The sequence below is a fragment of the Suncus etruscus genome, chromosome 10 (genome assembly GCF_024139225.1).
Source record: "Suncus etruscus isolate mSunEtr1 chromosome 10, mSunEtr1.pri.cur, whole genome shotgun sequence".
NCBI classification, from domain to species: Eukaryota; Metazoa; Chordata; class Mammalia; order Eulipotyphla; family Soricidae; genus Suncus; species Suncus etruscus.
Window position 1 is genome coordinate 16853361 of NC_064857.1, and position 72089 is coordinate 16925449.

General features: G+C 40.3%; 2 non-coding genes across 2 annotated transcripts; both read left to right on the forward strand.

Annotated features, from left to right (window-relative positions):
- The first annotated feature begins 9207 nt into the window (after positions 1–9207).
- LOC126021332 (U2 spliceosomal RNA) lies at positions 9208–9398 on the forward strand. Its single transcript, XR_007499878.1, has one exon. It is a non-coding gene; the product is annotated as a U2 spliceosomal RNA (small nuclear RNA).
- Positions 9399–25369: 15971 nt separating this feature from the next.
- On the forward strand, positions 25370–25499 carry LOC126021064 (small nucleolar RNA SNORA22). Its single transcript, XR_007499678.1, has one exon. It is a non-coding gene; the product is annotated as a small nucleolar RNA SNORA22 (small nucleolar RNA).
- The last annotated feature ends 46590 nt before the right edge of the window (positions 25500–72089 follow it).

Sequence of the window (72089 nt, forward strand, 5' to 3'; positions counted from 1 at the left end):
TTACTCCTGACTATGCGCTCAGAAATCGCTCCTGGCTTAGGGGACCATTGGGATGCCAAGGGATCAAACTGTGGTTCGTCCTAGGCTAGCGAGGGCAAAGCAGATGCCTTACCCCTTGTACCATTGCACTGGCCCTGAAATACATTATTTTAAAAGTTTTTTCCAGGGCCGGGGAAATAGTATGGAGGTAAGTCGTTTGCATTTGATGCAGAACGTTGGTGGTTTGAATCCTGGAATCCCCTATGGTCCCCTGAGCCTGCCAGGAGCGATTTCTGAGCATAGAGCCAGCAATAACCCCTGAGCGCTGCTGGGTATGACCCAAAAACTAAAAAAAGAAAAGAAAAAAAGGTTTTTTTCCAGGGCCAAGTGAAGCATTTTATTTTTTAATATAAAGTAGAAAATAAAACATTGTCATTATCAAGTATATTACTATTACAGATGATAGATTTAGTATTATTTATTCCATGCCATTGTGGGAAGACGTATAAAATGTATAGCATTTTAGGATATCTTTGTATAAACCATGCTCTCTGAACTACTATGTAGTTTTAGACAGCTCTGATAAGATGTACAATAATACAATACTTCGTTTATTTAGTTATACAAGTTTTTACATATGTGTGAAAACATCTAACTTTGAAAATTATGATATATATGAAAGCATTATCTGAATCTGAAAATAACGACCACACTCATTACTGCTGAAAATGTCACCCTTTCCCCCCCATTTTTTCCTAATTACAAAATTTACTACTTTGTAATCTAATATTCACATTTTAAAAGTTTTTGCTCTACAGTTTCTGTTAGAAAGTATTCAGCAGGATAAAATTGATTTTTGTTTTATTTTGTTTAGTTTTGTTGGCTACACCCGGTGATGCTCAGGGGTTAGTTACTACTGGCTATGCACTCAGAAATTGCTCCTGGCTCGGGGGGCCATTTGGGATGCTGGGGAATCAAACCCTGTCTGTCCTGAATCAGCCACGTGCAAGGCAAACGCCCTACTGCTGTCCTATCGCTCTGCCCCCAGGATAAAATTCTTTTTTTTTTTTTTTTTTTGGTTTTTGGGTCACACCCGGCAATGCTCAGGTGTTATTTCTGGCTCTACACTCAGAAATCACCCCCGGCAGGCTCGGGGGACAATATAGGATGCCGGGATTTGAACCAGCAACCTTCCGCATGTAAGGCAAACGCCTTACCGCTGTGCTATCTCTCCGGCCCCAGGATAAAATTCTTAACATTTTTAAATGCATACAAAGGCACTAAGTTGATTTAATGCTATGTAGGAATATAAATTGCTGCATGTTTACTCACTGTTTGTGTATATTGTCAATGTATGTTAATACATCTTTTTTTTTTAGCTATTTGAAATACAACTCCATTCTGTTTTGAAATGAAAAGGAGTAGAAATGATAGTAACAATAACTCTTGCCACAGAGTATTATGTGACACGAGTGGCAGCAGTCTTATATTTGAAACTCATAAGGAAACTTCTAGGCTTTCACATAGTTCTCTGGCTGATTCTGGAATGCATCAAAGCCAATGATCCTATATATTTACTCTTATCTCCTCTTATCTATTGCCTCACCTTACCCTAGAAAGTCTCAAAAACCTCTAATTGCCACCTCTAAGATGTCTTTATTTTCCTTTCTGAAGATTCGCTGCAGCATTTGGGCATCCCCGTTTCTTTCAAATGAGTTGGCCAATTCATTTCCGCACATGTCCTTCTTTTGTCCAGAGCTGAATTGGGAATCCTAAACTTGAATGTGTTTGAAAAGCACCTTCATGATTAAGACATGGCTAAGTTACTTGGTCTCTGTAAACTTTAACTCTCTGTGAGACAGGTAACATCACAGCTCTTAAATAACACTATGATGAAGAACATCTACTAGAATGCCCATGCCTGTGTGTGGTGAATAAATGGCAATGACAAGGACATGGTAGACCAGAAACTGTGTCACTATCTTCTGTCCCATGGTCTACAGAGGAAGGAGGTAAGCGCAGTTGGACCTAACAGGTGGCAAGAGTGGGAAGAAAGCAGGCTGGTCAATTCCTAGGGCTCAGAGAAGAAAGGAAAAAGAGCTTTGGGGAGCTGGCTGAAGACCCGGAATGTCCTTAGGGTTTTTTTTTTGTTGTTGTTGTTGGCAAGAGGCTGGTCTCACAGCTGCTCACCTACCAACGCTGGAATTTTAGATTTTTAGACACTCAATGATTTATGTGGTTGCTTTAGACAGGGAATAATGAAGGAAAAAAAGATAAAAACGTGGCCAGCCATAGAACAATTTAAATCAAACTTCTGATGCTTTCTTTGTTAGCTGTGCCTTACCAAGACCTCCATCCATATTTGGGTCTGCGTTGCTTTGCTCTGTGACTCAGAGCTAGCTCCCTGGTGAGGCCACCAGAAGGTTCTTATTCCCAAGCCACCCACTTCTCAGGCTCTTTTCTTGTCTTCTTCAGTATAAATGCTGGGGACTCTTCGTTACACAATGAAAATAAACAGCGATGCAAATGGTCTCCTGGTTACTTGAGCCAAACCAATAGGGAAAACCTGCTTTACAAGCTCTCACTGAAACTTCTAGTAGAATAAGCAACTGATAACTCTACACCAAATGTCTGGCTGGTAGCCAGGACTAACAACTGTTCCTTTTTGCAAGCCACATTCTGGTGACCATGGAGAGTCAAAATAGACATTTTGATGCTAGAGTCTTTCTTTTTTCTTTTTTTCTTATTTAAAGGAAGGTGAAATAGCAGTGCCATTATGCAAACAAACCATTGGTTTAAGATGAGAAATCTTGAAAAACTTGAAAAAAAAAAATAAAACCAAACCTGGTAAAGTGCCAATAAACCGTTCTTTCAGATAAAGAATGATTTTTCTTGCACAAATATGTTCTAAATGTTATAAAAATGTACTTGTGCTAAAAATTACTTATTGTTTATCTGAAATTGAAATTTAGATCTATACTATATATTTCATCTGATGAGATAGTTAAACTAGGTTAAAAGACAATTTTCTTTTCACCATTTGTCCTCTCCTAAAGTAAATTTTATATTGTTCATCAAGCTCTCAAATTAATATTTTCATTATTCTTTTACCGTAAAATATGTGAGAAAAAAGATTATTACATACATCAGGACTAGTGGTAGAGTTTATACTTTGCAGGTACAAGGCTCTAGGGTCAATCTCTACCATTTAAATCCCTACCATTTAAAAAACTAAAAAGAAAAAAAGAAAAATGGAAAGAGAAAAAAAGAATTACTACACATCGAGTATTTATTAGATCTCTAATTTGGGGGGTTTGGGTCACACCCAGTGGTGCTCAGGGGTTACTCCTGGCTCTGTGCTCAGAAATTACCGCTGGTAGGCTGGGATGACCATATAGGATGCCGGGAATCGAACCCAGGTTTGTCCTGGGTTGGCAGCGTGCAAGGCAAACACCCTACCTCTATACTATTGCTCTGGTCCCTAGATGCTTATTTGTATATGCCCACTAAATGTGTGTGTGTTTGTGTGTGTTGCTGGACATTGAACCCAGAACCTCACACATATAAGACAAGTACTTTATTGTAGAGGCACAACTCCAGTCTTTGTAGGTACTTTAAATATTATAGTCTGTTAACAGTTTCTACCTAAGTTCAGTTTGAAAACACTCAACAAGATAAAATTTATTGTCTTCTGTGTGGATTTCTGTGATAATAGAGTGGCTATGTCCATTTAGGTGAATAAAAACTGTACTGCACCCAAGATGAATCAGGTACTGTGTTAAATGACAATCCTGAAGGTTATTTGTTTGTTTGTTTGTTTGTTTGATTCTCTTTGGGAGGAGTCAGCTTAGCTTAAGAAGTGGGACTTAAAAGTTTAGAATTTAAAATTAAATTAAAAATTTACCCCACTCCCAGGCCGGGTCTGGGGACCGGCCTGGGTTGGGCTTAAATCCCTGTCCTTCAGGCTTGGGAGGGTCTCTCTCTCCCTTCCTGGAGCAGGATTTTTAGCAGCACGGGCGGGCAGCTGGCAGACCTCCGCATGTGCCAGCGGCCTTTTGGCCTGGCCTAGGGTAGGGGGGGCCCGGACCTGGGTCACCCGGCCCCCCTCTCCCCCTTTCCTCCGGATCTCCAGGTGGGTTTCTGGGAGGAGCTGATGGGGCACCCTGGGTTTTTCCCCACTCCCAGGCCGGGTCTGGGGACTGGCCTGGGTTGGGCTTAAATCCCTGTCCTTCAGGCTTGGGAGGGTCTCTCTCTCCCTTCCTGGAGCAGGATTTTTAGCAGCACGGGCGGGCAGCTGGCAGACCTCCGCATGTGCCAGCGGCCTTTTGGCCTGGCCTAGGGTAGGGGGGGCCCGGACCTGGGTCACCCGGCCCCCCTCTCCCCCTTTCCTCCGGATCTCCAGGTGGGTTTCTGGGAGGAGCTGATGGGGCACCCTGGGTTTTTCCCCACTCCCAGGCCGGGTCTGGGGACCGGCCTGGGTTGGGCTTAAATCCCTGTCCTTCAGGCTTGGGAGGGTCTCTCTCTCCCTTCCTGGAGCAGGATTTTTAGCAGCACGGGCGGGCAGCTGGCAGACCTCCGCATGTGCCAGCGGCCTTTTGGCCTGGCCTAGGGTAGGGGGGGCCCGGACCTGGGTCACCCGGCCCCCCTCTCCCCCTTTCCTCCGGATCTCCAGGTGGGTTTCTGGGAGGAGCTGATGGGACACCCTGGGTTTTTCCCCACTCCCAGGCCGGGTCTGGGGACCGGCCTGGGTTGGGCTTAAATCCCTGTCCTTCAGGCTTGGGAGGGTCTCTCTCTCCCTTCCTGGAGCAGGATTTTTAGCAGCACGGGCGGGCAGCTGGCAGACCTCCGCATGTGCCAGCGGCCTTTTGGCCTGGCCTAGGGTAGGGGGGGCCCGGACCTGGGTCACCCGGCCCCCCTCTCCCCCTTTCCTCCGGATCTCCAGGTGGGTTTCTGGGAGGAGCTGATGGGGCACCCTGGGTTTTTCCCCACTCCCAGGCCGGGTCTGGGGACCGGCCTGGGTTGGGCTTAAATCCCTGTCCTTCAGGCTTGGGAGGGTCTCTCTCTCCCTTCCTGGAGCAGGATTTTTAGCAGCACGGGCGGGCAGCTGGCAGACCTCCGCATGTGCCAGCGGCCTTTTGGCCTGGCCTAGGGTAGGGGGGGCCCGGACCTGGGTCACCCGGCCCCCCTCTCCCCCTTTCCTCCGGATCTCCAGGTGGGTTTCTGGGAGGAGCTGATGGGGCACCCTGGGTTTTTCCCCACTCCCAGACCTGCTCCAGGTTTGGCTTAGGGGGTGGCGTTTGATCTGGGGGGTGGCAGATAACTGCTCAGCTATACTCAGGCTGTCACTGGCAATTTCATACCAGTCTACATTTTGAAACCGCGCGGGGGCTAGCGCCCCCGCGCGAACTTATGCTCCTACCAACCACCAGTACCCCTGATTTACCCTTCTTACCTTCAGTAACAAACAGTTTTAATCTCTGTCCAAAGACATACAGTAGATCTTACAAATCTCAGAACTATTTAGAAGGACATAAATCGAACACATATATATTTTGAATATTTTATGATTATTTTCTTTAACTACTGTAACTATATATTCTTCTACCATCATTTTTCTATCCACTTTTCATCTTGTCTTTTCTTTGTAAGCTGTATTGTAAGGATTGTTGGTGGAACTGTCCCTCAGTTTGATGCCTATGATTGAACTATGTCATGGAAATTGCTGGTCTTGTTCCTATTGCCTCCAAATGCACCAATAACGCTTCATGGCATTGATCCTTGTTTGCATAGACACATTAAAATGGGAAAACACTATACATACAGATTAGTTATTATCTAATAAATCTCATTACAATGTACCTTACACCCTGAACATTGATATAATGACCTGGCACAGGCCTCAGATGAATGGGCATTCTCCATTCACACTGGAACCAGGCACGCTATCTACGAAACATCCAAGGTCTTTTATAACAACAGTTGGAAGCAGTCCTCTACCAGGAAAGACACTACCAAGGATCTGACATCGACCTCCTAAAAAGACACCTCCGTTTACACTGAGAAGACGTGACAACAACAATGACCTGCGATAAGACGTGACAACAACAATGACCCGCTCTACAGGACATGGTTCTCTCTATTGCCCCTTAAGTGTGAGATGAAACGAGAGAATGCTCTGCACCATCCTGACTGCTATATGAGACATGTAGACTCCAGGATCTTTAATACAGAAGCATGATACCAACAACAGAGACTATGTGAGGAATGGAGGTGTATTGCCACTACAGACGATGACTTGAATTGGACAAACTAGTTTGCCTGGAGCCTAGAGTCAGTCCTGTTCCAGGAAACTTCAGGGGTAGGGTCTCCATCTATTTAGACCATAATTTGTCTTTCCATGTCCCTTATGTTTTGGTGGGCCTATGCAAACAAATGCCACTTTAATATCGTTTTTTACTATGGTCCCTTGACTCCAATCCTTAAGAAAAACAACCCACTAAAACTTTTGAGGTTAATTTAAACTAGTAAGCATGTGCATGGATCTAGATAAATGTACTTTGCCCTCAATGTTTAAAGAGTTACATAAGTCTAATATCTTTAGATTATATGGTGTGCTGCTAAGAAATAATATGTACTACAACGGGGGATTTGAGGGACAAAGTAATTGTATGGTACATGGGTTCAGTTTTGTTTTTCTTAATGTTCTTTGGCTGAAAGTATAAGGCTGGGATATCATCGATGGGACTACTGAGAATCCTGTTTATGGGTGATTGGGCTTCCACTGTAACTTTACCCTGTCCTCTTTCTTTGCATCTTTGTTGTCATAATTAAAATAAAATAAATAAATAAATAAAAAAAAAATTAAAAATTTAAATTAAATTAAAAAATTTTAGAGCATAACAATTTAATTTTGAGAACTACATAAAGGAAAATAATTTTTTTTATAAAAGACCTTTAGGAGCCAGAGAGATAACACAGTGGTAGGGCATTTGTCTTGCATGTGGCCAACCTGAGATGGACTTAGTAGGATTTCTGGCATCCCATATGGTCCCTCAGGCTTGTCAGGAGCAATTTCTGAGTGCAGAGCCAGGAGTAACCCCTGAGCATCGATGGGTGTGACTCAAAAGCCAATCAATTAATAAATAAACTGCTAAAAAATAAAGGTTAAAAAACTAAAAAGGTCTTTAGCCAATCTTTATTTGTGGATATTTTTTTGTAGGGGCAACTCTAGAAGTGTTCTGGGGTCCTAGGTCCACCACCTAGTGCTCAGGATGACTACATGATGCTGGAAATAGAACTCAGGGCCTCAAACATGCTTAGGCTTGTTGCTCTGCCACTTGAATTGTCTCCTCAACTCCTTTTCTCTTGTTGCCTCATCAATAGTTATTGAGTCCATGAAAATGCTAGGCAAACAAGCCGAGCTAATTGTCCCTGGATTCAGGTTATTATAATCTTGGGTAGCTGAGGTAGGGTGGTGAAAGGGAGATGTAGATACAGACCAGTCTGATCTTGGATGCCAAAAGACCTTCCTCTAGGCTGTGTGTCCTGAAAAGATTCCCCCAAAAGGCAATCAAGACTATGAGGTAACCTCAAAGGGCTTGTATGTTCTGCATAAAGATTCAAATTACCCACATAGCACTACCTATAAATCCTAATGAATTACAATGAGAAAAACAAAACGAGTTCTTTATTATCAAGTCAGCACTCTTTTGTTTGTTTGTTTTTTGGGGGGAGAGGCACACTTGGCTGCACTCAGGTTTACTCCTGGCTCTGTGCTCAGAAATTGATTACTCCTGGCAGACTTGGGAAACCATGTGGGATGCCAGGAATTGAACCATAGTCCATCCATGGTTGGCTGAGTGCAAGGCAAACGCCCTACCACTATGCTATTGCTCCAGCCCTAAATTAGCATATTTTAATAAAATTGTTTTAGTAATCCATGGCGGACTACATTGCAGGTACACATTATCCCAACTGAACTGTCATATCCCAATGGCACAATGGTAGAAAAGGTTTACTTAAATATCATTTCCCCTATGTGTTTTAAATAGTTTAATAGAGTCAGGGAAACTACTCTAAAGTTAGAGTTGTAATGTCAGTGTAGTTGTTTTTCCAGATCAGAATTTCTTGGATGTTCTTGTTTCTGTTTCTTTGCAAAATCAAAAACAACATTGCAAAATCCTATCACAGAGCAATCGTTTGCTATGCATGCTTGGCAACGAAGACAAGCAATCTGCATTGTCTACAGATACAAATCTCATGTACATAGTTGTGATAAAACAAACACAAATATATATATATACCACCTGAAGACAATTCTTTTCAAAGATTAAAGATGCCGGAAGCTATTTTACACCAATCATCGCTTGGCAAAATGTTGTTGGTCATAAATAAATCTTTGACATTATAGCAGTGGTTGACATTCCTGTTTGTTTAATTTTGGGGTTGCAGTTGGGGGGGGGGACTCAGCTTAGAGCTCAGGAGCCATAGGTAGGGCTATGTATCAATCCTAGGTCTCCTACATACAAGGAATGTGTTCTGGACCTTTGAGTTCTCTGGCCCTGACATTTACAGTCACCATGAAATTACAAAGTTATTTATGATTGGGCTTCAGGCATACAATGTTTCAACACCAGTCTCTTCACCACTTTCCTTTACCAATGCTCTCCCACACCCATTTGCCTCCCACCAACCAGTCTTCTACTACAGGCAATTTTTTGTTAAGTTTTTGTACTGTGATTTACAGTATTGTTACTGATAGGGTTTAATACATAACATTTGACCACCTTTCAGCACTACCTCCTCTTGGTTGAATGCTTCCTTCCACCAGAGATGTTACTTCCCTCTGCTGTCCCCCAACCCCCTTAGGTGGCATGTTTCTTACTGATTACTAGTTCTCATGTTTCCATTGTCTTTGGATATTCCTTATTCCATCATGACATTATAACCTGCATATGAGAGAGGTCATTCTATGCCATTCTCTATCCCTCCAACTTAACTTAGCATGATACTCTCCAAGTGTTGCCATGTCATAGCAAATTGCATAACTTTATCTTTTCTTATGGCCAAGTAATATCCCATTGTGTATGTGCACAACTATCTTTATCCACTCATCTATTCTTTATTTTTATATTGGTTTTTACTTATTTTTAATAAAATTTTTATGTAAGCATCATGATTACAAGCATGATTGTAGTTGGTTTAAGTCATAAAAAGAACACCTCCCTTATCACTTCTTGGCCTTTTGGCTAAGATCAAGTGTAGTATCTATTCTTATCAGTTTAATATCTGATACGTCCTCTATCCGAGGATAATATGTTAAAGGGATTTTTGGTGCTGGGAGTTGGAAGAGGAGCTTGCTCCGTCCACTCTGCGCATCGATCTGGTATTGCAGTACCTCCAGGAACGGTGCACCAAAAAACAAAAACAAACAAAAAAACCCACCTCCCCTCACCAGTGCAAATTCCCACCACCAATGCTACTGCTTCCTCCTCCCCCACATCTACCTGTATTCAAGACAGTCATTCTGCTTCTCTCACTCATCTAGATTGTCATGATAGTTATTAGTGTAGTTATTTCCCTAACTGCACTCACTACTCTTTGTGGTGAGCTTCATATTGTGAGCCAGTCCTTCTGTCTCTCATCTCTACGGTCTCTGGGCATTATTACAATAATGTCTTTAATTTTTCTGAAATTAATAGATGCCAGGGGCTGGAGAGATAGCACAATGGTAGGGCGTTTGCCTTGCAAGCAGCCGACCCAGGACTAACATTGGTTCAAATCCCGGCCACCCATGTGGTCCCCCCCCACCCCCATGCCTGCCAGGAGTGATTTCTGAGCACAGATCCAGGAGTAAGCCCTGAGTGTTGCCGAATGTGCCCCCCCCAAAAAAAATTAATAGATGCCACTCATCTAATCTTGAAACTTAAGTTGTTTCCAGATTTTGGCTATTTTAATAGTGTTGGAAGGAATATTAGGGTTCAAATGTCTTTTTTCTGCTTTATTTTTGGGACCTTGGAGTTTATTCCAACAAGTGGAGTTACTGGATCCAATGAAAGCTGAATTCCAGCTTTTTTAAGGAATGCCTATATTGTTTTCCAGAATTGTACCAGTCAATGTTCCCATCAGATATGAATGAGAGTCTCTTTTTCCCAGTATCCACTCCAAAACTGGTTGTTACTGATTTTTTTGATGTGTGTCAATATTGTGATGTGTCTGTAATGTGAGATATCCTATTGTTGTTTAGATTTTCATCTCCCTGTTGATAATAGTGATGCAGAATAGTTTTTTATGAGACTTTTGATAATTTGTATTTCTTTCTTTTTGTGGAGCTGGGGTCACACTCATCAGTGCTCAGGGGTTGCTTCTTGTTCTACATTCATGAATTATTCCTGGAAGTGTTTGGGGGACCATTTGAGATGTTGAGAATCAAACTGAGATTGACTGTATGCAAGGCAAGTGCTCTAACCACTGTACTATCACACCAATCCCTCTTTTTAATTCTTCTTTGAGGAAGTTTCAGCTCACCTCTTTTCCCCATTAGACAATTTTGTCTTCTAAAACTCTATAAGTGCCTTATATATCTTTGATATTAACATCTGATCAGATGAGGGTTGGGTAAATAATTGCACCCATTTCATCTTTATATCCTCATCATAGTTTCTTTTGGGGTGCAGAAACTTCTTAATTTACTGTAGTCCTTTTAGTTTATCTTTGCTTCCACTTGCTCAATCAGTGGTGTTTCATCATAGAAGATATCATTAGCTTCAATGTCATAGAGAGTTCTTTCTACATTTTCCTTTATGTACTTTAAGGATTCAAGTCTGATATCAAGATCTTTAATGAATTTTGATTTGACTTTTGTGCATATCATTAGAAAGAAGTTTGAGTTCATTTTTAATTTTTTTTATTTTTGATAATATCTTTAAGCATTATTATTAAAAACATGTTTGTAGTTGGGTTTCAGTCATAAAAAGGAACATCCCCCCTCACCAGGGCAACATTTCCATCACCAATGCCCCCATCACCTTCCTCCCACCCCTGCCTGCATTTGAGACAGGCTTTCTATTTCCCTCTCTCACTACCATTGCCATCATAGTTGTTAGTGTAGTTATTTCTCTAACTGCACTCTTACTTACTCTGTGGTAAGCTTCATCATGGGCCAGTCCTTCTAGCCCTCATCTCTATTGTTTCTGGGAATTATCACAATAATGTTTTATATTTTTCTTAAATTCCACAGATGAATGAGACTATTCTGTGTCTATCTCTCTCCCTCTGATTTATTCCATTCAACATAATAATTTCCATGTCCATCCATGTATAGGAAAATTTCATGACTTCATTTTTCCTGTGGCTATATAGGATTCCATTGTGTATATGTACCACAGTTTCTTTAGCCACTCATCTGTTGTCAGGCATCTGGTTGTTTCCAGATTCTGGCTATTGTAAATAAAACTGCAATGAATATAGATAGGTATGCAAAGGGCATTTTTATATTGTGTTTTTATGTTCCTAGGGCATATCCCTAAAAGTGATATAGCTGGATCATTTGAGAGCTCAATTTCCAGGTTTTTGAGGAATCTCCATATTGTATTCTAGTCATAATACGAGACTAGATGGAATTCCCACCAGCCGTGAATGAGAGTTCCTTTCTCCCTACATCACCACCAACACTGATTGTTCTTGTTTTGTGTGTGTGTGTGTGTGTGTGTGTGATTGTTCCAGTCTCTGTGGAGTGAGATGGCACCTCATTGTTGTTTTGATTTGCATCTCCCTAATAATTAGTGATGTGGAGCATTTAGCCCATTAACATTAGAGAATTCATTATCATGGAGTTTTGTTACATCTTTCTATAGGAGCTTGATGCATGTGTGTGTGTGATTGAATTTGACTTAAAATATTCCCTTTAGTTCTTTTAAAGATAGTTTTGAGTCTATGAAGTTCCTGGGGTGTTTATCTGTGAAATTGTATATCATTCCTTCAAATCTGAATGTGAATCCATATGGGTGGCATACTCTTGATGGAGTGTTCATTTCATTGCGTTTTTTTGTTTGTTTGTATGTGTTTTGTTTTCATTATATTCCACTATTGTCTTGAAGTCAAGAGGGTTTTGTTTGATAAGTCTGCTGTAAATGTCAAGGGCACTCTTTTTTATATAAGTGTCGTCTTTAATCTCGCTGCTTTCACAATTTTATCTCTATGGTTTTCATCATTCTGATTAGGATGTATCTTGTAGTATTTTCATTTGGACATCATTAAGTTGGTACCCTGAGAGCTTTAGAATGTGAGTGTATGCACTCTCCAGCTCTGAGAAATTTTCATCAATGATTTCTTTTTGTTTGTTTGTTTGTTTGTTTGTTTTGGTTTTGGGGTCACACCCGGCAGCACTCAGGGGTTCGTCCTGGCTCTACACTCAGAAATCACTCCTGGCAAGCACGGGGGACCATATGGGATGCCAGGATTCGAACCACTGTCCTTCTGTACACAAGGCAAATGCCCTACCTCCATGCTATCTCTCCGGCCCCATCAATGATTTAAATTTTGTTTTTTTCATCAGGTGAAGAATCATTTCTGATCCTCTGTACCCTGGTGTTGTTCCTTTTGAAAGCATTCCAGTGTTCTCTTGTCTGCTGTATGCCCCCCCCGCCCACCACTATATTCACTCCACCTCATTTTCTCTTGTGTCTGGAGGCATTCTGTACTATATCTCGTAGCTCACTGATTCTGTCTTCTGCAGCTGGTATTTTTGTTGATGAGGTCTTTCAGTGAGTGTTTTATCTTGCTTACCAGCCTTTTCGTTCTGTCATTTCTGTTTGTAGTATTCTCATTTTTGGTTTCATATTCTCCTGTATTCCATTGTTTCTTTGAGCTCATTAAAATTTGTAAGCATTTCTACTCAAGTATTTTTCAAAGAGATAATATATATGGCTTTTACTGAGTCTTCAAGATCACAATCTTTGCCCACTGCCTGTGGTAAGGTTCTGTGCTGCTTTACTATGGTTCATTTTGTTGCCTGAGAGTGGGTCTTTTCCAGTTCACCGTCAACATCCTTTGTCCCCATGAGGATGATCTGGGAGAGCCCTACTAAAGAACAAAGATTATGGTGGCTACTGCTTTGTGGAAAAGTAACTGACACCCAACCTTTGGGTGGAGTCCATTTTTGTGGTGGGACTGCTGTATGTATGGCAGGTTCTGAAGCCCTCTCCCAGTCAGGTGGGAGATAGTGCAGCTTCAGGGTGTGCTTGGGGACCAGCTTCGGGTAAAGACACTGAGTCTTGTCCTAACATTTTTAATTATTTTAATTTTTATTTTGTTTTGAGGCAATGCCTGGTAGTGTTCAGGAATTACTCCTGGCAGGCTTAGGGAACCTTATGGGCTGCCAGGGACTGAACCCAGGCCAACCCTACCTTCTATGCTAATCAGGAATGCAAGGATGGTTTAACATCCATAAATCTATCAACATAATACACAACATAACAAGAAAATAAAAATCACATGGTCATATCAATAGATGCAGAAAAAGCATTTGATAAGGTTCAACACCCATTCTTGATGAAAACTCTCAGCAAGATAGGAATAAAAGGAACCTTTCTCAATATAGTTAAGGCCATCTACCACAAGCCAGTGGCAAATATTATCCTCAATGGAGAAAAACTAAAAGCCTTACCTCTAAATTCTGGTACCTTCTATGCTATTGCTCTGATCCTGAGCCCTGACATTTTTTAAAGGGAATTTCCTATCATGTTTGTAACATTGAGTTATGCAGACTAAAACTGTGAAAAGTTAAATAGTTAGACAATGCTATAATTTTATTTACTAAAAAATTTAATCTCAGAATACCGAATTAAAGCATTTGAATAGACCTATTTTTCAGCTTCCCTAATTACATTATCTTTTCTATTGACTCACTTTCATTTTTGAAGCAGAAAATCTATGACTTGGACCACCTGGGTTTGTGGCAAAGTGCCTGTCTTGTAAACATGAGGTCATAAGTTCTGATACCTGATTGTATCCTACACCACCAACAGCAATTTCTGGCACTCCCTGGTGCCACTTCTAGCACCTCATGTGTGACCACTGACCACTGAAACCAAGACTCTGAGTTAGATGGTCAAGTGTGCACTTCCACCTCAGCACCTTACAAATCAAAAGTACAATCTAGGGGCTGGGGTTGCAGCTCAGTGGTAGAATGCTTGCCTTGGACTTGTGAATCCCTGAGTTTGATGCCAGGTACAATAGCAACAATAACAATCTAGGAGTATAATAATATCATTAAAGGCATTTAACTTTTATCTGATCAGGAAAGACTATTTCTCTGACCCAAGATATTCAATTTGGTGAGGATGGGGGATACATGTCTGGAAATGCTCAGGGCTCTGTGGTACTCAGTTAAACCATATGCAGTGCAGGGTCAAACCAGGGTTCATAGACAAACCATATGGATGGAAAATGCTTTAATTAATTCCTATGCTCTCTCTCTCTGGCCTAAGAATATTGAAACTTTAGTGTTCCACTGTACCCATGTGTCTGAGCACCAGGGAACTTTTCTTTACAATTTCAGTTGAGGTAAGGAATACCTGAGACAAATTCTCTGATATGTCTGCATTACCTGAGGTCCACCTCCAATATACTTAGGAAGGAGAAGTCAAGGTAAATGAGCAATGTTGAGAACAAGAATTCATCATAGGGCAGCAGGCAGAACAAGGTTGTTCTGTGGCAGAGAGAATTCTTACTCATTCACCAAAGACGAGAATGGAGGGTGAGACGAATTAGAAGGACAGGAATGATTTCTTTTGATCTGCTAGTTATCTTCCTCCTTTCTGAAATCACCTGGATAGACTCTACCCTTACTTGCCCTTCTTGTTGTAGTACCGCTGGTCGCCTCTCTGAAACGCCCCTCCAGTGTCACTGGGGGTGAAGTCCCGAATCATTATCCAGTTCATCAGCTCCCCAAGTTTGACATCCAGGAGTCTCTTGTCCTTCAAATGCATGACCGACACCATCTTGGAGTCCTCCTTACTTGCCCTTTTTTTAGTTCAGTGTGTCTAGTTTAGAATAAACTCAAACATCAGTGTTGATTTCCTCCATCTGTTAGATTATATTTGAGGCTCTATTATCCATCAATATCTTGGCAATTGACTTTTGACTAATTAAGAATAAAATAATTACCAGGCATTCTGCCACAGTGAAATTTTTTCTCAATTCTACGTTGTCTCAATTTAATTTTTCACAAAGTAATTAATCTCATTAACTACAATCTTCTCTGTCTCACTCATCTTGTTTAATGTAACTTGACAAACTCAATAGCTTGATTTGTTCTGGGCATTTTGTAGCTGTGTTGTTCAAACATGTGAAGATAAGATTTGTGTTACAGAATTTGGAAGAACCATATAAATCATCTGGTAAGGAAGATATTTCACATACCAGAAATAAGTTGAGATCAGGCTCCAACTCCAAATGACTCAATTCTCTTTCAGAATTCTTTGAGAACTTTTTTTTTGCTTACTTACTTTGCTCTTAAGGTCATTTTATTTATTTTGAGTTTGATGCTATTTTTATTTTTGCTTGTTTATGTGTTTGTAATTTTTTCTGCCATTTTTTCTGACAAGTTTTCTAAGAGTAATTTTTATTAATTTCCACTGAAAGACTATATCACCTTTAACCAAAGGTGGTTTCTTATTTTACAAATATTAGCATTTTTTAAATCTCCATTTAAAATTTTGTATTCTTTTTTTTTTTTTTTTTGGTTTTTGAGCCACACCCGGTAATGCTCAGGGGTTACTCCTGGCTATGCGCTCAGAAGTTGCTCCTGGCTTGGGGGACCATATGGGACGCCGGGGGATCGAACTGTGGTCCGTCCAAGGCTAGCGCAGGCAAGGCAGGCACCTTACCTCTTGCGCCACCGCCCGGCCCCTAAAATTTTGTATTCTTATTGGTAAATCTCTTCAACTTCAGATACACTCTAGAACTGTACTCAAAGGTCATTCCCAGTAGAGATTGGGGTACCATATGGTGGTATTGAAGTAGGGCTCTATGCATGCTCTCAAGGCACCAGCCCTTTGAGTCATTTCTGTAGGCCCTTATCTTTTTTATAAGTACCAAGGCTAGAACTTAGAACCTCAGAAATGCAAGGCAAGTATTCTCTTTTTGGTTTTAATTTTAGGTCATCCCAGTTATGCTAAAGGATCACTCCTGAGCTCACAGAAAGATTTGGGGGATGATATTTGTATTGCTTAGGGTTGAACACAAGTTCACTATATTCAAGGCAAATGTTATCTTTCTGTATTCTCTCATCAAAAGCAGGTACTCATCACTAAGCTCTATTCTATGAGTACTGGGACTTTTGTTTGTTTGTTGTTTGGTTGTGGGGCCATACCCGATGATGCTCAGGGGTTACCCCGGGCTATGCACTCAGAAATCACTCCTGGCTTGGGGGACCATATAGGATGTCGGGGGATCATGAACCACGGTCTGTCCTAGGTTAGCACGTGCAAGGCAAATGCCCTCCCGCTTGTGCCACTGCTCCAGCCCCCTCTTTTGAGTACTTTAATACAAGCTTTAATTAGGGGCAATAGCAATAGTGCAGCAGTAGGGCATTTGCCGTGCATGCAGTTGACCCAGGATGGGCCTGGGTTCGATCCCCAGTGTCCCATATGGTCCCCTAAGCCAGGAACAATTTCTGAGTGCATAGCCAGGAGTAATTCCTAGATGTCACCAGGTGTGGCCCCAAAACAAAACAATAGCAAAACAAAAACAAAACAAAACAAGACAAAAAAAATAGAGCTTTAATTCATTTCAAATCTGATTCTAAGGGAATAATACAGGTGGACTTTTTGGTTAGAAATTATATTTACCTCCTCCATCCTCCCTAAGACAAAAAAGCACAGCTTCTTCTATTCCAGATGAAGATAGAAAGACAATAAGTGAACTTCTTGCCAAAGACTTAAACCACATCTTGTGTGGCTCCACTTCCAGAATTGAAGGTTACTGAAAATTAGTTGAACATCAAGGGTTTGAAAAGAATAGATGAAGCAACATTCACAATTTCATGTACATTTGCTAAGATTTATAGTCCCTGATATATCTGGTATGCACTAAATAATGATCTTTTTTGCTAAGAGTTCACTGCCTCTATGGTGGTCCCCAAATTCATACTATCCCTATAATAATTGTTATGCCATGGTGGCGTTATACACTGGTAACAGACTCATGCATGTCATATTTTCAAGGTTTCTTGATAGCATCATTGTACTTGATCTCATCTTATATTATTATGTTCAACATAGCTTTTAAATGCGCATTAAATCCATGGCTGATGTTTCCAGTAAGATTGACTTAGAAATGAAGTTTAAAATTGATTAAGGATGATGAAAGTGGAAAATTAGTGATGGTTATTGCTTTCCAGTTAAGCATGCCTCTCTGCACAGCTCTGCTCTTGAAGAACAGAAACAAGGGCCTGAAAATTGTTCAAGGGTCTGCTTCACTAAAAGCAAAAGGACTGACAAAAATTGTAGGTGGGCCTCCATTAGGAAGGAGAATTCATTATGCCCCATATTGAAGACCCCACCTACATACCTACACCAAGGCATTTTCCTCAGCACCTGATAATCACGTCAAAACTCTGGTTTCAATGTTCAAATGAAGTCCTGGATGTAACAACTTTGACTGTTTTGCTAAATTTAAGCTATTAAGAATCACTAGTCATGGGGCCAAAAAGAAAACAAAACAAAACAAAACAAAAACAAACAAACAAACAAAAAAAACCACCCAAAAAAAGAATCACTATTTATTACATGGATAGGAAGGTTTTGGGTGAGACAGTGATGTAAAAGAAGCTGATCATTTTCTGGTAACTTTTAATAAACTATTTAAAAAATCTAGTTGCCAGAGTAAAGAAATATTCAATATGGATGAAATTTGCCTGTTAGGGGATGGACATTTGAGGTTTTCTATAAGGAGATCAGACCAATACTAGATTCCAGGGCTTTTAAGAATTACAGAATAGTCTTTCTTGAGGGAAATTCTGCAGGTTACAAATTAATGTGATCTGTCACAGTGAGAATCCACAGGCTATCTAGCATGTCAATAGCATGTAGTGTCTGTATATTTCGAGCAATAAGAAATCATGGACTGCCCAGCTCCTCTTCCTAAATTTATATGCCACTGAGTAGGACAAACACAATTTGAACAGTAACACACTCTCTGTGACATTCATTTGCACAATAAAAAAGTTGCCTAACCATGAGTTTCTCAGAGTGTTTTCCTATCATTAAGTGATACATGACATTACCCCAATATAACTTTACCTCTTTTCTAGTGGAAGTTCATAGTCACAACACTGATTGCTGTGGGAAGAAATTTCTGATCTCTTGATCCTACTGAGCAACACATACACTGGAAGTTATTCTTTTACTGAATTTAATTTGTGTGTGTGTGGGAGGGGTGGGAGGCCACACTTAGTTATGCTTATTCTTTGCTCTGTACTCCTGGAGGGTTCCAGGAACTATATGGAGTGACAGGAATAGATCCCAGATTGGCCACATGTAAGACAAGTTTCCCGGGGCTGGAGAGATAGCATCGAGGTAAGGAGTTTGCCTTGCATGCAGAAGCTGGATGGTTCGAATCCTGGCATCCCATATGGTCCCTCGAGCCTGCCAGGAGCAACCCCTGAGCGCTGCCGGGTGTGACCCAAATCCCCCCCCCCCAAAAAGAAGAAAAGTTCCCTACCCACTGTACTATTGCCTTGGCCCTTGTAGTTATCCTTTTTTAATCATGTAGATAGGGCCAGAGAGATAGTAAAGGCTATAAGGAACTTGCCTTGCAGGGCAGTAATTGTCAGCACTATCTATGGTCCCTCAAGTACAACTAGTAGGGACCCCCAAACAAAGAGCCAATTAATTTAACAGATTAACAAAGCCAGGTGTTTCCTAAAAAATAAAACTCCAAATAACTAACTAATTTACTAAATAATATAGTGAAACAGATTTTGGAAGTATAAAGACCCTAATTTTATGGTTACCTCTGAGTGTTGGGCTTATAAGTGGTTTTTCTTTAAGATTCTGCTTTATTCTGTGACTATTTTCAATGAATATATAAACAGAAGGAAAACTCATAAATCATGTTTCTTAATATGTCAGGATCTCGTAGTTACAAAAATAATTTCTCTGTGCACAGGTACTAAAACAAATTAAACAAATGCCATAATGACAACCCAATGTTAAAGACAATGGAATACTGAATATTAAATAATGGTTTTAGAAGTATTTGATAAGCTCTCAGAGAAGGCTAGGAATCTGGAAAAAAAGAATGCTGTCCAGCCATGTATTTTATGGGAAAATGTTCATGCTATCTACAGAACTTGATGTATGTGAAACACCCATTGATAAAAGAATCACAAAAGGATAGACTAAACTCTCAAAGTATTGTTTCATTCTCAGGGTCGAGAAAATATAATTTTTTTGCTTAAGGCCCTCATAATACCACAGCTGGGGTGACTTAAACAATAGAAATTGGTTCCAATTCTAGAGACTAGAGATGAAGACATTAGAAAATCTCTCTCCTAGCCTTGCAAATGGTTCCCTTCACTAGACCTCATCTGGAAGTTTTCTTTGTTCTAATCTCTTCTCTAAGGACACCAGTCAAATTGGATTAGGGTTCATTCTAAGAGCCCCGTTTTTAACTTAATTATCTCTTTAAAGACCTTATCTCTAAATACAGATCCATCCTGTGGTATTGGAGTAAGAACTTCAATATATAAAACAAAGGCTGAGGTGGGAGCACATAGGCAAATTAGCCTTTAATATATTCTGTCATTTTGTTTTCTTAATTTTAGGGAAGGAACATCTATTAATTTTATAGGCAGCAAACTATAAGTATTTGACTTAAAAAAACACAACTCGGGGCCGGGTAGGTGGCGCTGGAGGTAAGGTGTCTGCCTTGCAAGCGCTAGCCAAGGAAGGACCGCGGTTCGATCCCCCGGCGTCCCATATGGTCCCCCCAAGCCAGGGGCGATTTCTGAGCACATAGCCAGGAGTAACCCCTGAGCATCAAACGGGTGTGGCCCAAAAACCAAAAAAAAAAAAAAAAAAAAAACACAACTCAAATATATAAATATTGTATTTTTGTCTTCAAAGAGGATAGAAAATGGCACTTGGGTTAATGGTTCATATCTACACCAGTATTTCCTATTGGCTATGCACATAGTATTCATTATTTACTTCTATTCATTATTGTTACTATTTTACATGTTCTTTTTTTCCTTTTAAGTAAAACAGGATTTATTTAGAAGTTCTGAGGAAGGGGAGGAGGGAGGATAAAAAAGAAAAAATAGGGATAAAGCGGTGGTGCAAATGGTAGGGTACTTGCCTTGCATGCAACCAACCTAGGACGAAGCATGGTTTAATACCCCAGCGTCCCATATGGTCCCCCAAGCCTGGAGCAATTTCTGAGCACATAGCTAGGAGTAATCCCTGAGTGTCATTGGGTGTGGTCCAAAAAGCAAAACAAAAAGAAAGAAGGAAGGAAGGAAGGAAGGAAGGAAGGAAGGAAGGAAGGAAGGAAGGAAGGAAGGAAGGAAGGAAGGAAGGAGGAAGGAAGAAGAAGAGAAAGAAGAAAGAAAGAAGGAAAGAAAGAAAAGAAAGAAAGAAAGAAAGAAGAAAGAAGAAAAAGAAAGAAAAAAGAAAGAAAGAAGAAAGAAGAAAAAAGAAAGAAAGAAAAAGAAAGAAAGAAAGAAAGAAAAAGAAAGAAAGAAAAAGAAAGAAAGAAAGAAAGAAAAAGAAAGAAAGAGAAAGAAAGAAAGAAGAAAGAAGAAAAAAGAAAGAAAGAAAAAGAAAGAAAGAAAGAAAGAAAGAAAGAAGAAGTAATTCATTTGAGAGAACATGGGCTTCTGCAAAGATGGAGAGAGAAGCCTAAAATACAACCCAGAATGAAAGCATGAAAATACACATTTCAAAAAGGAAGGAGCAAGTGACATGTGTTCAGGAACTATGTGCATAAACTGGCAACACACATGTGCAGCACTAACACATGGCCCAGGAATCACATGTGCTTACAGGTTCTTTTAATATTGGTCCTCCAAGATTAATATTTCCCTTACAGATAAAACTTCAGTATAACTGGGGACAGAAAGATAGGTCAAAGAACTGAACGTATATTTTGCATTTGGGAGGCCTAGGTGCAAACATCACTAGAAGTAACCGTCTAGCCTCTAGCTAGGAATAGACCCTAACCACCCAAGAAACAAACACAATTATTTTTCAGTGCAATTGTTGAAAGTGACTGTAGAAGAAACGGTATCACTTAAATGACTTTTAATTTTCAAAATATGACTAATCATTCTTCAGTTCAAAAGTCATCAGGAAAATGATAAACATCTACATTGAATTAATCCACTTTTATTCCATTAACGAAGATGAAAAAGAATACAAATAAAATATTTGAGATTAGTGAACTAGTCAATTAATTTTTTCTAGGTTTTATTACTGATATAGTATGTTGTATAATTTTTCGTATTATTCTGCATAGTCCTATTTTAAAATAATCTTATTTTATTAATTTATTTAGCTTGGTTTGGACACCCTACCTGATGGTACACAGGGCTTACTCCTGGCTCTGCTCAAGGATCACTCCTAGCAAGATTTAAAGGACCATATGTGTTGCTGGAGATTTAGCCCAGATCTGCCACATAGAAGGCAAGCAGCTTTTACTCTGTACTACCACTTTGGCCTCTGCATATTCTTTTATTTTACATAAACCAAAAAGCTATTTAAGTTGCTGGAGAAAAAAGGCCATCACTTCTTTTTTTAATTCTAGAAAAATTATTAATAAGTAATTAAAAGGTTTTTTTAATGTAGGCACTATAACTTACAACACTATTAATATAGGATTTCATACATAGTGCTCTATTGTTCCAACACCACACCCTATACCAAAAATGACCCCCACCTTTAATAATATAAATCTTTCTAGATATATTTTCAATATTCTAATAGGCTGAGTTCTTTTTCTCTTTGTTTGATGTGCTTTGGGGCCACACCTGGCTTTGCACAGGGCTTACTCCTAGCTCTGCCCTTGTTGGGGACTGACTTGTTTGAGGCCATATTGCTGTTCTTTCTGCCATAGCCCAGCTTTTCACCTAAAAGCCATTTTGCAGTCTTGCTGTGAATTTTTTTGAGCTAAAGAGAAAGGCATGCAGCTGCAAGATATAATTAGCTCTAGCCCGGAGGAGAGCAAAAGCTGCCTGGTACCGTTATCAGAAACTAGGCCTCACTCCTTAAGACCACATTCCGGAGTGAACTAGGCTATTATCAATAAGTGTATGCTACATTGTCTGTTCAAGATCACTGAGGCAGGCACATCTCGCACCACCTCCTGATAGTTAAGCAATTAGGAATGCAGCTGGAAGGTCACTAGAAATTTCCATGGAAACAGCACGTTCATCATAACTTGAAGGTCATCCAGCCCCCCTAGACCCACTGCCCACTTCCTTATTTAGAGAATGCCTAAATTTCTTTGTTCCTTGAAACCTGAAATATATCCTTGCCTTGTATGGGCCTTCGCGCCAAAAGTATGACTGACATCACCTTTGTACTGCCCCCTTCTCCTTCACTATATAAGAAGGAACTGTAGCCAATAAAGGTACCCTTGAACAGTGAGACGCTGCCTTGGGTCTTTATTATTAACCTCTCTCAGATTTCTTACAGGTGTGGTTGTGCCTTCACTCAGCAAAATAGGAGTGCAGTCGTCTGAGAAGCTTCCCCAGCTAATTCCTGCTGGCCGGGCCCCCCTGGGGGGCTTCTGGACCCTGCATTTTGGCGCCCAACGCTGGGCTCGAAGACCACCGCCACACTCCGAACGACTACGGGTCGGCGAGTCCGGAGCTGTTTCGTAAATCGCAGGATATACCCCATCCGGGTAGGCGTTGAAACGAGTTAGCCTTAATCAAATATTTAAACTGCAGTTTTTTCAGTCGTTCTGATCACCGCCCCTGATTGGCTCTTGGGGCTTCGCCCGTTGGCTTCACTTCCATGGGTGTTTTCATTGAGTACTGAACTTAAATTCATTATTGATATTCAGTCTGAGTTGAAAGCCAGACATGTAGAGGTTACCAAAAAAGAATATTTGTAATTTTCTTATGTTTATTCATAATGTATGTCATTGGTTTATTATTACCTGTCCAGAAATTGTTGCGTCCACTTGGGACAAAGTAGGACATGAAATGAGTGATTATTTTGTAAATAATGATGATTCACAGAAGGAAAAAATTATGTTCCAATATTGGAGCCTGTTAAGAGATATCATTGTAACTAAAAATGCCGGAACCGCCAAAGACATCATCCATGCCGTTGAATCTCATGTACAACAAGTCTCCCGTGAGTGTTCCAGGACTCCCTCTCGTTCTAATTCTGTCTCTCATCTCCCTTCTCCCTCTGAGAATACTTCCCCTTGTCCTCCCTCCACCACTGACCTTTGTCTCCAAAGTAACTAATGCTCTTAAAGATCTCTCTAATGCTTCTCATTTATATCCCTCCCTTACTTCTGTCCATGCTTCTGCTCTATGCACCCAGACCCCTACAGAAGAGGCCGCTGCACCCTCTGTGCAAAATCCTAAACAGCCCTTCACTTCCCTAGCTTCAGCTCCGTCCCTGTTTCACCACCCTCCCCTCCTTAGCCAGCAATTGCAACAATACAAAGCCTTTAATTGGAAAAGCCTCAAAGAGCCATTTCAAGCCGTAACCTCCTATGGCCCCCAAGCCCCTTACACGCTCTCCTGCTTAGAATCTAAAAGCTGAACTCTTTGTCTCTTGGGAAGTTAACTTTTTTTTCCGCTGCAAAGCCCTTGCAGACAGGCAGGAATTCTGATCTCTAAGCTCGTATAGCTGGCCTCGCCTCTTTTCATACCTTAAAGGTACAGCACACACTTTCCAGGTCCCAGCTTGCCAACATGGCTCTTGCTGCCCTCTATGCCTGGAAGTCGCTCCCTAGAACCAGCATTCCAGCAGCTCCCCCACACGCGGCAACAAACTGTTGCTGCTTTCTCCCCCCCCCCCTTTTTCTGACTTGAGTTCCCAACTCACCACAATTACATCCATGGTCTCTCACCTCTCTAACAAACTTGATAATGCTCTTAGCTCAAAAGCCAGTGCTACTACCTTTCCTGTCTTTCTCCCTAATGGAGAAAGTCTTCCCCCGCCTGCTCAGCAGCCTCCACCGCGGAGAACGCTCAGTCCCTAACCATGGCAGATTCCCTCCTCTCACCGCTCCCCCTCTTAAAGCTATAGAAATGAAACTACTTGGCCAAATTAAAAATCTTAAACAAATCTTAAGCCTTCAAAAACAGGCTGCTTCTCTTAATTCACAGGTTTCTGCCCTTCAGGCGTTTCCCCCCCCCTCCTAAATCTATAGTTGTCTGTCCTCTGCCCACTGAATTCCACGGCCAGGCCCCCCCTCTTGAGAACTCAAAGAGACAAACTAATGAAAGTGAGGCTAAGTGCCATAAAACAGAAACTGCTGCAGTGCCTACAAAAAATTCTAAGGGCACAGTAAGCAGGATAATTACAAAGTATCATCTGCTAAGCCATAAAACCTTGCGATATCTACACTTTGCTGTTAAAACTTCTGAGCCTAATGTACCCTTTACTTTGCTCAAACCAATCCTCAGCCTCCTTCAGCCTCTTTCCTGCCAGCCTTGGAGAACAGCCAGCTCAAGCCCTGACACTCCCACTTTAAGCCTTCCAATTCACCTTGAAATACCCAATCTTTGTTATTCAAAAAAAAAAAAATCTGAAAAGTAGCATCTCTTGCATATTCTCAAATCAATTAATAAAACCATGATTCTCATGGTGCTTTTGCAACCCAGACTCCCCTCTTCGGTTGCCATTCCCTCTAATTCCAATAAATTAGTAATTAATCTTAAAAGATTGCTTTTTTTTTTTTTCTTCTCTATATCATTACACCCTGCTAACTGTAAATAATTTGCCTCTAGCCTTCCTGCTGTTAACTGTGCTAGCCCCTCCCCGAGCTATCAGTGAAAGACTCTGCTTCACCTTGTCAGCCCTACACTTCGTCAAATATGTGTTATTAGGTTTAGTGCATTAAGTGGTGTAAAGTAATTATTAAAACATTAAAAAGCAACAGAAAGATAAGAGCAATAAACTTTTTTTTTTCATGCCTCTCAGAAAATTTTAAAGCAAGGTCATAATTCTGTCACTTTACAGATAACAAAATATTGGTAAAAGAAAAACTTCTTTGTGTTTTAAAATCCAAACGAACACAAAAGTGTTAAATTTAAATCTTATATTTCTATTAAAAGTTTTATTTTAATTTTTAAAGTATTTACAAAATTATGTGAAAAATAATGTGGTTAGCCTTTTTAAACAATATAGTTAATTTAATGCACAGTGAACACCTAGGTGTGCTTTATAGTACCCTTAGTTTTAACTTTGTGCTACAGCAATGGTTGTTCTTTATTTCTGCATTGAAAGAACTATTATTTTAAGTGCATTCAAAATATCAGCACATTATACAAATCTGTATATTTGTGTCGCAGTAAAAAAAATAATATAAATGAAAAATATATTATATATAATTTTATAAGTAATATATAAAAGTAACTAAACTTTATAAGCAAATTAACTAGTATTAAATATAATTTTAGTCTTAAGTTCTAAGTGTGTAAATGTATCAGATGTCTTTAACTATATTTTATAATAATCTAAGCATTTAGTTAATTTAGTATATAATATTTTTTACAAATTATTCACTTAAAGTCTTCATAGTAAAAACAGTTGTTTGTTTTTTAAAAAATCAGTTTTTATACCTTTAATAATCATAGTTCATGCTATTGTGTTTAATCATAAAAATTTTAACACTTTATTGCAGCTGTCTTACTGTTCTACTGCAAAACCAATTTAAAGAAAACCTATTCATTTACAGCAAATCATTTCATACTTCCAAGTAGAGACTCCTTCTACAGTGCTCATTAACCATTTTACTTAATGTTTTAAACTTCAAATTAAAATTGTTTTAAAAATGTTTTGTGTTAAATCTAAACCTTAAAATTTATTTTCAGCAAAGTTCCACTCCATCTACATTAAGTACTTCTCAAAACTAAAAAAGTTTTTCTACAAAATTTTTTTTTCTCTTCTTCTCACAAACATGTTAGCTAAATATTTAAAAGCGCTTGTCAATTTTTTATAAATAAGTCTTAAATCAATCCTTTTGTCTGTTTATGTGTCTGTTGTGATGAATGAAAGTGGCCACAAGTGTAAAATGTTGTGTTTAGTGTTGTTTTGTTTTGTCTGTTTATTTGTTATCTCTACATTTTATAATAATACAATTTTTAAAGCCTTATCCATTTTTTAAATTTCAATTAATTTTTTCAACCTGGTTCAGTCTGGTCAGTTCACAAACTGGCATCTTACAATTAAAAATCATGTGTTAAAAATTATGTATTAAGCTAGCTTTGTCCTTCTAAGAACATGGCGGAAAGTGTGAGGGATGGCAAACCCCAGATTTCTCAATGGCCATCGGGGATAACTTTTCCCTGGAGAATTTCTGGACTTTGCAGTCACCTGGCTTTCCTGCTATGTGTAAGTTCAAGCATATAGAATATGTATTTATGGCTAAAAAATAGCATCCAGCTTTAACATAATAACTAGATGTTTAAGAAAAATCCTTTATATTCAGTTTAAAAAATTTTTTTTAATTAGCAATTGTTAATTATAAATTTTCTTTTATGCCAAAGTCTAACAGAGGTCAAATAGCATTCCCGTGGTATTCAAAAATAACTAGTGTAATGTAAATTGCTAATGTTTTCTGCAAATTCTTAATTTTTATATGAAGTAACCATTTTGCCTCCTGCCAAGCTGTTTTCTTATAAACCTCCTGCTAGACGCCATTCCTGCAAACCTGTTTCTAACTGACTCCACCTTTGACAATGCTGAATTAGACACTCTGCCTAGCTGCCTTCGATGCCCACCGATGCCACCAACAACCTCCATCCTCTCTACCTCCATCCCTTGGCCGGTCTTGCAAGTCGACCTTTGTGCCCTAACCATGGGTGCAAGCCTATACTGGGGCACCTCCAATTTCCGCCTGCCTCAACCTCGTGCTGTTGACCCCGATGACTATTACTCCCCTGCTAGCGGTGGCTGCAACTCTGTTATTCGCCGTGATGTACTACGCCACCCCTTCACCACCTTCTACGTCTGCCCTGGTCACCACCGGCCCCGTTCCAGCGACTATAAGTGTGGCGCTCATAACCAACACTTTTGCGCCTCCTGGGGCTGTGAAACCACCGGAACTGCTTATTGGAAACCCTCTTCCTCCTGGGACTTCATCACCGTTTCACGCCCCCCAACTCCTCCTTTTCTGAACTGTGATGCATCCTCTGCTACCCGTGGTTGGTGTAACCCCCTCATCATCGAATTTACTGCTGCTGGACGTCAGCATCACTGGACTCAACCCGTACAATGGGGACTCAGACTTTACGTTAGGCGTACCGACCCTGGACTTCTTTTTTCCCTCCGTTTACTTAAACAGTTGCCGAATTCTCACCCCCTCGCCGTTGGTCCTAACACTTTTTTTTCATCCTCATTCAGGTCCATCACACATGCCTTCTCCTCCTTATCCTCTTCCATCTGCCTCTCCTTCTCTCAGACAGCTCACTATGCCTTCAGGTCCTTCTCCGTCCTCTCAGGTTATTCTCAATTTCATAAATGCTTCTGCTCTTGCCCTTACAGATCCTGCCTATGAAAGATGTTGGCTTTGTTTTTCTCCTCAACCTCCTTTCTATGAAGGTGTTGCAGTGTTTGGCAACCTTTCCTCTACCTCCAACCCCTCTGACCTCCGTTGGAACACACAACCTCAACATGGCATTACAGTCGGTCAAGTCGTAGGCTCTGGCCTCTGCATTAAGCCTAACGACTCCCTGCTTCCTAGCCAATTACTTGACGTGTGCAACGAAACTATTGACATCTACAATTCTTCCTCCTCACAACCCTATCTGTTAGCTCCCAATGGTACTTATTTTGCCTGTGCTTCTGGTCTTACTCCTTTTATCATTCGTTCTTCTTTCCTCCTTTCACATGATTACTGTATTCTCGTTATTCTCATTCCAAAAATCACCATTCACTCAGAACATATCTTTCCCTCTCCTGCCGCCTCACCCTATTCCTATTCTTCTCAATCCCTTTCTCGACAATGCCGTGAGCCCTTCACCTCCATTACACTTGCAGTGCTCCTTGCTGTTGGCGCTACTGGCGCTGGCACTGGTATCTACTCTCTTGTATCCTCTCAATCCAATTTCCGCACTCTTACTCAAGCAGTGGAACAAGACATTAATGAAATCAAAACTAGTCTGCAATTTCTCACAGATACTATTAGTTCCCTTGCTGATGTTGTTCTCCAAAATCGTCGTGCTCTATATTTTGCCCTTATGTAAGAGGGGGGAGTCTGTGTAGCCCTTAAGGAACAATGTTGTATTTTCAAAGATAAACCTGGATTAGTTAGGAATAGCGTTCAACACATTGGTGACGGTATAAAAGATTTTGAAAAACATTTCGATGAAGAACAAGGCTGGTACCAGGATTGGTTTTTCTCTTCTCCTTGGTTCCACACAATCTTGTCCACCGTTGTGGGCCCTCTTATTAGCCTCATGCTGCTCTTTTCTCTTGGCCCATGGATTTTCCGCAAAATCACTGCCTTTATTAAGAACCAGGTAGATGAACAGACAAAAACCTCTATTCAGGTTAACTACCAGCATCTAACCCCGCGTGGCTCCTGTGAAAACTTGGCTTTAGTCACCAAGCCGCCTTTCCAGCCACTAAGTTTCCAGGAGATAGAGCGCATAGCTAACAAGCGGAGCTCGCTCCGGCACTTGTGCTCTCGGCTGTGGAGACACCTATGACGGGATTAGCAAGGTCCCAGTTAGGGCACGGCCCGAAAAGGCTACAGCGCATAATTCGGATCCCTGTGCACACCCACGGCGTTTGTAGCCACCTTTTAAATGCGGCTTTGGCCGTGTCCGACCTGGTCAAGCCTTGTAGCCTAAGACACGGTTCTACCACCCGCTCACGACTTTCCTTCTTTTATTAGAAGAGAAAGGGGGAGATGTTGGGGACTGACTTGTTTGAGGCCATATTGCTGTTCTTTCTGCCATAGCCCAGCTTTTCACCTAAAAGCCATTTTGCAGTCTTGCTGTGAATTTTTTTGAGCTAAAGAGAAAGGCATGCAGCTGCAAGATATAATTAGCTCTAGCCCGGAGGAGAGCAAAAGCTGCCTGGTACCGTTATCAGAAACTAGGCCTCACTCCTTAAGACCACATTCCGGAGTGAACTAGGCTATTATCAATAAGTGTATGCTACATTGTCTGTTCAAGATCACTGAGGCAGGCACATCTCGCACCACCTCCTGATAGTTAAGCAATTAGGAATGCAGCTGGAAGGTCACTAGAAATTTCCATGGAAACAGCACGTTCATCATAACTTGAAGGTCATCCAGCCCCCCTAGACCCACTGCCCACTTCCTTATTTAGAGAATGCCTAAATTTCTTTGTTCCTTGAAACCTGAAATATATCCTTGCCTTGTATGGGCCTTCGCGCCAAAAGTATGACTGACATCACCTTTGTACTGCCCCCTTCTCCTTCACTATATAAGAAGGAACTGTAGCCAATAAAGGTACCCTTGAACAGTGAGACGCTGCCTTGGGTCTTTATTATTAACCTCTCTCAGATTTCTTACAGGTGTGGTTGTGCCTTCACTCAGCAAAATAGGAGTGCAGTCGTCTGAGAAGCTTCCCCAGCTAATTCCTGCTGGCCGGGCCCCCCTGGGGGGCTTCTGGACCCTGCATGCCCTCAGGGATAACTTTTTTTTTTTGTTTTGTTTTTTGTTTTTTGGGTCACACTCGGCAGTACTCAGGGCCTAATCCTGGCTCTACTCTCAGAAATTGCTCCTGACAGGCTCAGGGGACCATATGGGATGCCAAGTTCAAACTACTGTCCTGCATGCAAGGAAAACACCCTACCTCTATGCTATCTCTTTGGCCCCAGCAATCACTCTTACTTGAGCTCGGGTGAGCATATGTGGGACCAGGGATTAAATACTACTCAGTTACATGCAAGGCAAGTGCCTTATTCCCTATAGTATCTCTCTTCCCCCACAAGATGAGTTTAATGTAGATATTTACAAAAATGCAACCCTATCTCTCTCTACATATATATATCAACTAGATGAGAAATTATGAGAAAAAACTAACCCATGAATCTTATTTTGTAAATTTGTAGTGAAGTCAAGGAAGAATTGGAGCAATAGCACAATGGTAGGGCATTTGCCTTGCATGCAGCCAACACAGGATGGACCCTAGTTCAATTCCTGGCATCCCATATAGTCCCCAGAGCCTTCCAGGAGTGATTTCTGAGTGCAGAGCCAGGAGTAAACCCCTGACCATCGCTGGGTGTGACCCCAAAAAAAACACAACAAAAAAAATATGTCAAGGAAGAATTGTTAGCTACAATAGCAAAATAGAGGCTTTTACGTACAATAAGAAAGTAATGTGTAGTGACTATATCTAGGCTTTAAAAGATTGGCAATAGACAGGGACAGAAGGGAGGGGATTCTAGAGATGATAAGAATGAGGATGCAGGCAGGGACAACAACAATGAGAATGATGCAGTTTTAAACAATTATCAGCTCAGCCACATTGGTAAAGGAGTGAATGAGTAAGCTATGGACAAACCATACCCAAGTAAGTCAGTTAGTGCTAAGACAGAGAAGTATGAAAGTCTAGAGAGATGGTTAAAACTGATCCAATCAGACCACTGAATTCATTTTTTTAAAATAGGAGCTGTTTAAAAATTATTTTCGTTTAGGTAACATTATTATAATTGGGTTACATTTTATGGTTCTCATGTGCAATGTACCTTCACATTCCATAGGAATAAAAGATAAAATACTCTACACTAGTTAACAATATATTAGCTTATTATTATGACTGAAACCCAACTACAATCATGTATGTAATCATGGTGCTTAAAGAAAAATAAATTAAAAAAACAATAAAACCCAAAGGCAACACTAAAAAATACAGTAGAGTAACATCTAAACAAATATGACTATAATGATTTAATTTTCTTAATATATGAAAATGGTTTATAAATAATAAAAATATCAATGGCTCTGTAAAAAATAATTTGATTTACAAAGCTATATATAAAAACTATATATTAGTTTAATTATTATTGTCTTATTTCCTTTTTTCCATTGTTGGTTAATTTATTTGTTTATTTTAATTGCCTTATTTAAGCACATAGTTACAAAATTATTCATTGTTGGGTTCCAGTCATAAATGTACCCCATCCTTTTCACCAGTGCACCCTTTCTGCCACCATATATGTCTTCCATTTCCCTGTGACCCCAACTCCCACCTGTCTCTAGGGCACCCAATTTGCTTCTCTCTCTCTCTCTCTCTCTCTCTCTCTCTCTCTCTCTCTCTCCCTCTCTCTCCCATTTGACACTATGGTTTGCACTATTGTTAATGGAGGGGCTCCTTGCATGTCACTATTTCCCCTTTCAGCACCCTATAAAGATTGTATCCCACCCTAATTTTTTTCAGTTTGGGGGTACTGAGGAGAGCACTTGGAGTTGGGGTTGGAACCCAGAGTTTACAAAAGCAGTGTGTGTCCTGGCCCATTAAGTCATCTCCCTCTCGGGCCCGGAAAGATAGCACAGCGGTGTTTGCCTTGCAAGCAGCCGATCCAGGACCAAAGGTGGTTGGTTCGAATCTTGGTGTCCCATATGGTCCCCCGTGCCTGCCAAGAGCTATTTCTGAGCAGACAGCCAGGAGTAACCCCTGAGCATCGCCGGGTGTGGCCCCCCCAAAAAAAACAAAAACAAACAAACAAAAAAGTCATCTCCCTCTCGAAAGCCACCACCACCACCTTATTCTTTCCATTTGCTCTTGCAAAGATGTAGGTGTTTCCTGAAATTGAAAACAAACAAACAAATACATTTGGAAAGACTTAAACACAGATGGTAAATGTGGTCATCTCAATAGAAAGATTATTTTTTTCTCGTGTCCACAAAGCTAGCTCAAAAGGACAGGACCACATGCTTTGCATACAAGAATCCCAAATTTGATCCCTAGTATTTTATGGTCCTTTTAAACACTGCTGGGAGCAACATTTGAGCATCATGGAGTCAGTGCAGCCTCCTAGCACCACCAGGTGTGACCCCAAAACAAAAAAAAAAAGAAAAAAATGAGAAGAAAATGTTATTCTTGTCTATATTATATATCCTTTTTTTTTTTATTTGTTTTGCTCTGGGATCACACCCGGCAGTGCTCAGGAGTTACTCCTGGCTCTACGCTCAGAAATCGCTCCTGGCAGGCTCTGGAGACCATATAGGATGCCGGGATTTGAACCACCATTTTCTGCATGCAAGGCAAGCGCCCTACCTCCATGCTATCTCTCTGGCCCCAATCTTTTTTCCCTCTGTCTGTCTTTCTCTCTGTCTCTGTCTCTGTCTCTCTGTCTCTCTCTGTCTCTCTCTGTCTCTCTCTGTCTCTCTCTGTCTCTCTGTCTCTCTCTCTCTCTCTCTCTCTCTCTTCTATTTCTCTGTCAAATAAAATCATTTTGTTGAGGGAGGATTGATTGTCAGGCTAAGGAAAATGTGGCATTCTCCAGTATAAGAGAAAAGACCAAAAAGTTAGAAACTTTGTGCCTGAAGAAAGAAAGACAAGGACAGCCTAAGGGAGGAGGACAACATAAACTCTATTAATGAAGCATGAAGTACTTTCTTACTTCCTTCAATTATTTAATTCTCAGGCAGGGAGATAAGTCAATAGAGTTGTGGTAAAGTTCCTGCTTTGAAGACTTATAACTGAGAATTTGATCCTTGCTTAGAAGGAGGCAGTCCTAGATTTGATGCCCCAAATCACAATTTTTCTCCCAACACTTCCAGCAGCAGCTATGAGCACTGATCTGGGAGCTTCCAAGCACTTCCAGGGGTGACCCCAAAACAAAGGAAAAAATTAATTATTTCAAAGTATATTTTCTGACAATAATAGTATTTAACTGTAAACAAATAACAGAAAAATGCCACAAATTTTTGAATACTAGGACCAGAGCAGTGGCACAGGACGTAAGGCATCTGCATTGCACGTATCAGCCTAGGACAAACTGCAGTTTGATCCCCCGGCGTCCCATATGGTCCCCCAAGCCAGGAGCGACTTCTGAGTGCATAGCCAGGAGTAACCCCTGAGCGTTACCGGGTGTGGCCCAAAAACCAAAAAAAAAAAAAAAAAAAAAAAAAGAAAGAAAGAAAATGAAGAGAGATATCTTGCTTGCCATAGAAAATAAAAAAAGAAATTCCCTTCCTGCTTTTGAGTACAAAGAGTGAAAGTGTTGCTTAGAATTTCTTACAAATTCAGGGAAATTTTTGGCAATTTTCAGTTCTCATTCTAAGGCAGAGTGTTTTCTGTGACAATACAGCTACAAATGGGTATAAAACTTTGTACTAGGAAAAGACAGGCTGAGGTCATTGAGGGACTTACTGCTTTATAACACTCAATTCTTCTCAGGCACAAGTACTTTGACCTGAGCTAACATATCCTTCCCCATGCTTCTATTTAAGCCAGTGGCCCCAAGAATGTGACCTAAAAATATTTTTCTCTATCCTCTAGTTTCAGAGGATACTCAGGTTTCTAATAATGAGAACACTGATGTCATCGTGGAGTTTCACAGTTGAACTCTGACCATATATACCCAATGAATCAGTTTAATGAAACCCACCAGAGTTCACGTTAGCCTACATCTCACAGACCTTTATATTCCCCCAGAAAGTAGGACACCTCCATTAGGAAATGCTATGGATGACTTCTTCCCATAGTAAAACAATCTCTCCTCAGCCTTTGGAGAGTTTCTATCAAGGTAGGCTCCTCTCTAGCTGAGCCAGAGGTGCTCAATTTAGAATTATTAAGCATCAAAAACCTAGAGAAAATAGATCACTGTCTATGCTCCATCAATTCCAATTAGATCAACATCTTTGACGCTATGGCGAATACTTTTTATAAAACATCAGTGGGATATTTTTTGTTTGTTTGCTTGTTTTTGACACCTCCCTGGTTTTAAGCAACCAAGATCTTTCTAGGAACAGAACAAACCCTTACCAATGTGGAAACTCTGAGCTGGTATTGAAGCTAAAAAACTTCTGGGTTCAGAAGAAGACTATAGCAGAGGAGTAATTCCCTTGAGGCTTTTCATGGTATCACCATCAGACTTGCTTACTCTAGTCCCATTAAGCTTGTGGACTTTTCTATCCACAAATAACACTAATCTCTGTGACCCTGAGTTATACCAATAGAGTTCATGATCATCTGCTTGCCAATGTCTAGGATGGATCTAACCACATATGTATATACTTCCACCACTCATCTACAGAAATTACCGAAAGCAGTTGGCTTTGGTTTTCTTCCCTTACAGTTTTTCTACTCTGATCTTTGGAATCTGGTATGTTCTGTAGATGATTACTTATATTTTATTGTGTGTGCTCACCCAGAATCTTTGCTCCATGGAGATCTTTACTCTACTTTTCTAGTTCCAAAATGAGGTGAACCTAACCAGATATTTGACCATCATCATTACTTGCTTCCCTTTAAAAACTACCCAGATTAGTGTTAGTGTGAGACGATTTTTTCATGTTGAGAGATTATAAATCAAAGACATTTTTGTAGAACTCACTTACATCCTCACCTCTTTTTAATAACATGTCTTAAGGATTTTATGCATTAAGATCTTTTGCCTCGGGGCCGGAGCAGTGGCGCAAGAGGTAAGGTGTCTGCCTTGCCTGTGCTAGCCTAGGATGGACCACGGGTTTGATCCTCTGGCATCCCATATGTTCCCCCCAAGCCAGGAGCAATTTCTGAGTACATAATCAAGAGTAACCTTTGAGCATCACGGTGTGGCCCAAAATCGAAAAAAAAAAAAAAAAAGATCGTTTGTCTCATCTCTGAGAAATGATCATTGTCTTTCTGACATTCAGTGATTTAGGTTTTTCTGTATTCATAAAATGTTTTCTAGTGTGTATGGACCTCAATTTACTCATTTTATTTTTATTGCATTCCAAATTTATAGTGATATATTTGTTAAGGAAAGCCAATGGACTGTTCAAACAATCCATAAGGTGAGAAGTTCATATATACACACAAGGTACTTGTGGACATATGATCGAAGAGTGGAGAGGAAAGAAAGACAGGCACTCCCAGAATTACATAAAATTTTCACAGACATGCACGAGTCATAATATAACTTACTCATTTTTGAAATAAAGGAGTTGGTCAAAAATATCCAGACATTTCCACATGGATTTATTCCCCAATCCATGAGAACCATTACTAAATGGCACACATTTGGGATTTTTTGTTTGTTTGTTTTTTGTTTTTGTTTTTGTTTTGGGATCACACCTGACAGCAGTCAGCGGTTCCTCCTGGCTCTATGCTCAGAAATCGCTCCTGGTAGGTTCGGTGGACCATATGGGATGCCGGGATTCGAACCACCCTCCTTCTGCATGCAAGACAAACACCTTACCTCCATGCTATCTCTCCAGTCCCTGGAATTGTTTTTAATAAAATACATTCAGTCTAAAGAATTTGTATCAAGCTCTAGTTCTACTAATAAGTCATGTGACTTTGAGTAACATGCTAAAATGACTTTTCATTTTTGTTATTGTTAAAGCCACTACAATGTATATTTAAAATAAGTTTCAAATATTAAAGTACTTGGAGCCGAAGAGATAGCACAGCCATAGGGCATTTGCCTTGCACATAGCCAATTCAGATGGATGGTAGTTTGAATCCCGGCATCCCATTTGGTCCCCATGCTTGCCAGGAACAATTTCTGAGCACAGAGCCAGGAGTAACCCCTGAGAGCTGTCGGGTGTGACCCAAGAACCAAAAATAAAATAAAATAAATTTTAAAAAAAAATTAAAGCCCCCAAAACAAAACAAACAAATAAAAAATATCAATGTACTTACAAGTGACAAAGAAAAAAATCATTTAGACTCATTTTAAAATAAAGTAAGAAATTAGGATTGATGAGTTTGGTATCAATGAAAAGTTTATGTGCTTAAAAATGCTCGAGTTGGGGGGTAATTTTACATGAAGTGATTGTTATAGTAAAATTTAATAAAACAACTAAAAAAATCTCTCTTAATAATTCAACAACAGCAAAATATTTTACAGTTTTTACCATAACAAGATCTTCTTAGCAATTAAACAAAATTAACAAGAAAAAAAAACATATAATCCCATACAAATTGGGAAAGAGAAATGAACAGACATTTCCTCAAGAAAGAAAAATAATCTTAGACCACACCTCACTGTGCTCAGGGATAACTCATGGTGGGAATTGAGGGGCCATATGCAATATGGATATGCATATCCTGAATCCAGGATGGCTACTTGCAAGGCAAGCCCCTTACCTTTTGTACTAGATCTATAGTTTCTTATATCTTGATTGACAGATGTGTAAGCTAATATAAGCATTTTCATTCCAGGTATCCCCTAATTTAGAAACTTTCTGTAAAAGAAAATGTTTTTCCAATACAATTAATAAACTGAAATATATATATTCCTAATAAATGATATTTCTTTACTTTTAAAAAGTAATTTATTGGTTTTGGGGGGACAAGGAGAGATGAGGATTTGATGTTACATGTGGTGGTACTCAGAGATTATTTCTGTGACTCTATGCTCATAAATGATTCCCCATTGTTGGTGAACCAGGGTCTATTACATAAAAGCCCAGTGCCTTATTTCCTGCACTATTTCTCCAATCCCTTGTAATTATTTCTTTTGGCTTAGTTTTGTTTTGTTTCGGGGCCACAACTGAAATGCTCAGGGGTTACTCCTGACTATGCATTCAGGAATCATTCATGGTGGTACTCAGGAAACAATCTGTGGTACAGGGAAATGAACTCAGATTGGCTGCATACACAGCAAGTGCCTTATTCACTGTACTATCTCTCTGTCCCACACTCCCCATGGCTATTTCAAAAGCACTTTGACTTAAATGTCTGCTTTAATTTTCATAACTTAATTTTATCAAGTCTTTGATAGAACAGACAGATATTCACCATCCATCTTTTCAGGTGAGAAAGAGAAACTTAGTTGATTTCTTCATAGTACAATAGTTTTCTAATGATTCCCTGCCATGTTTACCAAATTCTAAAAAAGTGGGGTGGGGATTCTCTTTTGTTTTGTTTTATTTTTGATTTGTCTAGAGCAGGGGTCCTCAAACTTTTTAAACAGAGGGCCAGTTCACTGTCCCTCAGACCATTGGAGGGTCTAACTATAGTAAAAACAAAACTTATGAACGAATTCTTATGCATATTCTTATGAACGAATATGCACACTGCATATATCTTATTTTGCAATGAAGAAACAAAACAGATACAAATACAATATGTGGCCCGCAGGCCATAGTTTGAGGACCACTGACTAGATCTTAAAATTTAGGATCATTCAACTGATTTTAAACTGGACTATTATACTAAAGATTTTGTCTACACCTATGTAGTTGTAAACTGAATTTTTATTGTTTAAATTTGTTTAATTTTATTGTTTAAGAAACAACCCACAAAATGCAATAGGCTATTTTTTTTTTTTGCTTCTTTGCCTTTGTTGAAATCTCAGTCCATTTTAAACTGAAAAATCATGTTATAACCTAACCAACTTGTCAGAAATTTAACTTAAGTAAAAGTTAATTGTACAAATCTTCAAAGGAATTTTGTCTTGAAAGAATAGGGAGTGGAGACCGAAGAGGGCATGCGAAGTAAATCTACCTTCTAAGGAAGGCATTTTTGGCTAAGGCATAATGTAGGGGAGACCAGGAAGAATTTTAGGGTTCCAGGGAGTTTCCAGGGTATGATGAGAGACTTACTTCTACTCCCACAAAACAGAAGTGGGTTTTTGATATTGTTTCATTACTGAATAGTCTTTAGGATTTCCCCAATCTACTTAAGAGAAGGTAGATAAATGGAGATCCCCGCTCTTGGGGACTCCTAAAGATTCCATTAGGTGAAGATCTTTTTTTTGGGGGGGGGGGACACACCCAATGGTGCTCAGGGGTTACTCCTGGCTCTGCACTCAGGAATCTCTCCTGGCAGGCTCGGGGGACCACATGAGATGCTGGGAATTGAACTCCAGGTCTGTCCTGGGTGGGCCGCATCCAAGTCAAATGCCCTACCACTGTGCCATCTCTCCAGCCCATAATAGGTGAAGGTCTTAATCCACGCCGTATGTGAGCATCACTGGGTGAGCTTATAAATGCTGACTCCAGAGACCAGATGAACTTAATCGTGTCTGTCTGGAGATGAAACCAGAGATCCAGGCTGAGCCTGTTTTGTTTTATTTTATATTTTTGGTTTTGAGATCACACCCAGTAGTGGGCTTTCTCCTGGCTCTAGAAAAGCTCCAGGGCTCAAGGGCTTAAGGGACTCCTGACAAATGCTAGAGGACCATATAAGTGCCCTGAAAGCTAATCAGGGCCAGTCTAACCCTTGTACAATCTCTTTGGGGCCAGTTTTAGAGTACTTTGGGTGATGTTAATGTTTAGGGGAGATCAGGAAAGCTCTACTTTGGGCTATCTCCTACTCATCATGAAGGCCTCTACTAGTAGCCTCTACTCATACCCTATCTGGGAAAGAAATAAAAGGTGCAGCCACTTGGATAAAACAACTGTGAGGTTTGGCAGCAGTTTTCCTTTCCTCACTTTAGTAAGGAAATCTCTCTCACAGCCAATGCTCTATTTGGTTCTGCCTCCTTCCTACAGATATCACTTTACAGAAAATTATTAGGGACTCATTCACATTAATATATATATAACTGATGATCTAAAATGTACCCTTCTCAAGGGCATTGACCTACTTTTCATCGATTTCAAGAGAATTTAGGGGCCAGAGAGATAGTACCATGGGTAAGGTAGTCTCTTGAGAAAACCCTAGGGCCACACTACATTTGTGCATAGGAGAGCTTAAAGGGCCAGAAAGATAGTATGATGGGTAGGGAGTTTGCCTTGCATACAACTGACCAGGGTTCGATCCAAACACTGCAGGGCTTAGGTCCCCAGAGCCCTGCCAGGAGTGATCCTTGAGTGAAGGAGTATGCTCTGGGAACTGCTAAAGTGCTCTTCTCCATTCCACACCCACCCAAAAATAAAATCAAGGAAATGTAACAAGGACATCAGACTTTGACAGAGCTCTCCATGTCATCTCCTGTCCTACACCGAGCATGGGAACACAGTAGCGGCAAGCTTTTCGGTTACTCCAGTGTCCAGGGCTTCCCTTGATGAGACCAACCAGGCCTGGTCTCCAGAACAGCCTGTTTCAAGACCTCTAAGAAACTGAAACCACAATCAGTACTGACTGACATCCAAAGACTTTCAGTGTGACTTGAAATGTGATTAGAAAGTAGTATGATTATGTTATGATAAGAACCAGCTTTCCTATCCCTGTAAAAGGAATCACATGCCCTGAGTATGTGAGAGATAGACTTCCATTTAGAAGTAAGCTGATAGAGAGTTAGCAGGGGATAGAATGTAATAAGTAAGCAGCCAGTCAACCTTTGGTTAAATCCTGCTAAACAGGATGATGCATGAGAAGCAGTCAAAACCAGACTGTCTCTCTTTGTGGTTTGCACTGAAGCCAGAGATGAAGGAGTACAAAAGATGAGTCAACTAGTGCTTTCAAGATGTCTCACCTGAGGATTGGCACTCCTGACCCAAAGTAGGGGGGGAAAACCATGCAAGCACCAAAAGCCCCCCAGTCATCTCAACGAGGTGTGGGATTTTTTGTTTATTTGTTTTAGGTGATTCTCGAAGATTATTCCTAGCTTTGAGCTCAGGAAATACTCTTGAAAGTGCTCAAGGGATTGTAGGGGATGGCAAAGACTAAACTCAGGTTGACAACATGTAAGGCAAACTGCCTAACTCCTTTACAATATCACTGAGGTCCCTCATCACACCTTATTTTTTTTTTTTTTTTGGAGGAAGATTTGGGCCACATTTGGAGGGGTTCATTGGCTGCTTCCAGCTCAGTGACCAATAAATCACTCTTTCTGGATCATCCATTGTTGATGATCAAACTAGAGTTCCATCATGCAAAGCATGCACTCATCCCTTTGAGCTTATCCTTAGTCCATTACAAGGTCTTTGATAAGTCAGTTTTACTGTGTTTACATCCTGGGAAGACTACCCCAAAGTGAATGATAAGGCTTTGTGACATATGGCTGAACAATTAGCCAAAGAAATATATTTAAAAGGAATCCTTCTTGAGTGGCTGATTAAAAATATTGATTGCTTCAAGGCAACTAGTTTGAGGCTGACGACGTGGTTCCTTGGCTTGCACGTGTGAAAGAAAGCCCATGGCTTACACGTGTGCAGTCTTGGGATCCATCACAGATACCGCCTGTTATAGTTATTAGCACCACAACAACCACAACCACCAAAATAAAGAAACACAACCCATGTGGGACCCAGGTTGTTTATGAAATATTTAGCCTGGGATCCTAGATATGACATGATAACAATTATAAATTGCATGCAAATAATCCAAGAGAAGTCACTATGTTGCTAATGTACCCAAACAATCTCTGAGTGAAACTTCTGTTGGCAATGTGTTATTGGAGAGGAGTACAAAATAATTAGAATAGATAAATCAATGTTCCCTTCTCAGACTTTTTTGTGACCGATGATTGATGCCATGGTTAAGGATGACAAAAAGAACAAATGAAGAATTGTTGCAGATACATTGACAAATAGAAAATGATTCCAGGCCTGACTTTATGAAACAGAGCAACTCTTGCCAAGATATTTTTAGATGTTTGTTGGTTTTGGTTTTTTTTTTTTTTTTTGGTGGTGGTGGTGGTAAAAATAATTTGAAGTTATTCTATTTTTAGAAGTTTGGAAGGGATCTGTTGACATATGGTTCTTACAAATGAAAAACACCCCCCGATTTTTTGTTAGGAAAACATACTGCCAACTGTGAAATATGTGGCTTGTTATTACTTGTGAGATTCTCCTATAATATTTAATAATACTCACAGCAATACTTTTAACTTTGGTTTCAGATTTCTAAATACCATAGCCTCTTGGCTAAGTTCTTACTGACAACTCTAAATTTTACGTTAATAATGATATCTAACACTCACTGAATCCTGTCACTGTGCACACAATTAGATCAGGGGCTTTTATGCATTACATCATTCAAATACACGTTGCTTCCATTTTTTGCCTATGAAGAAAGAAGCTTTAGGGTCTTGCCCAATCATGGCCGATGTAGAGGCTACATTTTTCTATTCTAGATTTGTCTGCTTTGCAAATCTAAATCTTAACCACTATACTTTATAATCATTTTATGGAAAGTAGCAACTAAGAAAACAAAAAGTACAAGCATGTCCAGTTGGGTTGTATATATTTGGAAAGGGGTGCCTCACACCTAGAAATTCCTGGGGACTACACTGGCTCTGTGCTCTAGGGTCACTCTCACTTACCTAAGCAGGAAATTGTACATGATGCCAGAGATCAGTCATGGGTCATCTGCATGCAATCTTTCTAACCCCATTTGAGTCTTATTTAACTAAGTCTTCAGTGCTTTGTATCACTCAAATGTCTTATTTCATTTAGTGAGACAAAATAAAATAAGAAGAAAAATATACATTATACTTGAAAAGAAAAACTGCATATTTGAATAACTAAAGATATCTAAGGACAAAGTTAATAATAAAAAAAACTTTAAAATAATAAAGAAAACTATTAAAAACTGGGCTTAATAAAAGATTCAAATGTTTATTCTTCAAAAGATACCAATTAAGAAGATGAAAACAATCCTTGTATATGGAAACATACTTTTATAAAAAAATATCTGATAAAAACACAAGTCTCAGTTTGGGGAACATGAGTTCCTGTAGCCTCTGTCCAGAATATAAAGAACCCTTACAATTTAACAAGAATTAAAAAAGAAAAAAAAAACCACAACAACCCAATTAAAAAAATGGAGAAATAGGGCCAGAGAGATAGCATAGAGATAAAACGTTTGCCTTGCATGTGGAAAGACCGTGGTTCGAATCCTGGCATCCCATATGGTCCCCCGAGCATGCCAGGGGTGATTTCTGAGCGTAGAGCCAGGAGTAACCCCTGAGCACTGCCGGGTGTGACCCAAAAGGAGAAATAAAGCTGAAAAGATAGTAAGAGAATTAAGGCATTTGCTTGCCATGTTGCCAAACCCTGTTTGATCCTAGAAACAGAATACCACTGTAAGTGATCCTTGAGCACTTGCCAGGAATAAGCCCTGAGCAAAGTTGGGTATAGCCTAAACTCTCCACTCCCCAAAAAAGACATGGGAAAATGATATCAAGAGATTTACCATCATCATTATAGATAAATATAAATTAAAAACACAGGAGATACCAACACAGACCCACTAGTTTAGCTAAAACTAGAATAATCAAAATACCAAATATCTGAGATAGAGAACAACTTAAACTTTTACTTTTCTGGTGGGATCATGAAATAGCACATTGGAAATAAAATATTGGCCATGTCTATGAAATTCAATATGTTTACTCTATAGAAAATTATTTATTTAACCTTAGAAATATGATAACTATGTTAAAACTTGTACACAAATATTTTATTACTATCTGTTCCGCTTTTCTCGTGATAGTAAGTACAAATCTGGAAACAACTCAAATGACCATCAAGGGCTGATAAGTTGTGGTACATTGATAGAATGATATACCAAACAAAAATCAGGAGTAAATGAACTCTGGTCTGAGAAGAGAAGTTTGTAAGGCAATGTACAATTCCTTTTTTGTTTGTTTGTTTTGTTTTGTTTTGGGGCTACACCTGGTGACGCTCAGGGGTTACTCCTGACTATGTGCTCAGAATTTGCTCCAAGCTTGGGGGACCATATAGTATGTCAGGGGATCGAACCACAGTCCGTCCTAGGTCAGCCTCATGCAAGGCAAATGCTCTACCACTGCGCCACCGCTCCTGCCCTGCACAAATTATTTTTAAAGCACAAGATTGGACAAATCTGCCAGAAGAGCAAACAGCAAAGAGCTGCAAGGACAAGAACTATAGCATTTCAATGTCAAGAAGCCAAAAAATTGAAAAGAAATGAGCATAGAGACTAAAAGGGAAGGACCAGTGAAGTAGGAGGTAAGCCAGAAATTTACATTTTTTTCTAGAAGCTTGGTGGGATTGAGGTGTGGGGAGAGTAGAGCATAATTATAAAGAATGGATTTAAAAAACTGCTAAATGGTTTCAGTCAAGTAAATTACCAACTGAGAACCAACCATTGCATTGGGTTATCTGTGTACTAATCAATAACAATTCCGGGAAGAGTGATAGAATAATAAGTGGGGAGGGGTATAGTGGATCCAGGGAGATAACTCAATGGGCTGTTATTGTATGCTTTGCCTACAATATCCTTGATATTGCATGGGACCCCCACCCCAGAGCACTACTAGAAGCAATCCTGGAGCACAGGGCTAGATGTAGCCCCAAGAATCTCTGGATGTGACTAAAAAGGAGGGTGTCAATCAGCTAAAGACTAGGATGTGAAAAGTTTCACTGGAGAAAGTTGTCCTTAAGATTGATGATGAGGGCCCGGAGAGATAGCACAGCGGCATTTGCCTTGCAAGCAGCTGATCCAGGACCAAAGGTGGTTGGTTCGAATCCCGGTGTCCCATATGGTCCCCCGTGCCTGCCATGAGCTATTTCTGAGCAGATTGCCAGGAGTAACCCCTGATCAAAGCCGGGTGTGGCCCAAAAACCAAAAAAAAAAAAAAGATTGATGATGATGGAATGATGCAGTAGAGAGGAAACACTGATGATGTGTTGTAAAGAGAAGGAAAATCCACTGAACCAATATCTTGGGGTATGAAGAAGGGATGGAAATGACAGGTAGATGGTAATTTGAGAAACAACCAACAAGAAAAAACCCTCAATCTTATTTCTAATAACAGATGTTATGATACTCTAGTTCTGGCTCAGTGTTTTCCAGGTGGGAACAATTTGTAGATAAAGAAAATCCTCCTTCCAGGGGTCCTCAAACTTTTTAAACAGGGGGCCAGTTCACTGTCCTTCAGACTGTTGGAGGGCCAGATTATAGTAAAAACAAAAATTATGAACAAATTTCTATGCACACTGCATATATCTTATTTAGAAGTGAAGAAACAAAATGGGAATAAATACAATATGTGGCCCACGGGCTGTAGTTTGAAGACCCAATGTATACAGTTAAATGTCTGTGGATCTCACTTGTTTGTTTTGACTTCTCAGCTTACCAGGTGCTCTATGCCCAAATCCTATTGCCAAGTTTATTAATGTTGCAAACTTCTTCAAGTTATATAACGTCACTTTTCCTTAAAAAATCATGAGTCCTTTTCTTCCCCACCCCCACCAATTTTGACATTTGCACAGTTGATGGATGTTGAATTACTCTCCCAAAATCATTTCTGGCAGGATGAAACCAAGTTAGCTTATTTTAGTTTCCTCTCTTGTTTTCTCTTGTGGCATTTTCACAGATGCCAACCCAGCTGAGGAATGAAGCATGTTGGGAATCAGCTTCTGTGGACCAGTAGGCGGTGTTCCTATTTCAGGAGGCACGTCAGGGAGCAGTCCTGTGGAGTCCACAAAAACCACAGAGGAAAAAAACACACACACACACATTTTGTAAACAAAAGCCACTAAAAACAACAATAAAAGTTATATAAAGACTCTAGGAAACTAGCAACATCTTTGGGGAGAAGGAATAAACATTTTGAGCAAAAAAGCTCAAGATCTATATAGTATGGAGGAAGTTCTAATATCTCTGCCTAAACAGTTGAACCGCAATAGTTGGGGCTGAAGTGCCAGGAACATAAATATTTTGAAAGTCTTTGCCATTTTTATTATTCTAAGATTATGTTACTAGTTCCCTGTGATGGAATCAAAGCTATAATTACCTTCATATCACTGGTTACACTGCATAAAAAAAATAATGGTTATGTGAGTTCTTTGAAAAACTTTCAATGACAGACTTCTGTGTTGAGATGGAGCTAGCCTGGCAGACTTTAAAATTATGAAGGTGTGGTTCCTGCTTTTAAGGCTCTTACCGTCTAGCTGGGGAGATAAGAGAATTGCAAGATAAATGGCCAATGTGATTAAAGTGATTGAAGGAAGGAGCAGTTCCCCGGATGAAGGCTGAGGAACAGCAAAAATGCTTATAGGTAATAGAAATACTAAGTACCATGCAGAGGGCAAGGCAATGGATAGAGAGCTAAAGCCAGTCCATGTTACTGCATCAGAGATTGGGAAATTGGGGGGGGGGAAACTACATCTAAAGGTGGGCAGGGAGATTTGTAAAAATGAATAGCAACCAGTTCTGTCTGCAAATAAAGGCATCAAATTGGTCATGGATGTCCACTAACGTAGTTAGCTGGGAATGCATATGGACAAGTCATTATTTTTTGTTTGTTTTTGGGCCACACCCAGTGAGGCTCAGGGGTTACTCCCAGCTATGCGCTCAGAAATCCCTCCTGGCTTGGGGGACCATATGGGATGCCAGATGATCCAACCTCTGTCCGTCCTAGGCTAGCACAGGAAAGGCAGATGCCTTACCCCTTGCACCATCGCTCTGGCCCGACAAGTCATATTTAATTTTGTGGGTTTTGTTTGTTTGTTTTTTAAGGAAAAGCTACATCCATGAATGTTCAGGGCTTACTCCTGGCTCTGCACTCAGAGATCATCCCTGGTAGAGTTCAGGGAATGACATGGGTTGCTAGGATCGAACCTAGGTTGACTACATGCAAGACAAAGCATCCTGTTTGCTTTACTATCTTTCCAGTACCACATGGAGTACCACATGGAGCTATCTCTCCAGTACCACATTAAAATTATTATTTAAAATAGTTTTCTGTTGGGTTCTCTCTGATTCTCATCCATGGGGTAAACCAAATGGGTAAAGGAGAAAGCGATGTTCAGAGATGTGGTGATGATAACTTAGAGTTTGTGTCAACTGTAAATGATGAACTGAATTTGTTTGTAGAGTTAAATATCTCTAAGAGAAATATATTTTATTTTCTAGAGCAGTTTATTTTATTTATTTGTTTGTTTGTTTTTGGGCCAATACTCAGGGGTTATTCCTGGCTCTGTGCTCAGAAATTGCTCTTAGCAAGCTTAAAGGACTTTATGGGATGCCAGGAATTAAACTGGTTTCATCCCGGGTCAGCAGCATGCAAGGCAAATGCCTTATTGTAGTGCTATCTCTTCGGCCCCATATCTTTGATTTTTTTAGATGGTAGGGTTATTTTCATTTTGGTAGCCACAAATGGCAATGTTAAGGGGATACTCCTGGTTTAGTGCTCAGAGTTGCACTTGGAGGAGATTGAGAAACCATGTAGTGCCAGAGCTCAAATCAACCTCCTGCTTGAAATCTTTTGCTCCAGGGGCAGGGTATAAAAAAAAAAAAAAAAGAAAAGAAAAGAAAGAAAGAAAGAAACCTTGTGCTCCAGTTCAGAAGGCTCTCTAAATTGCCCCTCCAACTGTAAGGTGGACAAAGAGAAAAGTATGCATACCAGTGACAGGAAAGCGGTTAGGAAGGTAGTGAGTGCATTGATTGGGTAAGAGAAGATGAGGACCTGCCCTTGGATAAGGAGAAGTTCAGCCCTTGACCACCAGACCTTTTGTTTTATGAGGAATGCCTCTGTCTGTAGAACAGGTCTGCTCTAGATAGCAGGAGTTGCCACAGGTAAGAATTGCATCATTTCAGAACTTTCGTTTCTTAAGTCTTGTATGGTCTAGACCAGCATTTCTCATATGACCCTTGAGGGTTTGTAGGCTATTTCAAGATAAAATACATAAATAAAAGAGGCAGAGAACTAAGGGACCAATCAGTAGAATGGGGCACACAGGAAGAAAAACAGGTCAAAAGAGAGCCTCAGTTAGAAAATGGTTGAGAAACACTAGCCTATTTCTATTTATTTTCTTATTAAATCACGGCGAATTTCATAGTTATTCATGATTGAGTTTCAGGTGTTCAAGCCCTTCACAGTGTCCACTTTCCTCTACCAGTGCCTCTAGTTTTCTTCCTGCCTCGGAATCTGCCTTTCTAGCTGACACGTTTTTCTTTTTCTCCTCCCTCAACTTTTAGGCACTGCAGTATACAGTATTGTCACTATACAGTATTATGCAGTATTTCATCACCTAGTCCTGATCCAGAGTGACCATGTCCCTCTATCATTGTTATAGTGGTCTCTTCTCTAAACTATCTCAGCTTCCCCTCTGCACTCCAGAGGCAAATTTCATAGTAAGGACCAGTTCTCCTGTTCTTAATTTCGATTGTCTTACGATATTAGTTATTTCCCCACTATGCTTCTTTGTTTCACACCTACTAATGAGATCGTTGTGTGTCATCTTTCTCCATCTGACTCATTTCATTCATAAATTCCTTTCAATAATTTTATTCATGGTACTCTCCCGATCCATCAACAAATTCATTATTCCATCCTTTCTTATGGCTGAATATTATTGCATTGTGTATATGTATCATAGATTCTTTATCCAGTCATCTGTTCTTGGATATATAGATTGTTTTCAGATTTTGGCTATTGTGAATATGCTACAATGAACATAAAGTTGTGCATGCTCTTCAACCACTGGTCCAAGGATTAGTGCAGGTATAGAAAGATTGAAAGCTATTTTGGGTAGATCTTGTCTACAACTGCTGATCTATGGGCTCCTTTGCAGAAGTTCTGATCCACAGGTATGGAAAGGTTGAAGAACACTAAGCTCAATACTGTCTAAAGAAACGAGACCTTCTTAAACACTGACACCCCATAGCTCTGCCCGAGTTAGTTTTTTTGTTTTTGTTTTTGTTTTTGGCTTTTGGGTCACACCCGGCAATGCTCAGGGGCTACTCCCGGCTCTATACTCAGAAATTGCTCCTGGCAGGCTCGGGGGACCATATGGGATGCCGGAATTCGAACCACCAATCTTCTTCATGCAAGGCAAATGCATTATACCTCCATCCTATCTCTCCACCCACCCCACCCCCGAGTTAGTTCTTAGTTTTATATTGGGCCCAAATTATAGTGTGTGATAAAAGTTAAAATTCAATACAAAGAAATAATTTTCAATAGGAGAGATGAATGTAGGAGCAATTCTACCCTTCGAATGGCCCCTCAGCACAGAGCCTAAACATTCTGTATATTCCCCCACAAAGAATTATCTAAGAAATTAAAGAAAAAATAATATTATTGCTTAGGGCGAAGTTTTGATTCTCGGCTCCACTGCCGGAAAAAAAAATTATCTGTCTCAAAGCATTAAAATGTAAAAGCCCTGGATGAGACAGGTGTTTGCAGTTGGAAAATAATTCAAGCATCCCCAAGTACTTAGGTAGCCACACCTTTGCTCCAACAAGCTTTTGAGTGCCCATTCTTGCAAACAAATCCGCTTGTCCCCATCTCTAAAGTCCACTTCAAATGTAGCATCTTTCCTTCTTGGTGGCCTGATGCATACTGTGCATACCTTGTTTTGCTTTGCATTGGGATATTTTTTCAAGGAGTTGCAATTCTTCCATATGATAGAAAGTCACACTGTGTGATTGACATGTTCCAGTAACCTCGATTGTTGTTTATACTTGAATAGAGTTGAAGTGGATTAAATATAACTGCTGTCTAAACTTATACCTAGGGTAAAAAATGAGCTGGGGACCCAGAAAGATAGTACAAACACTATTTTCATTGCACATGGTCAACTGGGATTTACTCTCCAGGACCCCATTCAGTCACCCAAATCTCTGCCAGGAGTGTTCCCTGATTGCAGAGTCAGGAGTAAACTCTAAGCTTACACACAGCCACACAGCTGTGTATTGTCCCAAATAAAACCAAACCGAAAGAAAAGAATTGGAGAAGACAATAATACTGATTTTCATCTTCTCCTTTTGTCTCAGAATATTTCCGTGAACTCTAGAGATGAAGTGGTAGTCTTATTTTTCTTTCTTTTCTACTGCCAATTCCTTTGTAAGAAGTAACCATCAATGTGGAATTCTTTTTTGGAAGTTCAGTGTGAGGGAGGGTCCTTGGGACTTGGTTGTTTAGGCTCTGTAGGGCAGAGATTACCCAGGTTGCCCCAGTGATATCTTTCTGGGAAATATCAGTGGTCTTAAAACTAATTTCTAAGTGCAGAGCCAGTATTAACCCCTGAGTACCACCAGGTATGGTCCCAAAACTAAGCAAACAATTAAAAAAATAGCATTAAGGGACCCGGAGAGATAGCACAGCCGCATTTGCCTTGCAAGCAGCTGATCCAGGACCAAAGGTGGTTGGTTTGAATCCCGGTGTCCCATATGGTCCCCCATGCCTGCCAGGAGCTATTTCTGAGCAGATAGCCAGGAGTAACCCCTGAGCAATGCCGGGTGTGGCCCAAAAACAAACAAACAAAAAAAATAGCATTAAAATAAAATTAAAGCAAATAAAATAAAATTCACATTAATTTTGTGGAGCTTTATTGTGAAATGCACACATATTTATGAGTCTGATGTTGAGAAATTAGAAATAGTGATTAGGTTTAAGATTAGTAGGCTTGTATTCTAGAGTGTGATTAAAGTAAATTGTGCACTAGTAAAATGAGTACCATTTAATTTTTAGGTGCTTGGATATAATTGATAAAGATAATACATAGATTTTATGGTCAAAGAACTGCTTAAAAAAGGATTGACAATATAAACACAAAAACTAACTTTAATGTATCAACAGAAAAAATAAGAAACAGGTATTTCAAATTACATAACAAAAATCAGTAGAGGTTGCATACTAGCATTTAAATGTAAGTGACACTGAAAGACAGAAAGCACAAGGAATGAGAAGCATGCCTTGCATGTAGAAAAAGTTCTATTCAGGAGCTAGAGAGATAGCACAACAGTAGGGCTTTTGCCTTGTGCGTGGTCAACCAGGATGGACCTGGGTTTGATTCCCAGCATCCCATATAGTCCCCGGAGTCTGTCAGGAGTGATTTCTGAGAACAGAGCCAGGAGTAATCCCTGAGCACCACCGGGGTTGCAAGAAAGGAAAGAAAAAAGAAAAAGAAAAGAAAAGGAAGGAAGGAAGGAAGGAAGGAAGGAAGGAAGGAAGGAAGGAAGGAAGGAAGGAAGGAAGGAAGGAAGGAAGAAAAGAAGGAAGAAAGAAAGAAAAGAAGGAAGGAAGGAAGGAAGAAAGAAAGAAAGAAAGAAAGAAAAGAAGGAAGGAAGGAAGGAAGGAAGAAAAGAAGGAAGAAAGAAAGAAAAGAAGGAAGGAAGGAAGGAAGAAAGAAAGAAAGAAAGAAAGAAAGAAAGAAAGAAGAAAGAAAGAAAGAAAGAAAGAAAGAAAGAAAGAGAAAGAAAGAAAGAAAGAAGAAAGAAAGAAAGAAAGAAAAAGAAAAAGAAAGAAAGAAGAAGAGAAAGAAGAGAAAGAAAAGAAAGAAAGAAAAGAAAGAAGGAAGGAAGAAGAAAGAGAGAGAGAAAGAAAGAAAGGAAGGAAGGAAGAAAGAAAGAAAGAAAGAAAGAAAGAAAGAAAGAAAGAAAGAAAGAAAGAAAGAAAGAAAGAAAGAAAGAAAGAAGAAAGAAAGAAAGAAAGAAAGAAAGAAAGAAAGAAAGAAAGAAAGAAAGAAAGAAAGAAGAAGAAAGAAAGAAAGAAAGAAAGAAAGAAAGAGAAAGAAAGAGAAAGAAAGAAAGAAAGAAAGAAGAAAGAAAGAAAGAAAGAAAGAAAGAAAGAAAGAAAGAAAGAAAGAAAGAAAGAAAGAAAGAAAGAAAGAAAGAAAGAAAGAAAGAAAGAAAGAAAGAAAGAAAGAAAGAAAGAAAGAAAGAAACGAAGAAGAAGAAGAAAGAAGAAAGAAAGAAAAAGAAAAGAAAAGAGATCTATCCCTGACTCCACATACTGTCCTCTGAGCCCTGTCAGGACTCCTCACCTCCCCTAATTAACAATTAAATGTGGTTACATAATAAAAGTTCAAGTCTTACTCTGAAAGGAGTCTCAAACTCGCAGCAGGCGGGCCATTTGTGGCCCTCCGTACAACATTTTGTGGCCCTGCCCTAGAAGAATCTTTTTTTGTTTTGTTTTGTTTTAGTTGTTTGGGTCACACCCCCCAATGTTCAAGGCTTACTACTGACTTTGCACTCAAGGATCACCCCAACTTTGCCTCCTGCAGCCCCCAGGTAAACTGAGTTTGAGACCCCTGCTAGAATTTTCAAAAAAACAAAATCAGCTCGATTAGGGGAAGACCAATTAGGAAGAAAAAACGTTCAAAAATGTTTCGTAGGATCTGGGGGATATGCCTCAGTGTTATAGCTTTTGCTTCTCATATGTGGGACCTTGGGTTTGATCCCTGGCATACACAGGTTTCCTTCCCAAAATAATATCTTCCGTGGTAGTAGGAGGTGGGAGAGAGTTTCCATATCACCTCCTTCTCTAATGTCATTTACTAAAACCAAACAACGTATAAGTCAAAATAATATTTATTTGACATGTGCAGCTTCAAGACCAACCACTGCCATTGCTATCCTTAAGTCCAACTTTATAGAAACTTTCCCCAGGGGATGTAGGCACAGAGGGGTTAGGTAGCCAGTAAGGCCCAAGGTTTATGAACACTTCCTTCACATCTTTTTATAGAGTCATCTCTATTGATATTTCTTCTATATAACTGAATGATTTATCTTCTATCCTTGCCACATAAGCTGCCAGAAGCAACTCATTATCTTACATGTTTTTATTGTTATTTTATTTTATTTGGGGGAGGGCACACCTGGTGACACTCAGGGGTTACTCCTGGCTATGTGCTCAGAAATTGCCCCTGGCTTGGGGGACCATATGGGATGCCGGGGGATCGAACCTCAGTCTGTCCCGAATCAGCTGTCTGCAATTCAAACGCCCTACCACTGTGTCATCGCTCCAAACTCTTTACAAGTTTTTATTAAGGATTTATTATATGTGTCCACCAGTCAAATTTTAGGTAGCACACCCTCTGACAAGAGAGAGTGCATGGAGCTTAAACAGACCTTCCTGTTAAGTTTCAAAGAAATGTTGTCTACGTCTAAATTTATTTTTCCAGAGGTTGAGAAGTGCCTAATTCCATCTCCTAAAATGTACCTACAATGATTTTCTTCATACACCTTCCCTCCCACACTTCCCCATCCCTCAGCCATGCTCTACTTCCCTTCCACTCCCCCCCTGAACGAAGGCTTGACAGCTATTAAGAGTGACATTTTGCTGTCTGCATCTCTGTGAAGAGGTGTTTGGACCAAAGTTTACTTTGATCCTCCTGATGTCTACACAGGCTCAGGTAATTAATTAGTCATTAGTATTTCTATGCTGCTCATTACAGCAGGTGAGAAGTGCCAGAGACGCCCACACAGAGAATGCAAAGCAATTTGTTCTGCGGCTGGGAGAGGTGGTTTGATTTCTTTTCCCATGATGGCCTCAGCCCAGACTAGTCTAAATGCTGCTGGAGATTGGAAGTGGCACCTCACTTTAGCAGAGGATATTCTGCCTCCTGCTTGGATGTGTTCATGCTGAAACAGTCCTCTTGTCAAAACTCGTCACTTCTGTGCTGACAGATGTTCCAGGCTCCTCAGCTAGGTAGAAAGCTGGCATTTGACATCTTTTAGCTGTGCGGGCCCACATATCAAAGTGCCGTAAAAACAGACACTTCTGCACAGAATCTGGATAAACACTTCTTTCTGAGCCTTTGCTGTATCAATTTGCAACAGATGGGGTGCTGTTTGGCTGATATATTATGACAAGCAGCAGCAACTACTAATCATGGCACCGAGAACTGTTGGTGTTGAGTGCTGTTCTTTTCCTGTGTCACCTAGTAAGTTATAATACTGAGAAGTTACAAAATAAGACTGGCCTGGGAGTTAATACTGAGGTTGGGGGGCTCATGGTTTACAAGCTCAGAAATATAGTTGTGGAACTGGAGTGGTGGTGCAGTGGTAGGGTGTTTACCTTGCGTGCAGCTGACCTAGGATGGACATCAGTTCAATCCTCTGGAGTCTCATATGGTTCCCCCAAGTCTGGAGCGATTTCTGAGCAAAAAGCCAGGAATAATCCCTGAGTGTCATCAGGTGTGGCCCAAAAACCAAAAAGAAAAAGGAAAAAAAATATAGTTGTATCCCAGCACCACTTGGCCTTTTGTGCCAGGCTCCACCAAGCCCTATCACTGAACCATCTACGCAAGGATCACTAAGAATGGCTCCCAAGAACCCTGACCACTGCTCACAAGTGTAGTCCTAAAAACAGAGAAAAGTACTTATTGATAGTCCTTAAAAAGAGAGAGACGAAAACAAAAATGGAGAGAGAAAGAGACATAAACAGAGTTTTTAGATCCAGAATTTTCTTTCTACATGCATTTTAGATCTGATTGTACACTGCCATCTGGAAATTTTGGACCTTTTTCTAGGCCCCAATACTTGAAAACAGGCCTCTGGCCAGTGTTTTAAAGGAAGCAGGCCAGAAAAACTACTTTAACCAACCTTTAATAACCTTCCTTCTGTCCAGGAAAACCAAGTCTCTCTCTCCCTCTCTCTCTCCCTCTCTCCCTCTCTTTCCCTCTCTCCCTCTCTCTCTCTCTTCTTCTCTCTCCCTCTCTCTTCTTCTCTCTCCCTCCCTCTCTCCCTCTCTCTCTCTCCCTCTGTTTCTCTCTCCCTCTCTCAATCTCCCTCTCTCTTCTCTCTCTCTCCCTCTATCTCCCCCTCTTTTTCCCTCTCTCCCTCTCTCCCCCCTCTCTCTCCCACTCTCTCTCCCTCTCCCCCCTCTCTAGATATCCCTTTATATTATATATAATGTATATATATTCTACCATTCATTCAAAAACTGCACATTCATTCCAAGGCCATTTTGTTTATACAAAAACATCAGGGGGCTCTCCTGGGAAAATCATTCTGGCCCCAAACCCATGTGGCTTTCCTGGGTCATGCATGCCATATTTTTTTTTATGCATGCTATCTAGATGTCCCTGGCACCTCGAATCAAGCATATCAAATCACCAGAGAGTTTCATCATCCAGTGGAGGTACAGAAAGTGGTCTCAGAACCCAGGTAGAGAAGTGGATCAAAGTTAGCCTCGAAGGTCCCTGAGAACTTCCAAAAGCAACACTTCTGTCCCTTCTCACAAAGTCCACTTTCATAGAGCCGGAGCCTCGGGTCCTGCTCTGACTGTGGCAGTTCCTAGGACTGAGCAGGTCTGTTTGCTTTTGAAAGAGAGTGTAAATGACTTCGTTTCTTTACCGACAAGCTGGCTGATTGAGACAGAATTCCCTCAGAGTGAAATGGCTCTGTGAGTCAATAGGGCAGAGGAAAAGCAGAGTGATTGATGAGCCTGAAGGTTCTATTCACAGATGCTTAGAGAGCAAGGAGTTGTTCCAGGTCCAGGAGGAAAAGCCTGTCTCAGGGCTGCCAGTGTCAAAACAAAGGTAGCTGAGCAACACAGCACTCAGATTCCTCAGAAGACGGTGGGTATGGGGGCCGGAGCAGTGGCGCAAGCAGTAGGGTGTTTGCCCCAAGCCAGGAGTGATTTCTGAGCGCAGAGTCAGGAGTAACCCCTGAGTGTCACCGGGTGTGGCCCAAAAAGGAAAAAAAAAATAAAATAAAATAAAAGGTGGGTATGAAAATGCCCCTAAAATTTAGAAATTATGACCCGGACAAGGATTTAGCATGTAAAGTGCAGTAATTAATTAAGGGCCTGGAATTTTGAATATTTGAGGGACAAGAACCAATATTCCCTGGTGCTCAGGGTTTAATCCTGGATCTGTCTGTGTTCAAGATTCACTCCCAGAAATGCTTGCAGTGCTGGGATCAAATCAGGTGAGAAACATGCAAGACAATGTTTTATCCTATACTGACTTTCTTGCCAACTGATATGGAGTCAGACTTTGAAATCTCAGCTCGCTCTGTCATTTGGAACAATTACTTACTTTTGGTTTCCTTCATTATAAAATAAGGATAATGCTAGTATCTGATTTATAGGGTTTTCATGAGGAAGATATAAACTATTATAGAAAAAACTCTCAAAGCAGTGCCTAACACAATAAATACTACACAAAAATAAATATTATTCAATCAATAAAATAGATCCTGGGGAAGATAAAGATAAGGAGTTGGACTTAATGCTTTATATATTATAAATTAATATGAGTCTAACATATGCTACTTTAAATGATTTTTTGGGTCACACCCGGCAGCACTCAGGGGTTACTCCTGGCTCAGAAATCACTTCTAGCTCTGGGGACCATATGGGAAGCCAGTGATTGAACCAAGATCTGTCCTGGATTAGCTGCATGCAAGTGTCCTGCCATTAAGTTATTGCTTTGGCTCTGTAAAATGATTTTTTCTTTTAAAGTAAAAGAAAATCTTTAAAATTCTGCCTGACAGTGATAAATTTCTTTAAAAAAGATTTCTAGAGAAATAGAATAGAAAAACCTTTTAAAGTAGAAAAGGTTTTTGTTGGGCCCAGAGAGATAACACAGTGGCGTTTGCCTTGCAAGCAGCCGATCCAGGACCAAAGGTGGTTGGTGTCCCGGTGTCCCATATGGTCCCCTGTGCCTGCCAGGAGCTATTTCTGAGCAGACAGCCAGGAGTAACCCCTGAGCACTGCCAGGTGTGACCTAAAAACCAAAAAAAAAAAAAAAAAAAGGTTTTTGTTGTTTTTTTGATTTTTTGTTTTGCAGGGGGCCACACCCAGCAATGCTCAGGGATTACGCTTAGCTCTGAACTCAGAAATTCCTCTTGGCAGTCCTCAGGGGGCCATCTGGGATGCCAGTGATTGGTGATCGAACTCAGGTAGGCTTGCATGCAAAGCAAACACAGTAGTTGTGCTATCCCTTTGGCTCACCCTACAGTGATAGACTATCTTGAGTCACCCTATCCCCAAAAGGGAATGTAGAATTCCTTTCCTTTCCTATCAGCAGCAAGATGAAAGCCAATATTTACTATCATTTTATCAATTCAGGTTTGTAAGAACTTCTATCTAGTCTTACTCATTTTACCTAGAAGAGATACTACTCTATGGCAAGGATTACTGACAGGGAAATTAGTTCTCTTTTCCACTTGTTTTTTTATATGTATATAAATGTGGGATATATATTGGATATAAGAGCACATCTGACCATGACCAGGGCTTATTCCTGACTCTGTGTTCAGGGATCATTCATGGCACTCCCTGCTCACAAGGCCACATGTGATGCCTACAACCAGAATAACATGCATGCAAAGTAAGAACCTTACCCACATTTTGGTCCATTGTCAATATCTAAATAATAAAGAAACAGGAAATCAGAGAGAAGGTACTCCTCTGCTGACTTTGAATATAGAGAAAGGAGCCCTTCAATGTTGGAAAAGAAGGGTACATGTGCCCCTAGGATTTCCGGAAGGAACACAATCCAGCAAATTCACTGTAGACTACTGACCTACACAATAGTAAGCTAATATATTTGTCATGTTTTAAGTCATTACATATGTACGATTTGTTCCAGTAGCCTTAGGAAATTAATCCACATGTTACATAGGAGTATTGTATCCCAGAGAAAGAAAAATATATCATACAGCTCCCTAATTGTAAATCACACTGTTACTGTTGTTTACAGTAGCTAAAAGGTTCCAAACAGGGAAATTCTTCACAAGTACCCAGATCCAGAATGGATAGTGACAGAATATATGAAATGAAAGACATCCAGTCAGGCTCTCCTGTCACCCACAGCTTTAAGATGCTACCAAACATTCCCAGCCCCCATGCTCTCCTGTGCAGTATCTCTCACCCTGCCATCTGGAGACAATTCTATTTCTCCCTGCCTCCTAGCCTGAAGTGTGAATGTGAAAAAGAACTTATTTTCCTCTGCAACCCCAGCCAAAAGAGGTGCTCCAGCTTGCTATCCTCAAATACACACAGATGCCTGCTGAGCAGTCTCTGAATTGTCCGGCAAACTTTCTTTGCTTCTTGCCTACTTTGAGAATTGTCAAGGTGAAGGGTAAGGCTGTAGAGATAGCACAGGAATAAGGCATTTGCCTTGCATTTGAATGATCACAGTTCAACAAACACCCCATATGGTTCCCTGGGCACTGTAGGGAGTGTTCCCTAGGCAAAGATCTAGGAGCAAGCCCTAAGCGCTGTTGAATGTGGCCCAACCTCTTCTCCTCATTCCCTCAAAAAAGATGGAGGAAGAGGCCGGAACGGTGGCGCAAGTGGTAAGGCATCTGCCTTGTGCGCACTAACTTAGGACAGACCGCGATTCGATCCCCCAGCGTCCCATATGGTCCCCCCAACCAGGAGTGATTTCTGAGTGCAGAGCCAGGAGTAACCCCGTGAGCATCACCGAGTGTGGCCCAAAAACCAAGAAGAAAAAAAAAAGATGGAGAAAGACAGGAAAGAAAATGATAGCTACCTTATATGCTTTTCTTGTGCAAGGCAGCAAGCTAGAAACTCTCAACATACAGGAGATGGGCAAGAAAAAAAGGATGCAAAATAGAAAAGAGAGGAGCAAGCAAAGAAGTGACAGAGGGGGCCGGGCAGTGGCGCTAAAGGTAAGGTGCCTGCCTTGCCTGCGCTAGCCTTGGACGGACCGCGGTTCGATCCCCCGGTGTCCCATATGGTCCCCCAAGCCAGGAGCAACTTCTGAGCACATAGCGAGGAGTAACCCCTGAGCGTTACTGGGTGTGGCCCAAAAACCAAAAAAAAAAAAAAAAAAAAAAAAGAAGTGACAGAGATTGGAGCTCGAAAGGCCATGGAGTTTTAATTATTATTATTACTTTTCATTTAAACCACTGTGATTTACAAAGTTATTCATAACTGGATTTTAGACATACAATGTTTTAGGACCAATCCCACCACCAAAGTCAACTTCCTTCTACCAATGCTCCCAGAGTCCATCTCATGCCACTACACCTCACTACAGCCTGACATTATAGCAGGCATCTATTTAAGTTTGACTGTTCAAGTTTGTGTCTTGTGATTTCATTGCTGCTGACTCTGACTTGGGTTTTTACTTCTGTTCTTTCTTAACCTCACCAATGCACCTGAGACCCCTTGGTCCCTGTCCCCCATAATTTCATACATGTCTTTATCCTCCTCACTTAATTTCTTTCTTTCTTTTCACAATATTTTGGGGTCAAGAGTGTTTTTAACAATGCCATTTAAATCATTGCACTTCTTCATAGAGTTATTCTAAATACCATATATAAGGGATATCATCCTGTATTTATCCTTTTTCTCCTGGCTTCATTTCATATACTATCTTCTAATTCCATCCATGTTGCAGCAAATTGCATGACAGCATCATTCCTTAGAGATCTGTAGTATTCCATTGTATATACATACCACATCTTCATGGTCCACTCGTCTGTTATTGGACACCTAGGTTGGTTACAACTCTTGGGTATTGTACTGAGTGCAGTATGCATACATCCTTTTGAATGAATGTTTTTGTTGTTGTTGTTGTTGTTCTGGGAATAGATATCCAAAAGAAGGATTGCTGGATCATATGGCAGTTAGGTACAGAGTTTCCTGAGAACCCTCCATACTGTTTCCATAAAAGTTGTTGTCTGGCCCAACCCCTATGCCATGCAGAAGTCATGGAGTATTAAACAGAGATGCATTCAAGTCTCCATGCTAAACCTAAATTTCTACTCACAGGACTGAGGAACAATGCTTATCAAAAGTAATCTAAAGAATCAGTTGGGGGCCCTGAGAGATAGCACAACGGCGTTTGCCTTGCAAGCAGCCGATCCAGGACCAAAGGTGGTTGGTTCGAATCCCGGTGTTCCATATGGTCCCCCGTGCCTGCCAGGAGCTATTTCTGAGCAGACAGCCAGGAGTAACCCCTGAGCGCCGCCGGGTGTGGCCCAAAAACCAAAAAAAAAAAAAAAAAAAAAAGAATCAGTTGGGAAAGCCTGGAGAACAAAAGCCTAATCCACTTGATGGGGTTTGACCTCTCATCCGCTTCTAACAAATCCAATTACAAAAATGTCTTCATCAGTTTATAGTTAGAAACTTGATAGTGATCTGTAAAGACAGGGTGGTGGGGTAGAAAGGCTAAGTGCTCTCTGTGTAGAACAGTTCTGAATAGAACTAAGCCCCTTTACCCCATCAATTTAATGATCTAGAAAGTCAACTTCCTGCTATAATTAAGAGCCTATTGGCCTATAATCTTTGTTGCTGGGTGTCTAACTTTGGTAATCATAGCTAATCTCTATGTTCTATAGTACGTGTGTTCTATAGTACGTGTTCATACAATATTTTTAGATTTCTTAAATTCGGGGGTTGTTGGATCACACCCAGCGGCACTCTGGGCTTACTCCTGGCTCTGCACTCAAAAATCGCTCCTGGTAGGCTTGGGGGACCATATGGGATGCTGGGAATCCAAATAAGGTCCATCCTGATTTGGTCACATGCAAGCCCAATGCCCTACTGCTGTGCTATTGCTTTGGCCCCAAGATTCTTTAAAAAAAATTTTTTTTATTTTTTTATTTTGAATTATGAGAACAAAAGATGCAAAGAAAGAGGACAAGGTAAAGTTACAGTGGAAGGACAATCACCCATAACATAATTCTCAGAAGAAGTCCCCTTGCTGATATCTTAACTTTGAACTTTCAGCCAAAGAACGTTAAGATAAAATAAAACAGAATCCATGTGCGATTATTTTGTCCCTCGAGTCCCCAGATTGTAGCACATTATAATATTTCTTTTTTTTTTTTTTTTTTTTTTTTTGGTTTTTTGGGCCACACCCGTTTGACGCTCAGGGGTTACTCCTGGCTATATGCTCAGAAATCGCCCCTGGCTTGGGGGTACCATATGGGATGCCGGGGGATCGAACCGCGGTCCTTCCTTGGCTAGCGCTTGCAAGGCAGACACTTTACCTCCAGCGCCACCTACACGGCCCCATAATATTTCTTAACAGCACACAAGGGAAGGATTCTTTAAAATTTAAGAAGTTTTTTATTTCCCCAAACTGAACAAGGAGAGGATTCCCAAATATCAAGCTAAATTCAGACTTTATGAAAGGCAGAAGCCAATGGGGGGAAAAAACTGATTTTATCACAAGAATACATCTGTTCTCTCAATTCTACACGTTCTTGGACACTGGACAAAACATTTAACCTTTCTAAGGCTCTGTTCCAGCCATAAATTAAAACAACAACAATAATAATAATAATACCTACCATTAAGAGATGATTAAGGGCCACACTTGGTGGTCTGCAGTTACTCACTACAATCCCAGGAAATCAATGTGGTTCCTGGTAATGGAACCTGGACTTCAACATTGCAAAGAAGTCTCCAATCCTTTGAAGCATTTCTGAGCCCCTCAGGAATTTTTCAAAGAGTAGATACTCCCTGTGAAATGTTGGTTAACTGAAAGCTTGTCACACAGAATGGACTCAGAGAGCATTAGTTATATATATATATATATATATATATATATATATATATATATATATTTTTTTTTTTTAACCATAATTATCTGTGTTTTGCTCTGTCTCAGCAAGTTGTTTGGGTATGCCAGATGAGTTAGTTCTCTACTACCAATATTTATTGAGTTTTTTCTCTATACCAAACATTACGGTAGATGCATAACCACAGTGCAAATGCCTCCACGGGGCTTATGCAGGCACTAATTTGGTAAGAAATTAGCTTACAGCTCTACAGCTCTATCTCAGATATAAATACAAAATGAACTACACAGCAATAATAGTATTCCTTCTGTGGGCATTAGTATTAACCCAACATCAGTTGATGGGCAGTAAGCATCTTCTTAGGCTCTCTCATGAGAAATAGCTGTCAAGAAATTAGAAATTTAGGATATTGCCACACTGCTTAAGAGTTATTGGGTTTCTCCATATGAAACCTCAAGTCAGGAGTGATTTCTGAGTGCATAGCCATGAGTAACCCCTGAGCGTCACCGGGTGTGCCGCCCCCCAAATATGTTAAAAAAAAAAAAGTTATTGGGTTTCTGGGCCGGAGAGATAGCATAGCGGTAAGGCGTGTGCCTTGCAAGCACCAGAACATCCAGGATGGATGGTGATTCAAATCCCAGCATCCCATATGGTCCCTCGGGGCCTGCTAGGGGCGATTTCTGAGCACAAAGCCAGGAGTAACCCCTGAGCATGGCTGGGTGTGACCCAAAAACAAAAAATAAATAAGAGTTATTGGGTTTCTTAATTTTTCTAAAATTACTAAATTTTTTCATCTCAGTTTTTTTTTTTTTGTTTGTTTTTGGGCCACACCCAGCGGTGCTCAGGGGTTATTCCTGGCTGTCTGCTCAGAAATAGCTCCTGGCAGGCACGGGGGACACTGGGATTCGAACCAATCACCTTTGGTCCTGGATCGGCTGCTTGCAAGGCAAACGCCGCTGTGCTATCTCTCCGGGCCCTCATCTCAGTTTTTTATAAAGTCATTCAATGTTAAAAAATATGAAAAAGAAATTAAATACAAACTGACCAGCTTCTAAGAGTTACTATAGGACACTCCGTAGAACTGTAAGACATTAGAAGTTACATGCAATAATGTACAATACAAGTTATAACATATTTCACCAGATAGTATTTAAGCATGAGTAGAAAATTGGTAGTCTCTTTGAGAAGTTTGTAAAGGTGTGTTAATGAGTGGAGCTATATTACTTTGGCACTTGGTTGAAAAATGACTGAGAAACACCTAACATGAGATCTACAATAGGAAATGAGAGCAGGAGGGAATCATCTGTCTTGACTCTTCTAAAAATCACCAAGCAAATTATCTGGAAAAATTATATTTGATTCTGATTTTCACCCAAACTTTCTTCCCACTTCCTTTTTTTCTCCCACCAAGGAACTTTTCTTAGAAAAGAAATTTACATTCATTACAGAAAATCCACAAGTATACCCAAATAAAATTAGCTTCTAATTCAATATGGCAAAGATAAGTACTAGTAATATTTTTAAAAAATTTTAATAGGAACTTCTAAAGAGGTAAAAATTTTACATAGGTCATTGAGATGTGGACAATATTACCCCAAACTCTGAGATAAGAGATTATTAAGTTAGTCTAAATCTTCCCCTTTCTCACAAAGTTCCAACCCAGTCTCACTTCAAATCAAGATTTTCAAGTTCAAAATCATTTCGGACTGCTGGAGATTTACAGATTCAGTCATTTCTGGTTGCCAGTTCTGAGTTCACCATGAATTTACCTTCTCAGGCTGAAGCTTTTTTTTTTTTTAATTTTTATTTTGTGTATGCGTGTGGTTTTGGGGGGCCACCCCTGGTGATACTCAGGGGTTACTCCTGGCGATGAACTCCTGGCTTGGGGAACCATTGATGCTTTTTATTTTTTATCTTCATTCCCCCACCCTGCTCCTTGCCAACTTCAATCTACCAGTGGAATTGCATTATCCTAATTAAGTCTACCACACAAGGCATTGTGTCAATTTTCCTGGACCACTAGGGAAACAGAAGTTTATATTGACTGTGAGTGAGACTTAGACTTAAATTTGAATTTTAATATCCTTTTCCTAAACTCTTTCGATAACCAATTTCTTTTTTATTATCTCTGCAGTTTCCAGCCTTCTGACTGGTTGGTCAAATGATTCCAAGAATGCTTTTGTGCGTTTTTTTGGAGTACACAAGTACTATATTTGTGTATGTGTGTGCATGTGTTTGTGTGTGTGTGTGTGTGTGAGACAGAAAGAGAGAGAGAGAGAGAGAGAGAGAGAGAGACAGAGACAGAGACAGAGACAGAAACAGAGACAGAGACAGAGAGGTGACAGAAACAGAGAGCCAACCACAGTGATTTTTAGGACTTTTTCCTAGCTCTACACTCAGGATTGCGTGCTCAGGGGACCATATAAGCTGCCAGGGATCTAACTCTACAAGGGCAGGGCCCTACCCACTATACTGTCTCTCAGGCCCTTGTACAAAGCTTTAAAATTTGAGGATAATTGATATTAAATATAGGATATCTTTCTAATTTCTTTTTAGCCACTGTAAGTTTGTGGATTTTTAAAAATTAACCAAACACTATATATTGTGAACATATATAAGTGTGTCTATATGTGTATACATATATATATATTATTAATAATAAGCTACCTTTTAAAGTATTTTTCTTTTGCTTCTTGGCTACACTCAGTTGTGTTCACTGGCTTTGTGCTTAGATATCATTCCTGGCAGAACTGGGTACTATATGTGATACAGGATCAAACTTGGAGGTTGGCTGTGTGCATGATACCTCCAATAATATTTCTCTGACCCTTTTTTCTTGTTTTTGGAGGGGGGGGGTCACACCCGGCAGCGCTCAGGGGTTACTCCTGGCTCTACGCTCAGAATTCGCTCCTGGCAGGCTCGGGGGACCATATGGGATGCTGGGGTTCAAACCACTGTTCTTCTGCATGCAAGGCAAACACCTTACCTCCATGCTATCTCTCTGCCCCCCTTTTTTCTCTTAAGTTTTAATATATGTTTATTGTCTTGCTAAAATTTTCTAGGTAGAAGGTAATACAATTTTAAACAGTGCGGTTTGTGTGTGTGTGTGTGTGTGTGTGTGTGTGTGTGTATGTGTGTGTGTGTGTGTGTGTGTGTGTGTGATTTTTGGGTCACACCCGGCAGTGCTCAAGGGTTATTCCTGGCTCCAAGCTCAGAAATTGCTCCTGGCAGGCACGGGGGACCATATGGGACGCCGGGATTCGAAACGATGACCTCCTGCATAAAAGGCAAACGCCTTACCTCCATGCTATCTCTCCGGCCCCAGCAATGCCGGTTTTTTTTTTGTTGTTTTTTTTTTTTGCTAACTTAATTTTAAAACTCTCTTCTGTTTACACTTTCAGTTAAAAACTTTAATTTATAATTATGATAATGATTGAGCATATTTGTGTTGGATCTAAAAAAATAAATGAGAGTCATATCCAACAATGCTCAAAAGCTATTTTTGGTTCTCAGACGTGTCCTTCTGCAGTGCTCAAGAATTATATGTGGTGCCAGGGATAGTGGTCAGTTATAATCAAGATATGTTCTATAATATTAATACTATCACTTCAATCCCTGAAGGAAAACAATTGTTTAAGTTAATTGTGTAATCTGTCTCCAAGTACTTCTTCCAAGTTTTACTCCTAGACTTCTTCCTCAACTAGAAATGTGCATCTTAAATTATAGTGTGTAAGTCCAGTGATCTAATTCACCAGCTCTAATAGTCTTTGCTTCCTTTACAGTGTTTGACAACATTAGCAAATCTTTCTTTCTATAAATTATCTCCTCCCTGAATTTCCCTGGAACCATGCCATTAAGATTTTATTCTTTTCTTTCTTCATGCAGTTTCTTTTTCCTTCTTCTAGGTTTTCTCTGTCTATTTTTTTTTGTCATTCTTTCTTTTAGCAAACATATGATTTTTTGTTTCTCCTTCTCTCTGAGCGCTTTACGTTAATGAACTGTTCTTTCTCTTGGGTCGAAAGCTGAAGCTCTTGACCTCTCATCTGTAGATTCTGACTCTTCTCCAAATCTCTGCTTAGACATTCCACAGAAAATGCTCAGTTTTGTGTTCAAAATTAAACTCTTTATTGTTCCTTAAGTTTGCTTTGTCTTCCAAGTTCCAGTCCCCACACACAAAAATACATTTTCTTGGAATCACTTTGGACTAATTTTGTCTACTCTGCAGTAATTCTTAAACAAGTCTTGACTCAGATCCTCTCTCCAGCTAGAATACTTTTATTATTTTATTCATGTAATATTTAAATTCATTTTTTGTTGAAGCAGGCTCATCAATGCTCAATGAACCAAGAAATGGCAAGGATAAAACCCTAGGTTTTTCATTGCAAAGTATGCACTCAATCAATCCACTGAGCTAACTCAACAAGCTCCCTTTTACTTATTTAAATTCTATTCTTTCTAGAGGACTGGTGTGATAATAATGAAGGTATGGCACTTGCCTTGTATACAACCAACAGGATTCAATCCCCTATCCCCTACTTAATCCCCTATTCAATCCCCTAGTCCCCTGAGCACTGCCAGGAGGGATCTCTGAGAGCAAAGTCAGGAGTCATCCCTGAGCATCTCTGAATGTAGCCCAAACACAAAATATTAATCAATTAAATAACTTCCACTCATCCTAAAATGCTCAGATCCCCCACATATGTGTCCAGGAAGGTCCTGCCCACATCCTTCTTCTCTTTTTGGCATTTCCATAGCGCTGACTTGTTCTATTTGTGACGGCCAGGAATACTCCCTCAGAAAAAAATGGCATCTGAGTTCAAATATAGATCTACTGAACTAAAAAACTAGCCCTTCCATGTACTGATATGCTTTAATATTTACCTAAAATAATATCCTGGTACTTATAAATAGTATTAAAAAAGAACACTAAACCTCAACCAGAAATGTAATATAAGGGACCAGAGAAAAAGTTACATTGTGTAGGGCACTTGCTTTGCACAGAGCCAATCTGGGTTTTATCGCTGGTATCCCATATGGCCAAGCCAAAAGTAATTCCTGGGTGCAGAGCCAAGAGTATGTTCTGAGCACCTCAAAGTATGACCTACCCCCCAAAAAAGACGTAATTTCATGAAGGAACTATGGATGACTTGTGCTTGATAGTATTGTGGTTGTTCTGCAAAACCATCACGAGCCTCTAAGGCAATGGTCCTCAAACTATGGCCTGCGGGCCACATATTTTATTTATTCCCATTTTGTTTCTTCACTTCTAAATAAGATATATGCAGTGTGCATAGAAATTTGTTCATAATTTTTGTTTTTACTATAATCTGGCCCTCCAACAGTCTGAAGGACAGTGAACTGACCCCCTGTTTAAAAAGTTTGAGGACCCCTGCAAGGAATGCAAGAGTTGAAAAGGCTTTGGCAAACAGCACAAAAAAAAAAAAAAAAAAACCTCATTCTAAAAAACGGAGTTTTTCTGTGTAGTTCTAGGCTCTGGCACTTCTCTCAATATGAGCAGCCTTTGCTGGCTGCCTCTTTGCCTGGCTAACTTCTTTTCACCTTCAAATGTCAGCCAATATTTCACTCTATTGTTTTTAAGATTAAGAAGTTGGGAGTCCTCAGCAGTGCCCTGAGGTCACCAATGCACCTGGTAGTGGTCATAAGACCAAGCAGTATTTGGGGTTCAACTCAGGGACTCAAGCCCAGTAGACATCTGCTCCACTGTCTTAGCTATCTCCCTGGCTCAATATATGACTTCTTTGAGAACATTCTAGTTATTCCTTTACCCTCTCTAAGACACAATGGATGGATTTAAAGCAGAATTACTCAGCCTGCAACTACTGACGTTTTTCTACTGGTGAGTTTCTTGTGGGGGAAATTTAGCAGCACCCCTGGCCTCCCTCCACTGGATACCACAAGTACCCTCAGTGTCCCTCCACCACACCCAGTCAAGATAGCTGAAAACATCTTCAGAGATTACCAAATAATCCCTTCAGGGACAAACCCACCCCCTGTGGAGAATCATCTGTCTAGAGATAAACATGGGAACCAGATGAGGTTGGTTTAAGTTCTTCCTGGAGCTGGGGTGCTGTTTAGAACTGAAAAAAGGATCCAGTTCTCTCTGGGGGGGGGGTCCATTTAGAACTGAAAAGAGGATCTAGTCCTCCTCTTCAGTCAGACTGGGTTGATGTGAGGCATATCTTTTTTGGAGGACTTGCTTCATGACCTGTGGAGAGAGTTGTCATAGCGGGCACTGAGGGAGAGTAAAGACTTCATGTGGGGGGAAAAGCAGTCCAAAATTCTGGGGGACATTCATGTGCTTGGTACTGGGCAGTTTTGTGTTTTTTTTTTTTTTGCTGCAACTTCATAGAGTTTTACTATTTAAACTCATTTCCCTGAGCTTATAAGTATTTTATTTTTTATTTTATTTTATTGGAGTGGCAGAGCACACTCTTCAGTGCTCAGGATGTAGGCCTAGCTCTGTGCTGAGGGATCACAAGTGCTATTTGTGTGAACACAGGCATTGTACGGGACTGAATAAAGGTTGACTGCATGCAAGGCAAGAGCCTTGACCCCTGTACTATCTTTCTGGCCCCGACACTATAAATATTTAAAGAATTTTTAAAATATATGTAGAGTTCAGAAATAATAACAACTTTTGCCTAATCAGTTTTTGAATTGAGCTTATAGCTCTTGCAACCACAGAAAAATTGACTCTATACCCCTCCAACTTTGTATTTTTCCAACACTATGTATGGTAAACATTGACTTACCTGGGGCTTTGTTGTTGCTGTTGTTGGTTGTTTTTGTTTTGGGGTCACACCTGGCAGGCGCTCAGGGTTATTCCTGGCTCTGCACTCAGGAATCACTCCTGGCAGGTATAGGGGACCATAAGGGATGCTGGGATTCGAACCAGCATCCATCCTGTGTCAGCTGCTTGCAAGGCAAACGCCCTACCATTGTGCTGTCTCTCCAGCCCCTGACTTATATGTTTTTAACAGACCTTGAAACTCCTTGTAGATAGAAACTTTGTTGAGTTCACTATTAATATTCTTGGCATTTGCTATGTTACTTGGCTACATATTTGTAAGATTATTTTAATTTTTAAAAAACGGATTAAGAATGGCTGAAGTGATATATTGCACAGCAGGTAGGGAATTTGTCTTGCACACTGCTGACCTGGGTTCGATCCCTGGCATCCCATATGGTCCCCTGAGCCCTCCAGGAGTGATTTCTGAGCTCAGAGCCAGGAGTAAACCCTGAGCACCACCGGGTGTGGCCCCAAAACAAACAAACAAAAAGGGATCAAGAGAAGTAATAAAATGTTCCTCTTGCCCTTTCTCAGAGGCCTGAAAAGATAAGAGTTGAGTAAAGAGGGCCTACAGAATTCTTTTTCCTGCACTGTTTAGGAACTGCCGCCTTGAGAAAACTCACAGGGACTAGCTACCCAGGCCTCAAGGGCAATGCATGACTAGGAGAAATTCCTCTGGCAGCACTGAAAGAAGATGGCGCCAAAGCCACCGGAGAAGGATCCGTGATGCAAGAGGCAGCACATGACACATCCAGTGTCTGGGCCGTACCACTGCAATAACCAGGAAAGGGTCTGGGCCAAGATCAGCCTATGGACAGGAGAAAAGGCCCTAAATGGAGGAATGTATCAGACTTCGAGTCAGCCTGCTCCTTTAGGCTTTCCTCAGGACAAGCAAAGCACAAAAATACCCTAGCCAGGGTAAAAATCATCCCCACGTTATAAAGTTGTTTAAAATAACATTTGCTTTGTCCTGGCCATATCTAGAAAATGGTAATTAATGGTAATTAATTAATGGTAATCAACACCATTTCTCATGTGTTAAATGATAATAAATGGTAACAACTAGTAATAAATGGTAAAAAAATATAGTTAAATAGTAATAAATGATAATAACAATTTAATTATGAATGCCCAAAATAGATCATAGATCTCATTTCAAAAGGTATCTTTTCCTTTAGCAATTTTTTTTTTTTTTTTGGTTTTTGGGCCACACCCAGTGACACTCAGGGGTTACTCCTGGCTATGCGCTCAGAAATCGCTCCTAGCTTGGGGGACCATATGGGATGCCCGGGATCAAACCACAGCTCATCCTAGGTCAGCGCATGCATGGCAAATGCCCTACCACTTGAGCCACCACTCTGATCTCTCCTTTAGCATTTTTATTGAAATATCCAGACTGTTCATGATTGTCACATATACCAGTGCCACACTCACCACCAGATTATTTGCAGGCTTCACCAAGGCTCCAAGAACCCTTCACATCCACCCCTCCTCAGGTAAACTTGGTGCTGTACACAAAATCTCCAAATCTTATGCTTTTAGCCATTTGTTGTTTCTTTACTCTTCTTTGCATTCTTTTTTTTTTGGGGGGGAGTGTGGTTTGGGCTACTCCCAGCTATGCTCAGGGCTTCCTTCTGGCTCTGTGTTCAGGGGTCACTCCTGACATTTCTTCACGAAACATGAGTGGGACTAGAGATTGGATCCCCTGTCATTCATGTGCAAGATAAGCACCTCAATCGCTGTGTTGTCTCTGTGATCCCTCATTTCAAAGGTATTTGGGGGGAGGGTCACACTCAGGTGTGCTTGAGGCTCTGTCTGTTCAGGGGTCACTCCTGTCAGTGCTCTGGACATCACATGCGGGTGCCCCGTTGGAACCAAGATTGGTCCCAAGTATCTTAGTCCCTGTACAATTTCTTCAATCCCAAGTTTTTTGTTTATTGTTTTTCAATCCTCATACTTTTGGGTAAGGATGTAGCTCACGGGTAGAGCAATTCCCTACATATATGAGCTCCAAGGTTTGATGACTGACCCTAAAAGACAACTTAAGCTGATCTATTTCAACGTTCCAAGGTAAGTTTCAGTGTGGCTTCAAGTTACAGATAGGAGAGGCTCATTTCTGGAATGAAAAGTGTGAGAGATAACATGACACATGAGGGGCTTCAACAATTAGGCAGAAGGAAGACCACTCAGAACCTTTTCAAAGATGCAGATCTAGCTTATAAGTAAGAGGGAACAATGAAAGAGTATAAGAAAAGAAGTGATCAAACTGAATTTGTTTTAACAGGAAGATAAGAGGTTGCTCCAGAATCCAGTTGGTACCTTGAACTTGGTATGGTGACAGCGACAATAAAGAGAGATAAACGGATTGAGAAAGTACTAGCTGGAGAAATAGCTTCGACATAAAGGCACTTGACTTGCATGTGACCCTAGGTTGATTGCTGCAATTACATAGTTTTCTGAGAGAGCAGCCTCAGATTAGAGACAGGGGAAGATCCCAAATATATTTGTGTGCAGCCCAAAAATCCAAAAATAATACAATGTTTTAAGGTGTTTTTTTTGTTTGTTTGTTTGTTTGTTTTGCCACACCTGTTTGATGCTCAGGGGTTACTCCTGGCTAAATGCTCAGAAATCACCCCTGGCTTGGGGGACCATATGGGACGCGGGGGGGATCAAACTGCTGTCCTTCCTTGGCTAGCGCTTGCAAGGCAGACATCTTACCTCTAGCGCCACCTCTCTGGCCCCTGTTTTAAGGTTTTATATATAAGTATTTAGGCAAAAGAATGGGAACCACTTGGTGCTTAGTTAATGGAAAAAGGGGTGTCCAGGAAAATGTAAGTAAAGAATATATCAACAATGACAGGTCCAAGAGATAGTACAATAGTTAGAGCATTTGCCTACTACCCACCCAACCTGGGTTCAATTCCTAACACCACATGATCCCCTGAGCATAGCCGGATGCTTCCCTGGAGGTCTCCCCAAATATTGTGGGGATGGCTCTGAAGGCCCCGAGCTCTGCCAGAGCAGTCCAAGTTATCTCTAATATTGCAGAGTCTAAGCATTATCACGTCCTCGTACCTTTGCACTGAAGCACCAGCTGGATTGGCCAAAAGTCATAGATGAAACCCCCAATCTTCCACACCACTCATGAGAACCCTGCAGCCCCCAAATCAACAGTAGCTCTTAAATTTCTGGATTATGCCATGAAAGGGGGGCTTGAAAGATAAAATTTGAGAAATAGGACATCACTGAGCCCCATTTTAGCAAACACAGTGCTTTACATGTCTCGTATGAAATATTGTGTGTTTAGTTCAGTTGGCTATTGAAAAGATATGAAGTTAGGGGAGAGGTGAATCACCAATATGAAGATGGAGTGTGAGTGAGGTCACCTAAGGAGAGCCTAAAATGTAGCAAGAGCAGAAGAGGTTATAAGTTGTTCTTGGAACTTCAATGGGGAATGAACAATAGAGGAAGAAGAGATGTAAGAGTTTGGCAGAAAAAGACTAACTAAAGTAGTTATGTCAGGAGGAAATAGTGTCATAAAGGGAAAAGAAGTTATTCCAAAGGGTAATCTATTTCATTAAACTCTATTTAAAATTTTAGGTTCAAATCTAGACTCCCAAATACATATTTAGCAGTACTGACCACATTGCCAATCTTTTAAGCAAATATTCAGACCTACAGAGAATGGCTTTTGAAGACAGAGATGACTTAAAGGGATAGAATAGTTTTGTGTCCCCCTACTTTCCAAGCAATGTCATGTGTGGTCATGGAGTCCCCAGTGACCTGGATGGGGTATCAATGGAGACCACCCTAAAGTCCCTGAGCATTGCTGGGGAATTCTCTCAAAAATTCTCTCCAAAATGTTTGCAATAAAGAAAGGGAAATACCTCCAATTATGACCCATTGGTTTTGTACCATAGTATTCTTTATTCCTAAAAAAGAATTCAGAAGCCTGTGGGGGTACTAAAGCTAAAATAAAAGTACTCATTTAGGGGAAAAAAAAGTCATGTGAGGGGTTCAGAGAAAGAACTCAATTTCTAGCAGTTTATGCCTTGTACATGGGAGACCTGGGTTTGGTGTCTATACCACATTGCCAGATGTGACCTGCAAGCACAGTCAAGAGTAGCCCTTATGTATTTCCAGGCATGACCCAAAGCAAATAAATTAGAGGAAAAGAGGAGTATGTGAGCATTTTATGTAGTAGAATACCATCCCATTTTAACTGGTTTCTTTTTTGTTATGCTGTTTACAAAAAAATAGTATGCAAAAATTCTTCTAGGGGAATCTTGGGGGAGGGAATATTCTTGGAGGAAAATGGGCATTGCAAACTAAGTGAGGCTTACAGAGGAAAACAATCTATTGTTTTCAGAATAGATTCTTTGTACAAGTTTCACCAGAGGTGAAGGAAAGTGTGGTCAAGGAATGGTGGAAAAGTGTTTATACTGATAGGAAAAAGGTGGAAAGAGGCTAAGGTCCAAGTCATGGACAAGTAGAAGACAGAAAGCACATAGTTCCTGAAACATCAACAAAGAACAAAAACCATCAGAGTAGAGAGTCCATTGTCACCACCTAAGTTTGTATTGGGTTTTGTTATTGGTTATTTGGTGGTGCTCAAAAGCAACTATCTACTTGGTGCTTGGGAACACTCTCAAAGATATGGAGATCAGACCTTTTTGCAAAGCTTGTGCCCCATCATGCAGGTTTTGAGACAGGAATTTGGTCATGGTCACTCTCTACATCATTGTTTCTCAATTTTTTTCCCACTGTGATCCTCTTTTTTTTTTTTTTTTTTTTTTTTTTTTGGTTTTTGGGCCACACCCGGCCGTGCTCAGGGATTACTCCTGGCTGTCTGCT